General features: G+C 35.9%; 1 pseudogene; it reads left to right on the forward strand.

The window, feature by feature from the left end:
• The first annotated feature begins 17650 nt into the window (after positions 1 to 17650).
• On the forward strand, positions 17651 to 19383 carry LOC123000733 (60 kDa heat shock protein, mitochondrial-like; annotated as a pseudogene).
• Positions 19384 to 72089: the final 52706 nt, after the last annotated feature.

Genomic DNA, 72089 nt, shown 5'->3' on the forward strand with positions numbered 1-72089 from the left:
ATACCTTCCCATACTGGCAAAAGAAAAGGGTACTGAGGTATTAATTAGCAGATGATAGGCCATACCAAATGTATATCACTTAACTCCTGCCTGGAAATTATGGACTGCTAATCTGCAGGCCACGGAATTCCAGAACATTATAAAATGTATTATACCTCCTAGGAAGGAGTGTTTCTCATTCTCAAAGTTATTTGAGTATTTGAATAGACCTGTCTGAGAAGTTACTAATCACCTTCAACTCATCAAATTTGTTCAACTCATTCAATATGTTTCCAATTTTGCTAAAAATGTTATAAGTCTCATGTCACAGTACAGACAACTACTATTTAATCAGAGGGTAATGGGCTAAAATATGACACCTGCTGATTAAACTTCCTAATGTAATTTCAACTTCAAAAGCAGCTTTTGTGTAGTATTCACATTTAAGGGAAGCAAGTATGACTGAACTAATACTCTATGTTCAGCTACAACTCTAGTGACTATCTGCTACCTTAATTAAGGTACCTTAACTTCAATGTGCTTACTGAAAAGCTTATCAGCTGAGAACTTGCCAGTAAGAAATAAGCTAAACTCAAATGGTGCTTCTCACCATTTCAGTTACCTTGAATGGGAATACAGAGCTACGTTGTATTAAAAAGGATGAAATAAAATTTTAGTGACTGAGAGTAAGAATGATTCTGATCTCAGGTAGGTGCTGTGTGGTTCTAGTGCAGCCTATGCTGTGAGGATAAACCCTCTACACCGGCTTTACGCACAGAGAAACAGCCTCACGATTGTAGTCTACACATCTAGGCCAGCATGCTCGCAAGCAGATTCTTGTGATAAGAAGCAAAGGAGGAGACTTTGAATAAAGGTGGGAAAGCACAGCATTATTAAAAATTCTCAAAGCTCATGCCTTCCTCTTATTAGGCAATGCAAACATAAAGGACAGGACATTTCACTTAAGTTGCAAAGATCCTCAGAGAAAAGACTTCACAATCTCTTTCTCTTTCTCTCTTTTATTAATATTTTATTTATTTATTATTTATGACAGAGAGAGGAGCAGAGGGAGAGGGACAAGCAGAATCCGTGCTAAGCACAGAGCCCAATGCGGAGCTCAATCCCAGGACCCTGAGATCATGACCTGAACTGAAATCAAGAGACACATGGTTAACCGACTGAGCCACCTAGGCGCCCCTCCACAACCTTCTTTAGCACCTAATGTTTAAAAGGCTACTGCTTAGGAAATTTCCTAAATCTTTAATGCAATTGTTTATGATCCTTGGTAAAACCATGCAAGAGCTTATCAACCTCTTCTGCATAATTTCTGAGGTTATGTAAAGAAAGTTGTATAAGGGAAACATGCATTTTTTGGAGCAAGATAAAAAAGGAGTGAATACTTCTCTAAGGTTATTAACTGTAGAGGAAAGTTACAAATCTCTGCGCCTCATCTTGTCCTGAGAAGGTGCATTTACTCCTATATTATAGTTGCTATAAACATCAGAAGGAAAATATATTTGAACATGTCTAACACAGTAACTAGCACATAGTATTAATAAAAATTAGTTTTCTTCCCTCATAATTAAAATTTTATTTAATTTTATTGCCAGATTTATCAGTAAAATTTGGGGGCATTTAGAGACTCTGACGGTATATGTTAATTAAAGTGGGGAAAACTCAAATACTGCCTTGGGGAAATCAGTGGGCTGAATGTAACATTATCCTTACTTCCATGTGTATTCCAGAGCTCCAGAAACTAGTAGGAAAGTGTATCCAGCATGAGCCTCAGATGACCTAACCATATTTCTTGATTCTAGTTCTACTTTTCTGTTGTATATTTTGAGATCTAACTTTGGAGTTCTTAGTTTTATTATAGATGGTCCAGGATGGCTAAAACACAAAACAGAAAAACCCACAAATGTTTTGTTTCCCTAAAGTCAAGACTGTTGCAAGGTGTAAAGCTATACTTCTGGTAGTCTCTATGAGATATGCATATCCTAGCCTTGAGTAAGGGGAAATCCCAACAACAATAACGTTATAAGTATTTTGACTGGTAAAAACAACAGATATGTATGTCAGATGCCACGGTCTACTGTAAACTACCTGTCTGATATTTGACTTGCAACTAAGCATATATTAAAATTGGGTGTCTGCTCTGTCTCTTCTTGAATGTATTATACAGTTCATGAAGCAGATCTGTAATATCAGCTGCAAAAATCTTCTAGAAGATAGTTCGTGTTTCCTTATGCATGGGGACTTATTCCATGTACTGCATAAACACCCACATTGCCCTTTTGAGAAATGGAGTGCAAGGACAAGAGAGATATCCCATGCACCCACGGCAGCAGGGAGATCTCAGGCATTTAATCTGTAAAAGGCTAAATAGTTACTCAGAAACTAAGATGTATCAAAGAGCAAACACTGTGAAACTCTCATATTCCTCAACCTCAGAATATTTTCTAATCCCAAGATTTTTCTACCCTGAAAAGAATCTAGTGTAAACTCATGCAGGGTGTTACTATGGAAGTGTTAAGAACAAATTTTAAATGTTGCAAAACCTCTGAAATAGTTAAGACCTTTTTAAGCTAATCTCTCCATGATTGTCAAAAAATTATTTCTTCTTCAATACGATCAGAGATTTGCAAATCTGTGCTTAAAATCCTGTTTTAAAGAATTTGTAAATGGGCTTACTAAGAGCTTAATACATTATAATTGCCTGAAGAGTTTGCTTTATACAAGATTGTTTTTGTTCTATCAGTGCAAGAGTTGTGAATACGAGAAAGATGTTTCAAGTTCTAGAAAGCTAGCTTTGATAGTAATTTATAACAGACAAAATTCAAATGCAAAAATTGCATGTATTATAAATTTTATTTAATTATTATAACTACTTGTTTGTGATTGCTATAAAGTAGATATTGAAAAAATAGTTTTTGTTATGCTTAAGATTTATACAATAAAGAATAGCTGCTATTAATACTCCCAACTCTAGGCCTGCAAAATATATTTAAAAATCTATTTTAAGGACAGACCAACAAAGGTGAAAGCCAGATTTAAAGATGAAAAGAAGATCTCCAAGACGGGGCTCACCTAAGAAATCTACTAATACTGTTGTTTAATCCTAATCATTCATTCATTCAACAGTTAATGAACACATACTATATATCAGACACTGGAAGTGGCTCTGGGGAGGGTGGCAAAACACCATGATCTCTGCCTTCAAGAAATTCAGAACCTAGAAACAAACAAAAGAAGACAGAGACTGAACAGATTAGAGGGCCAGTGAATGTTGAGGGAAAGACCAGAGATCTATGTAACTGAATGACAGAGGAGAAAAATTAGTTTCGAAATTGGAGAAGACTTTAATCCAGGAAATAAAGTAAATTAAACTGGAGAACCACGAATGAACTTTGCCACTCCTCAGCAAAACGAGTAACATTTACCAAAAACTTGATCTCAAATTCAAGCTTCTTTCTCTTCTCCCCCTTACTAACCCTATCCTACTGCTCTGTGCTCCCCAACGGACAGAACTACATGAACTTGTACTTAAAGAACACTCAAAATAACTCATCATTTTTCACTGGAGTAATTGAAACCAGAAGATAAATGAACCAAGTCCATTTCAAATAGCTGCCTCCTTTCAGATCATGGGTAAGACTATTGATTAACTCCCTGCAACCACTTTCATTTATGTCCTCTTCCCAGAAAGGTGAGAATTAGTCATGGTAACTTCAGTGGTGAGCCTTCATGATCACATAGTTGATTTTTGCTTGTGTGTATTTTAAATCATTTTTGGCACACATATAGCTGACAGAACATTTCTAGAAATTCTAATATCTGAAGTTCTTAAGGCTACTGACAGCTTATTGGTGTTGACGACACACACTCTTTGGCTTTTTAATTCTTAAAACATTAGAAGTTCCAATAGTGAGTTTCCAAAATTGATGGATTTAGAGATGGCATTAATAAAACACATATAATGATGCAAAAACAATTCAATTTAACAGATATTATTGAGCTGTCACTATGTACACGATACCATTCCAGGTGTTGTGAGAGATTGAGAGATAAAAAATAACACTGTTCTTGCCTGAAAGAATTTTCTTGATTAAGATCTTTGGCCTCTGTAAGTTTCCAGTGTATTACTGGATGTACAACCTCAGATGACTTCAATGAGTTAGTATTTCTGTTCTAATTTTGTAAAACACCTCAGGATCTATTGATTGCTTTGCCTTCATTATTTCTTTGCTTTTATTTATTTTGAATTTAATGTGATCTTTTTGTGCACATGCTGCAGTTGTTGGGTAAAGATGCTGTATATATGTGAGTTGAATCAAATTAAATTGAACATACTGTTTAATTTTTTGTTATCCTTATTTTCTATTTCTTATCATGTGAACATCAAGAGAGGATTACTGAAATCCCCAATCAAAATCGTGGATTTATCTATTTCTTCTTTTCACTTAGGTCAATTTTTGCTTAATGTATTTTGAAGCTGTGCTATCAGATACGTACATATTTTAGACTGTTATGTCTTCTTGATGATTGTCCCCTTTATCATTATGAAATGATTATCTTTATTCCTGGTAATAGTCATCATTTAGATGTCTACTTTTCTGATATTAATATAGCCATGCTAGCTTTCTTATAAAGACTAGTAATTCTATGGTATATATTTCTCCAATTTTCTTTTAGTTATCTGTGTCTTTGTGTTACTATTTTTTATAGAAAGCATTTATTCAGTTTTTCTTATTTTTATAAAGATTTATTTATTTATTTTAGAGAGAGAGCACATGGGGGGAGGAGCAGAGGGAGAGAAAGTCTTCAGCAGACTCTGTACTGAGTGCAGAGCCCGACATGGGGTTCGATCTCAGGATCCTCAGACCACTACCAGAGCCAAAAGCAAGAGTAGGATGCTCAACTGATTGTGCCACCCAGGCACTCCCAGCTTTTCTTTTTAATCCAATTTGTTAATGATCTGTTTTTTAATGGGAGTGTTCAGATCATTTACATTTAATGTAACTATTGATATGATTGATTTAAATCTATCACCTTGGTCTTTGCATCCTAATGGTTTCTGTGGTATTTATTTCGTTTTTCTGTTCCTTAGATTTTTTAAATTGTGAAGTTTTAATGACTTTATGTTATATACACTTATGGCTTAGTAGCTATGCCTCTTTTATTTCCTGTGGATTTCTCTAGGGTTTATAAATATCCATTTTTAATGACCACAGTCTACTACCAATTATGTTATACCAATTTATCGATAGTATAAGAAATGTATATATCCCTCTTTCCATCTTTTGTGCCTTTGTTTTGTTCTGGCACATGTTAGAAACTCCCTAATACTTTGTTCATTTTTGCTTTAAATGATCAAACACCTTTTGGGGCACCTGGATGGCTCAGCTAGTTAAGTGACCAACTGACTCTTGATTTCAGCTCAGGTCGTGATCTCAAGGTCCTGGGATCAAGCCCTGCACTAGACTCCACACACTCAGTAGGGAGTCAGCTTGAGGATTCTCTCTCCCTCCTCCTCTGCCCCTCCCCCTGGTCTCTCTCTCTCTCTCTCTCTAAGAGACAAATAAATACATCTTTAAAAAAACCGTCAAGAACCTTTTAATAAAATTAAAGGATGAAACAATTCTTTTAATTACACATATTTACCATTTTCAATACTTTTCATTTCTTGGCTTAGATCTAAAATCATGTTCCTTCTGTCATATTTTTTTTGCCTGAAAAAATATCTTTATTTTCACTTTAATTTTTGAAAGATAATTTTGCTGGTATAGAATGCAGAATTGACAGATTTTCCTTTATTACCATCCAGCATTTTAAAGTTGTCACTCTTTCGTCTTTTGGCTCTCAGTTTCTGATGAGAAGCCTATAGTGCTTATTTTTGCATCTATGTAGGTAGTATTAAGATTTTCTGTTTTTCCTAGGTTTCCTAGGTTTTCATAAATTTGATAATGATGTACATGGTGTGATATCCTGCTTCAGTTTCATTAAACTTGTGGATCTATGAGCTTCCAATTTTCTCAAATTTGGAAAAAACTCAACCACTGTTTTGTAAATATTTTTTTCCCGTGCTCTCTCTCTTTGGGACTCCAATTATTCATACATTAAAGTGTTTGATATACTCCCATAGTTCACTGAATCTTTATTTTTCTCTGTGCTTCATTTTGTATAATTCTGTTACTATTTATGCAAGTTCACTAACATTTTATTCTTATATTGTTCTTATATTTAATTCTTCAATCTTTGATAAGTTCTTAAACCAACCCACTACAATTTACATTTCAGAAATTTAATGTTTTCATTTTTAGAATCTCCTTTTGGTTCATATTTTTCTATAAATTCTGAGCATACTTAGCATATTTTAATAGCTCACTTGATGTCTTTGCTAATTTTACCATCTCTGTCACTTCTGTTTCTATTAACTGATTTTTCTACTGGTTATGGATCACAAATCCCTGTTTCTTTTACATATTTATAATTTTTTAATGGATTGCAAACATTTAAAATTTTACATTTTGAGTGCCACAAATGGCTGTAGTTTTATTGAGTATTTGAGTTCATCTGGTAGGCAATTAAGTTACTTATGAGTCAGTTTAATCATTTAAAATCTTGATACTTTTTCTTTTAAGAGACGAGTTTTAAGTAGTCTTTCCTACAATGTTATTTTAGCCCCACTATTAAGGGATGGTACTTCTGGAATCTCCATTGCATGTCTCCTGTTTTCTTCATGATCTCTTCACTCTAACTCACAGAAACTCAGCAAATAGCCCTGAGTAAACTTTAGGAATTGGACTTATAATTCCCTGGTAACTTTTTCTTCCCCATAGACTTATCACTGGCTGTGCAAGTTTCACCCTATTCATGTATAGACTGGTATAGAGCCTAAAGTATAAGAACCCTCCATGGATTTCTAGAGCTCTTTCTCCATGTAACTCTCTCCTTTCAAATATTCTGACTAAAATTTTAGCCACCTTGGCCTCCCCAGACTTTGATAGCCATTCCCTCAACCCAGCTAGGTTCCTTTCAGGATTCCTTTCCTAAGAAGACTGTGGGACTTATATCATTTATTTTCCTTTCCTCAGGAATCCTATGTTGATTTTTGTTTTCTTTTCCTTCCTTCCTTCCTTCCTTCCTTCCTTCCTTCCTTCCTTCCTTCCTTCCCTTCTCTTTCTTTTTCTTCCTTTTTTTTGTGACTTTGGTTTAATTTCTAAAAATAGTTGTTTCATATATTTTTTTCCACCTGCCTTGTTGATTTTGGTGGAGGGAAAATGTGGACCTGGAAAATGTACACACTCTTCCTATTCATTATTTTAGAATAAAAATTTATTTCTATTCTTGAATAAAATTATTAGTACTAAAATCGAGAGTTTAAGTCTTCCAAACAAGTAAAATCAATATCCTAGAATTTTTAAAATAATTTCATATAATTCTATATAAAAAAGGTGAAAATAAACAAAAAGCTATGGAAGCAAAGATATAGAAAGTAAGAAAAAACATGAATGTTATGAAAATAAAAAGCAGGTTACAAAACTCAATATTTAATGATCCTGTGCAATTTGTGGGTGTGTGTGATGGTGGTGGCGGGCAGTGGTGTGAATCTGAGTACATGCAGAGAAATAAAGACTAAAAAAAAAAGTAGAGTGAAATTATCTTTCTTTAATACAAAGTTATTGAATACTTGTTTCAAGGTCCTTTGATATTGTTCACATATTGCTGAGCTGGAAGAGTTTCCAGGAGATCAGTTGCAGGTTTCTATTTGTATTCCCAAGCATAGCTAAATAAAATGAGTGCATTAAACTGGACTATTAGACAGTTCTGTTTCATTTCTTTGTTGATAAAAATCGACCTTGGCACTCTGTCACAAAACTGAACTAACCAAGCACATCTTCCTGGTTCTGCTTACCATTGTAATGAACTCTGGACAAATACATTTACTTAGTAAATGATAACTAATATATTGATGCACATTTCTAAGTTCAGTAATGCTGAATTTCTATTCTATCTGGTTATCTTTCACCACGCACTGTCTTAGGTTTTTGCCTAAATTTTTCATTTGTGTTCGTTTTATATTCTCAACTAGATTACAAGTTCTTTGCAGTTAGTATGGTTCAGTCCATTGAATTTAATTCTATTCCTAGTTGGTTTTTTTAAGTTTTGCTTATTTGAGTTATCTTTATACCCAATGTGGGGCTCAAACTCACAACCCACAGGATCAAGAGTTGCATGCTCTTCCAACGGAGTCAGCCAGAATCCCTATTCCTAGTTTTGATACTTACTAATGTATGATTTTAAGCAAGATAGTGTCTCTCTCTTTCAAATTACTCATCTCTATGGCATGCATATATTTTGTTCTTAAAATCATTTGATTTTTATTTTTCTCTGTCTTATATAGGGTTTGGGACTAGGCTATTAGAATAGCTCTACAGAAATGAAAAAAAGGATGGAGTCCTTTCCTGATGTTTTTTAGAAGCCTATCATAGACCAGATAGCAACATCACACACACACACACACACACACAAATATCAAATCCACACACATATATACATATATGATCTTACATATATAAAATTAAGAATACATAAGCATAAATGTAAAAAAGACAAAATTGATTCTCCTGAATATCAGAAAATAATTCTTAAATAAATGAAATTTATGAAATGTTAGTGGATGGAAAGACTTCTGCTATATAGTTGCCAATGCCCACATATTAATTTATAAATGTAGTGGTTATAAATAAAAGTTACAAAACACTATTATTTAAACCAAAAAAAGTATTCTACATTTTTCTGAAAAAATGATCACAGGAAAATAGATTATCTGAAAAAGAAGAATTTTGTTGCTAAATATTAAAGGGTATTTTAAAGCTAAAATAATGGAAAATCATAATACTAGTACAAGAAATTGATGAAAACAGAACAGATAATTCAGGAACATATATAAGTATATTTTAATGAGTGAGGTGATAAAGTATAATATCAAATAATTGGGTAATAGATGAGCAAAGCAGTAAGTGGTTATTTTGTCAACTAAACATTTGGGAACAAAATAATAAATTACCTCCTTATATAATTCTAATCAACAAAATTATTTCCGATAAATTAAAGAGCTAAAGGAAAATATAAACATTAAGAATTCTGGATAAAAACGTAGGTGGCTACTTACATATACTTGGTGTGGGAGAGGTCTTAAGACCTCTGAAGAAACCAGAAGAAAAAGATCAATGGATCCAACTACATAAAAACGTAAACTTCCACACCTTAAAAAAAAAAAAAGAAAAAGAAAAAAATCACCTCAAAACAGATTAAGATGAAAAAAAAAAACTTGAGGAAATTACTTACATTTTATGGAAAACAAATGACAACTTTGCTAACTTGTTTTTCCATATCGATAAGAAAATATAAATACAATTAGAAAAACAGTCGAAGGACATAACTAGGGAACCAATCACAAAAGAAGAAATACAAATGGTTACCAGACATAACAAATATTTAGTCTCTCTAGCAGAAAAATATACAGAAATTTTGCAAAACTGTCAAACATTAAATGTACTAATACTCAGTGTTTGAAATAAACATTCCTGTATGTATATTTAGATTTTGCTATTGGAGATACCGTCTGACCTTCTGCATAAAATAGAGAGACATATATCTATAACCCTAGGAAAGCTCATATCTTTCCACACAGTGATTGTGAAAATTAATTATGAGGCACTGGCTTAGAACTCATTCCAAAGGCATGGTGGTGGGAACAGTATGCCCAGGGTGCTGGCAATAGGAGAGGCATTGTGTATAGAAAATTTATAACAATAATAAAGCTGACTAAAAGCCAGTTTGCTTTTATTATCACCATGCACAGGCAATTTGAAACAATATCAGTGATTTAAATACTCCTCCCCACCAAGCTGAACTGCCTCTACTGCCTAACCTTGGTACTCTACTATTCTAAGGAAATAAAATATTTGTGTGCAAAAATATTCGATGAATAATATTCATCACCCTATTCATTAATATTAAAAAAAACTATCCTAAATGCCTAATATTATAGGATTAGTAAAACAAACCATAGAACATTCATATTTCACAATCATTAAAAATGGTGGTGTTATTCTGTGTTTGCTCACCTATGGTGTATTATTAAATCAAATGAAATAAAGAACAAAAATTCTACTCACAGTACATTTTCAAATGTATTTATTTATATTAAAAAGTTCTGAATAGTTTTAGTCACAGTCTGATTTTAAGTGTATTTTTATCATGGTGTAGGAGAGATACCAGGAAGGATAAATAAGATCTGTAACACCCGTTCCTCCCAACACACATATACATAAACACTCACACGCACATTTTTTACTAGAGCAGTTGTTCTCAAACTTGGCTGCACATTAGAATAGACCCAGGGGCTTTTAAAATCCTAATACCCAGGATACAGCCATATCAATTAAATCAGAATCCCAGGTGTGAGTGGGGAGGGATGTGGCATCAGTATTTCTAAAGATCCCCTGATGTGTCCAACGTTCAGCTAAATTTAGAACCAATCAACTACTGCTGCTCACATGTTGTCTGTGGACCTGCAGCAGCAGCGACCACTGGGAGCTGGTTAGCGAGGCAGGATCTTGGGCCTGCTCCAGACCACAATCAACATTTTAACAAGACTCTCAGGTGATTTAATTAAAGCTCAAGAAGTACTGATAGAGCACCTCCATTTTCCAGCTCTCCAATACATGATTTCTTTGGAGGAGAGGTTTCTGATGTTTCAAATAATCCTGAAAAATACTGGATTTCTAAAGTTCTCTCGAAAAATTCTGCGATTCTTTTTCATTTTACCTTCCTTCATCTAGAAGTGCATGCAGATCATTTTTGCTAACCCATATTCCATAAGAAAATAAAGCAATTAGAGATTCATTGGGAACAGGTTTAGAAGATAATGCATCTCCTTGCTCTTGGGATGAACAAATCGCATCATAATTTTTCTTTCTCTTTTGTCTAAGAGAAAAGAATTTTCCAGACTTGGAGCTCAATATTAACTTACTGGATTGTTTTTTTGCAGAGATATATTAGCCAAGTAATTTCATAAACAGCTTTAATAAATTTGCCAAGTCACTAGGAATTAAATGATATTATCTCTTGTCCAGATCAAAAGAACAGCTGAGTCACCCAAATATGTCATTGTAATCCCAGCAGTTGTATAAGTAATGAACTGCAAGTGTGTAAAGTTAATAAAAGAAAATAATTCGAAGCTTGGGGAGGGGTATTAAAGTGAGGCAAACTTTTAAATTGAGAAAGCAATTGCCAAACAAAGTATTTCATGTAGGGACTAAATTTACATAATGGAAATTCTAGGCAACCTGAATCAGTGCAAATAACCCAATGCAATAACAACTTTATTAAGATAACAGCCATATACATATAGAAAATAAAGGCTTTTCCCTCAGCCATGAAATAGTATTCTCCTAATAGAAACCAGCATTACAAACTCTCAGTAACAAGAAAATTGACTGATACACTATGTTTCTTGCGTTAACATACTAATGCAAGCTCAGTTTCTCAGCAGTTTCTGGTATAAACATCACTACTGTTCTATACAGTGGGTGAAAGTTTAAATTGAATTCCATTCCAAAATTTTGATTAAAACTCCAGAATTTTTAAGAATTTTCTCTTTCCTTATTCATTGAATCTTCATCACAACTCTGTAATGGATTGTTATTCCCATTTTAGAGATACAGAAACTAAAAGTTGGGGCAGTTTTAGCTATTTTACCCGAGGACACAAAAATTCTAATTCAAAGGGATACATGCACCCCAATGTTTATAACAGCATTATCCACAATACCCAAATTATAGAAACAGCCCAACTGTCCATTGACTGATGAATGGATAAAGACGATGTAAAATAGCCATAAAAAGAATGAAATCTTGGCATTTACAATGACATGGATGAAACTAGAAAGTATTATGCTAGCAGAATAAGTCAGTCAGAGAAAGACAAATACCATATGATTTCATTCATATGTGGAATTTAAGAAATAAATGAGTAAAGGGGAAAAATAGGCAAACTAAGAAACGGACTCTTAACTATAGAGAACAAACCGATAGTTACCAGAGGGGATGTGGGGGGTGGTGGTGATAGGCTAAACACGTGATAGGGATTAAGGGGCACACTTGTGATGAGTACCGGGTGTTGTATGGAAGTGTTGAATCACTATACTGTATACCTGAAACTAATATTACACTGTATGTTAACTAACTGGAATTTAAATACAAACAAAAAAAAGGGAATTACCATATCCAAGAACACATGGATGTGGTAAAGCACATACTCAAACCTTGATCATTCATTCTAAGTTTTTCCCATAACACAGCTTCTTCTCAGGTAATTTCATTCTATTTCTTTCAATATTTATTTTGTTCATTATGTTTTCTAGGACAATACATACACCCATACATACACATCCACACCCTCACACGTACTCTTGGATAATCCTGGCCAAAATCCATGTCATAGGTAATTTGTTAAATACATACATTCATGAAGGTTGACATTTTTAGATTCAGCTGCACATCTCCTCACAACTAAATATGATGGAATAGGGTCTTTTTTGGATTCACCCGTTATTCTGGGAGACAGCACTAAATTCTACTTCTCATACAGATTATTCTTAATCACATTCACCAAAATCAGCAAGAGAAGAGTTAAGAAGAAAATATTATTGATCATTTTGCAAGGTAAAATTAATTCTTAACTAAATTCTACTTTCTTTTTAGCGATATCATGCCATATCTCTTCAAATGTGCCTGAACAATCACTACTGCACACCCTGTTTTATTTTGAATGTTATTTTTTTAAGTTTTAAAAACTGTCTAGTATATTTTCATGGTACAACACAACACATGAGAAATTGATGTACATGTATCTAGAAGGCAGGTTAGAATTTGTTTATTTAAACATAATGGTCACAATTTCTCGTTTTATTTTTCTTTTCTTTTTTTTTTAAATTTTATTTATTTATTTGACAGACAGAGAGAGAGATTGAGATAACAAGTGGGAGAAGCAGACTCCCCCGGGACTCAATCCCAGGACCCTGGGATCATGACCTGAGCCAAAGGTAGAGGATTAACTGACTGAGCCACCCAGGCGCCCTCTCATTTCATTCTTTTTTAATTTTTTTTTTTATTTTTAAAGATTTTATTTAGTTATTTGTCAGAGAGAGAGCACAATCAGGGGGAGTAGGCAGAGAGAGAAGCAGGCTCTTCACTGAGCAAGAAGCCTGATGCGAGACTTGAGCCCAGGACCCTGAGATCATGACCCAAACTGAAGGCAGAAGCTCAACCGATGAGCCACCCAGGCATTCCTCATTTCATTTTTCTATAACTAATTTGGATTTACTTCTACCTTGTGATAACCACTTGGTTATGTCCTTTTGTGTGCCTGTGGTAAGCATTTCCATGCATATCAAGGTGAAAGAGAATTTTTAGGAGTTCTAATAAATCTTGATATTAATGTTCTTCTATTTAATAGTTTTTCACTTAATACAATCTCCACAGAAATATGAAAATCAAAAGAGAAAGTAATTGGAATATCTAAAATGAATGAATAATACCAAATATAATAATGAACACTCAATACTCAACTCCAAATAATTTCCATTCTAAAGAATTCATAATTTCTCTAATCCTATTTTATTTTCAGTCAGCCAACAGCACAATTTCCTATATAAATAAGGATACTTCTGGGACATTCTGGTTATTAGCACAGTACATTATGTCTTCCCTGTTCTTTGAAGGTGATTGTGGTCATTGCACAATATAGAAGTGAAAATTAAGAAAACCCTTAATTAAAACTATTTGAATATTGATTTTTTTCTTAACTATACCTTTATTTACCTCTACATTTATGTTGCTGATATGCATGTATCTGATTCAATTTCAGATCAAACTAAATTTTCAATCTAGCTCATGGAAAATAGCGGGGTCTTAGTAAAGATTAAATGTTTTCCCATGTACATTATTAGAGTTAGAAAACCATGTATTAACCAGCTAATTTTTTAAAAGGAAAAACAAAGTATTATATTTAAAGAAAATGTTAATTGTAACAAAAAGAAATTTATCTTTGTGGTAGTAATCTCCAAATATGGTCCCCTAATCCCCGGTGGACTATTCACTCCCTTAAATATAAGCTGAAGTCTACCTGAGTATGGGCTGACACCACAATTTGCTTTTGAACTACCAAAGACAGTGTAAGTGCCTTTGTGTTATCTCCAAGGTTACATCATAAAAAACCTTGTAGCTTATACCTAAAGCTCGCTAAATGTTTGCTGTGGGGGATGCCAGTCCCACCCTGTAAGAAGCCGAACCACCTTTGATGAGGGAACAGAAGGCTAGCTGAGGACAAAGCACAAACTGACACCCTGCAACTTTCCCAACCTTCTCCTGAGTGTGTGATATTCCTCCAGGAAGCTCCCGAATGTCTTAATGTTAATGCCTTGCTAGAGGGAAAAACAACCTTAACTCGACAATGGTTAAGACCTCCAGTATCTGGTGAGTCCTTAACATATGAAAATCCTTTTGAAACCTCTCTTTTCCTTACCTCCACCAACTCCCAAGTAAATAATCAGCCACCCCTCACAACCCCGGTGCAGCAACTCTTTCTGCCCTATCCCCGTGCATTAATAAAACCACCTTTTTGCACCAAAGACGTCTCAGGAATTCTTTCTTGTACATCGGCTCTAGACCCCACCCCACCAAATCTCACTTATATCCCAAACCACATCACCTTGAAGCCGCCATGCTATGAAAAATCCAAAATGAGAAAGAATCAGAGAGAGAGAGAAAGGCAGTGAGAGAGAGATGGTTGGCTAGCCCTCAGTTTTTAAAGCATCCAAATCCAAGCATCGATACGTCAGTGAAGACATCTTCTTAGACATTTCAGATCCCAGGACATATCATGTAGGGAAGAATCCAGCAATCAGGTGAACAGCCATAACTGAAGCTCCAGGTATCTGGCTCCAGTTGACTCATCCAACCATCTCTAATCACCAGAGCCCCAGTTATCCCCATAAGACCTCAGAAAACAAGAAGACTTGAGCCATTCTCACTATATTCTGATGTAATTTATGACCCAACTCACAGAATTGAAAGCATAATTGTTATGAAAATGAGTTTAAAAGAAGGCGTCTGTGATTTGGCCTCCAGGTTGTTTATTCTTCACTGCAGACTACGACCTGTTAGCGCAAAATCCCTCCAATGCCAAACAGAAATTTTTACACAACCTGTTGTGTTAGAAATAGCTCAAACAGGGGCGCCTGGGTGGCACAGTGGTTGAGCGTCTGCCTTCGGCTCAGGGCGTAACCCCGGAGTTATGGGATCGAGCCCCACATCAGGCTCCTCCGCTATGAGCCTGCTTCTTCCTCTCCCACTCCCCCTGCTTGTGTTCCCTCTCTCGCTGGTTGTCTCTATCTCTGTCAAATAGATAAATAAAATCTTAAAAAAAAAAAAAAGAAAAAAAAAAAAGAAATAGCTCAAACAAGCAGACTTGTGGGCATTTAAGGCCTGCCCGCTTTGCATATCCTGAGAAGCCTCACCCAACATCTGCCAGCCGTAGATAAAATAAGCCAGTGGTTCAAAGACTCCAAGCTGCCACTGTTCTTCAGAGCCTTCTGACTCAAAGACTTTTCCGAGGCTGGTGATCAACATTACCCAGATATCCTAGACAAGTAAACCCCTGTAGAAGCCTCTGGACAGACTCTTGCTTTGAGGGATTTGCTCACATGCAAACCTGTCAAAACAGCCCAATAAAGCATTTATAGGCTACTGTCACCTCATGATCATATGTTATCCCTTGGATCAGTCCCCCAAATCCCTTAAAACCCCTACAATAATAAAATGACTTTCATTTTATGCAACTAAATTTCGGGGCTATTTGTTATGCAGCAACAATAAATAATAGAATCAACTGAAATCATTTCCCTAAGGCATTCAAAGCCAGCTTAAAACAACAACTGCCCTGAGATACAATGTTGTAAGATTATAATTATACTTTAATGCCTTAAAAGCTATGATCCAAGGCTGAAATGGTAAAGTTTCTGAAATACTGTAATTTTTTATGGTCTATCACATCCTTTGAAGAACACTATGAGATGATAAAAAGATTTTAGGAAGAATAAGGAATAATTTTCACAATAGGAACTTCAACTGTTATTAATATGCAACATAAACTCACAACCACAAGCAATCTTGTCCATCAAAGACAAAAAGTTTTGGAAGTAATCAACCATTCCTAAATTGTTAGTATTAATGTTCCTTTTTGATTTGTTTTCATTTGGTTTTTGCCATCCATTAACATTCATCAGCAAATAAGTTGTAGCAAAAATTTTCAGGAAATTATTGAAGTAAAAAGAAAACCTGGAAAATCAATTATCCGCAAACTCATAAATAAGACATAACTTCTTTATAACTAAGAAAATTAACCTTCTTGAAAATTAGAAAGAGACTCTCATTATTGTTTTTTGGCACTGTAACACTCTGGTCCACTAGCCAAACACAGGTGTTCCATGTTAGCATCATCTGAGAACAGTGATGTGGAAATGTTCTATCACACATTTACTCTATGCAAAACAGAGTGAAGGAGAACTAAATAGTGAGGCCTCTATTAGTTTAATCTATTTGGCTAAATCACACCTGGATTTAAAAAAAAATTTGCAAGCTGGTGTCAAAAAAAATTTGCAAGCTGGTGTCTGAACACGTATCACAACTGAGCATGTCTTCCCATTTCCCAGATTAGGAATACCTCACTAATTCACAGGTGACTAATGTATGCTTATGACTCTACTCTTTACTCAGCTGTGTGAAAAAACATTGCACAGACCAGAGAAATTGAACAAAGGAAAACTTGGTTTTACTTTTCACCTTGCTACTTACAGTGTGACTTCAGGCAAATTTTATAACCAAACTGAGTCTTTGTCTACACATTAATAAAATCGCATTAATCTCAAATGGTCATTTTGAGGATGAGATATTATACATGTAACACTGTCTTATATTAAGTAACTTGCTATATAAGCAAGCTATTGTTTTCATGGACTATTTTAAGATCAGCACTATTACATGAGTTTCAGGAAGAACAAGATCTCTTTCTATTTTACTTACCAGGAATGTCCATCACATGACCTAACACTTTCGGGAAAAGTAAGTAGGTTCTCACTTTCATTATATTTAGCTTATGCCACTTATTTGCCATTTACATGGCATAATATGGGAAGATAAACTGATTGGCAAAGAAACTGTAAATAAAGTAGTCCTGTGATGTCCAGTTAGAAGCTTTAAAAGCAAAGAAAACAATATTGATATGATATGAATTGCCATAACTAACTCAAAATATCCAATTCCATTCAACTTATAGATAAAAATTAACTAATTATGGTTTAACTTTGTATCAATTAATCTTCTTAAAATCAATGTGGAAAAATTATTTTCTTCATTTTATAAATAAGAATACAGAGGTATCAGAGAAGGGATAGAGTCAAGTCTCTGAACCCTCTCCTACTTCTCCCTTGATAAAAATTTTATTTCCTCCTCTCAGCTTCTGAAGGAAGGCACATTTGGCTTTCATTTGAAAAAGGGAACTGAACCCTCATTGGCCTCCAAAGGCTTGCCTTATTCCCAGCATGCCCTACCACTGCCTTGCAGAAATGTTTGGATTACCTGTAGCCCTTTGTCAAATTAGGCCAGTATCCGGGGCACTGGCTCCTCATCTCACTCAGGCCTAAGCCAAAGATGTAAAATTTGGTGCAGATGCCCGAGCCTTAATGCTTCAAGGTGTAGACCTTTTAGTCGATGCTGTAGCCCTTACTATAGGGCCAAAGGGAAGAGCAGCAATTATTGAACAGAGTTGGGGAAGTCCCAAAGTAACAAAAGATGGGTGTGACTGTTACAAAGTCAACTGACTTAAAAGTTAGATATAAAAATATTGGTGCCAAACTTGTTCAAGATGTTGCCAGTAACACAAACGAAGGGGTTGGGGATGGCACCATTACTGCTGTCTTGGCATGCTCTATTGCTAAGGTAGGGTTCGAAAAGATTAGCAAAGGTGCTAATCGTATGGGAATCAGGAGAGGTGTGATGTTTGCTATTGATGCTGTAATTGTTGAACTTAAGGAGCAGTCTAAACCTGTGACGACCCCTGAAGAAATTGCTCAGGGTGCTAAGATTTCTGCAAATGGTGACAAACAAATTGGCAAAATCCTTTCTGATGTAATGAAGAAGGTTGGAAGAAAGGGTGTCATCACATGAAAGGATGGAAAAACACTAAATGATGAATTAGAAGTTATTGAAGGCATGAATTTTGATCAAGGTTATGTTTCTCTTTATTAATACATCAAAAGTTCAGAAATGTGAATTCCAAGATGCCTATGTTCTACTGAGTGAAAAGAAAATTTCTAGTTTCCAGGGAATTGTATCTGCTCTTGAAATTGCCAATGCTCACTGTAAGCCCTTGGTCATAAGTGCTGAAGATGTTGATGGAGAAGCTCTGAGTACATTCGTTTCGAGTAGGCTAGAAGTTGCTCTTTAGGCTGTAGCAGTCTAAGCTCCAGCTTTTGATGACAATAGAAAGAATGGGCTTAAAGACATGACTTTTGCTACTGGTGGTGCAATGTTTGGAGAAGAAGGATTGACTCTAAATCTGGAAGATGTTCAGCCTCATGACTTAGGAAAAGTTGGAGGTCATTGTGACCAAAGATGATGCCATGCTCTTAAAAGGAAAAGGTGACAAGGCTCAAATTGAAAAACATATTCAAGAAGTCATTGAGCAGTTAGATGTCACAACTAGTGATTATGAAAAGGAAAAGCTGAAAGAACTTTTGGCAAAACTCTCAGATGGAGTAGCTGTGCTGAAGTTTGATGGGACAAGTGATGTTGAAGTGAATGAAAAGAGTTACAAATGCCCTCAATGCTACACAAGCTGCTGTTGAAGAAGGCAGTGTTCTGGGAGGGAGGGTGTACCCTGCTTTGGTGTGTTCCAACCTTAGATTCAATAACTCCAACTAAAGATCAAAAAATCAGTAGAGAAATTACTAAGAGAACACTCAAAATTCCTACAATGACCATTGCTAAGAATGCAGGTGTTGAAGGATCACTGATAGTTGAGAAAATTATGCAGAGTTCCTCAGGAGTTGGTTATGATGCTATAGTTGGAGATTTTGGGAATATGGTGGAAAAAGGAATCACTGATCCAAGTAAGGCTGTAAAAACTCCTTTCTTGGATGCTGCTGGAGTGGCCTCTCTGTTAACTACAGCAGAAGCTGTAGTCCCCAAAATTCCTAAAGAAGAAAAGGACACAGGAATGGGCAGAATGGGTGTAATGGGAGTTGTACAGGAGGTGGCATATTCTGATTCTTAGAATAGTGCTTTACCATTATTAATGAACTGTGAGAGGAAGCTCAAGGCAGAGCTCCTCAACAATAATTTTAGAGAAGTTAGCTGAAGGAAATGACTGAAGAAAAAGCTGACTGATGTTTAAGAAAATCACTACAACTATCAGTTACTGGTTTCAGTTGACAACATATAATGGTTGACTGCTGTCACTGTCCATGCCTACAGACAATTTATTTTGTATTTTCGAATAAGACATTTGTACATTCCTGATAACAGAGTACAAGAGCCAGGTACCAAAATACTGTTTTCAACTTAAATCACTGAGGTGTTTGTACTACTGTTCTGTTAAAATCAGGATTTTAGTGCTTGCCATCACCAGATGTAATGTTAAGAAGTAGCCTTTCTGTGGAGAGTAAGAATAATTGTGTACAAAGTAGAGAAACATCCATTTATGTGACAATCTTTGTGTAATAAAAATTTGAAAAAAATGAAAACAGTAACTGAAACTGCTTTAAGGTGATGATTCTCATTACCATGTTTAGAGATACTTGACTTTTTTGGAAGGCAACAATTGCTTACTTAAAGTTATTAAACACTTACTGTGGAATGTTTAACATTAATGACAGTCTAATCATGCACTTATATGTCTCAGCTGACATGACTCCTGTGCAAAGCTCAGAAGACCCTGGAAAACCAAGAGGTCATTATGCATGACTGATGGGCTCAGTCAATCAAGGCATGAAAAACAAGCCAAAAGAAGGTCAAACTGAGACAGGGTATACAAAGGTATCAGATACAGACAAATACTAACCAGGCAGAAAAGACCAGTTAAGCTGGAATGGAGGGACAGAATCTTAGGCAAACACAATGGCAATAATTTGTCATGGTATGACAAGTAAAAGTATGAACTGAGAGGAACAGAGAGAAGGTACCAAAATGTCAGAAGAAAGTTGAAATTGAATAGATTATAGGAGTATAAACAACATGTAAATCTATTTCATAAATTAAAAATCATCATAAAATGTAATGAGGTATTATTGGTGAATTAAATTTCACAATATGGCCCCAAATTCATCTCAGCAATTTATGAAAGCTCTCCTTTACTCCGTATTTACACTAATGCTTCCTTGCCCAAATTAGTTAACACTTACTTTACCAATTCTTCAATCTCCATTCACTAATCAAACGACTCCTACTAAGCTTGCAATCCCATGACACTACTGTGACAATTCTTCATCAGGTCACCTGTGACATTTCTAAGTAATCTCAATCAGTGGGCAACTTTAGCTCTGATCTTACTTGAGTTTCTACAATGCTAAACCCATTTGAGTACTCCATCTTTGTTTCAACACTCCCCTCCCTTAACTTCTATATCTATATCACTACATCGTCTCCTGGGATGTCCTTTTTCTTTCTGGCTGTTCCTTCTCTTTCTTCTTTGCCGACTCAGTTTTCGCAAAACAATCCTTAAATGTCAAATGCCCTTCAAGGCATATTCGTCAGTCCTTGTCTCTTTTCATTCTGTACATTCCTTGTGCGTACACTCCTCCTATGGTCTTCAGTTACCAAGCATATTTTTGTGACTTTTACATATGAATCTCTAGCAGGCTTCTCAGTTTCGGGTTGATACATCCAGTTCACAGTGTTTTCACTTGCATGTTCCAGAGATACCCTAAACAGCCAGTTTAAAGCCAAACTCCTAACCGCCTTCCCAGTCCGTCCTCCTCCCATTGTTTGCTATTGAACAGCATGCTCATCCATCCAATTCTTCAGGCCAGAGCCCTGACAGTCATCCTTGGCTCTCTCCCTCCTTCTCCATAGCCAATACATCACTAAATGTTGTTGATTTTACTTTATAAATTGAAATCTTTCCATTCCTCATTTCCATCTTTACCGAGTCCAGGTTACTACACTCTATCATGCAGACATATTGCTATAGCTTCCTGACTAGGGCTTCCTGAAACTTACTCTCTGAACTGAAGCAAAAGCATTTTTAAAAACACTCTAACCAGGTATTTTCTCTGCTTACTCTCTTGAGAAAAGGTTGAATATTTCTAATCTGGCTTACAGGGCCCCGGGGGATCTGTTCCCTACAGGCATGTCTGGCCTCTTGCGTTCCTCTCAACTATCCTCTGCTCTCCAGCCACACCACACTGTTTCTACTGTGCAAATACACCACACACCCTCCTGCCACAGTCTTTGTACAGCTTGCTCCCTCTGCCTGGTGCACTCTTCCCCATTCCTTGTCACTGCCTGAATTAACTTATCTTTGGATCTCAGCACCAGAGTTACTTCCTCAGAAAGTCTTCCTTGATCTGCACCCTCTAGGTTCCCCCAAAGAGTCAGGTCGCCTATATACTCTCATTACACCCTGAACCTTTTATATGTAGCATCTGCCATGGTGTACAATTACACAGTTATTTATGTAATAGCAAACCCTGGGAGGAAGGGATGATGCTGGTCTTTGATCACCATTGCAATCCCGGTGCCATATATGGGAGTCATCACAGAGCAGGGGTTCAGCATTATATGTTGCATGATTAAGTAAATGGACTGAAATGCCTGCGTGAATACCTTCTCATCTTCTCAAGGCTCTAAGATATCTTCCTCAAACGAATATTTCCTCCCTGCACTCATAAGCAACTCTGTTTATGTTGGTATCATATTTATCACATTGATGATTGTGTAAGTATCTTTTTTCCAACAGAGGTTATGAGTTCTTTAGAGGTCTGAGGTTAGAAATCATGTCTTGTTCACTGTTGTATCCTGGGGTCTCTTGCAGTGCTGGGCATATCACAGGCACTCAGAAGTGGAAGGAATTGAAGTAGAGAAAAAGATGAATTCTACTGGTTTTAAGATTTCAATTGGCCTTGCTTCAAGAATAAACCCATTTGCACACAGGAGGCAAAGCCAGGCATTACTGAGGAAAATTGCTTAATCTGTTCTATATATTACAGATAATGTCCTGAATCTGCTATCAGGCCCTGCCAACCTGCTGAGTTCCTGAATAATTCAAAGCTTTCTTCTTCTTCTGCTTCTTCTTCCTCTTCTCCTTCTTTTCCTTCTCCTTCCCCTCCTCTTTTTCCATTTATAAATATAATCTGCATATTAAAACTTCATTACCCTTTCAGAACAAATAAAATGTTTCATGATAGTTTCATATTTTTTGGAAAAGGGTAGACTTTAAATCCAAAATGGATAGTTGGGATTTTTTTAATCAAACAATTAAAATAAAGCATTAGTTTACAAAGCAGGTGATCAAGTTATAAAGTTTATCATTCAGAGATATGGTGATAGAAATAAGAAATAAGAATGGATTTTATTTTTAAAGGGTTGATTATATTTATAAGTAATAAAATCTTAGATTTTTTACTAAGACAAACTGGATGTAGTTAAACTTTAATATTCAAATTATAAAGAAAAAATGTGTCCTCTCATGACCTCTCTCTTGAGGCATTTGTTGTCAATATAATACTTCTCTAAGGAGTCACTGGTTCTCACTCAGGTTGTCAATTCCTAGCTTAAGTGCTCTGTTAAAACAGATAAAAATATTTAGGGTTTTGTTTTAGTAACTGGCAATCTCTCACACAATTTAGAAAAAATACATATATCATTAGCTTGTTCCTTGACTTTCAAACCTGACAGATTATCATTAGCCAAGTGAAGTGTTGTATTTACTTTGTAGGGAAATTTGGGGCACTAACCGTGACACAGATAATGGGCCTGCATTGAAAAAGATAGGCACAGGAAGCTTTGAAGTTTTCAGATAATAATCTCCTAGATAAGGAAAGAGTAACTATCCTTACCTGTTTTTAGCAACAAAACACATCATCAAAGCAAGAACACACTAGAAGGAATGCCATGGATATGATTTAATGAGTAATATTTTAGAATAAACATTATACTGATACCTCATTTATATATATTAGTTGATATGCTTATTAGTTGTAACTAAGCTTGTTGGAAAGAATATTTCCAAAAGATCTCATCTTCATTGGTTTGGGTTAACAGATTTCACATGCTTAACTGCAGATTAAGATATAAATAGAAGATACTAATAGTTATCAGTTACTCCCTGTAATTTTACAGTTGTTAAAAACAGATACAGAAAATTACATTTTTTAATTTTTAATTCAAATTTTTTGAGATTCAATATGCATATAATAATACCTCATAATTTTTTAAATGTACAGTTAAATGAGTTTTAACAAATGTGTACAACATGAAACAACTGCCTTAATGGAGATCTAGAATATATGAACATACAACTTGTTCATTTGTTGATAAACATTTGGGTTGTTTTTAGCTTGGGGCTCTTATGATTAAAGCTATGATGAACATTCATGTGCAAGTCTTTCTGCGGACTACTTTGTTTCCATTTCTTTTCAATAAATACCTAAGGAAGGAATTGCTGAATCATACCAGGAGGTATATACTAAACCTTATAAGAAACTGACAATCTAAAAAACATACTTTCATTAATAAAATTCAAAGATATCAGGAGGGCAAAAATATATATTCAACATGTATTCATTCATTCATTCCACGAATGTTAAGCAATCATCTATCATACAGCAACACAAGTTTGTGCAATAAATGTATAGAATTTTATAAGATATAGTCCCTGCCCTGAAGACATTCAGAGAATATGGGAAATACTCTTTTATGCATGTTGGAAAAGAAATTACTCTATATACAACGTACTTGAGAAAGCAATGCTTGTGTAATTGGATATGCTAAACCCTAGGTCTGCTATCAATTAGTTATTCAACTTTGAGAAGACTCTTAATCCCTTTGAGCTTTATTATCTTTAAAAAGACAAGAATGAAATAATTAGCTATTTTCAGACACTAAAGTAAATCTGTAATTTGTAAAGAAAATAAAAGGAAACAGTAACAACTTTCCAAATTTGTTAACTCAAATAAAGTTGATAACCTAAAGTTTCACATTTCAAAGTAGTTGATACTTTTGTTAAAAGATTGATTAATAGGGTGATTTCAAATAAGTATGAGCAACATGAACTGTTTCTTAAAGCATAATAATAGTTCGTTTACCCAGCATTAAAACATGAATTGTAGGAGAAATTATATCAATGACATGCCTGAAAACCTACCCTCCATTGAATCGCAACCAATCTGAAATCTAGGAATGAAAACAAACTGTAGACAAACATAACAGAACACTGAACTGAAAAAGAAAAGCCCAAAGCTTCCAATAGCTCCTGACATCATAACTTCCAACTGTCCTGTTTTAATGCTCTAGATACCAAATAAACTGAAAATTGGTTTTATCCAGCAGCTATTAATGAGACCTCTCTCGGCAAACAGCTCAAAAAGTGATTTTCATGGAAATTCAAAACAGGGCAGGTAATCAACCTCATGTAAGAAATATGCATATAACAGTCCTTGTCCATAATTTTTTTTAAGTTCAATTAGCCAACATATAGTATATCATTAGTTTTTGATGCAGTGTTCAATGATTCATTATTTTCATATAACACCCGGTGCTCATCGTATCACATGCCCTCCTTAATACCCATCACCCAGTTACCTCATGTCCCCATCCCCGTTCCTTCTGCAACCCTCAATTTGTTTCCCGGAGTTCAGAGTCTCTCATGGTTTGTCTCCCTCTCTGATTTCTTCCCATTCAGTTTTCCCTCCCTTCCCCTTTGGTCCTCTGCATTATTCCTTATATGAGTGAAACCGTATGATAATTGTTTTTCTCTGTTTGACTTATTTCACTTAGCATAATGCCCTCTAGTTCCATCCATGTCGATGTAAATGGTAGGTATTCATCCTTTCTGATGGCTGTGTAATATTACATTGTATATATTAACTACATCTTCTTTATTCATTCATCTGTTGAACAACATCTCGGCTCCTTCCACAGTTTGGCTATTATGGACATTGCTGCTGTGAACACTGGGGTGCATGTGCCCCCTCTTTTCACTACATTTATATCTTTGGGGTAAATACCCAGTAGTGCAATTGCTGGGTCAAAGGGTAGCTCTATTTTTAACCTCTTGAGGAACCTCCATACTGTTTTCCAGAGTGGCTGTACCAGCTTGCATTCCCACCAAGAGTGTAAGAGGGTTCCCCTCTCTCCACATCCTCACCAACATTTGTTGTTCCTTGTCTTAATTTTGGCCAATCTAACTGGTGTAAGGTGGTATCTCATTGTGGTTTTGGTTTATATTTCCCTGGTGGCAAGTGCTATGGAGCATTTTTTTCATGTGTCTGTAAGCCATTTGTATGTCTTCTTTGGAGAAGTGTCTGTTCATCTTCTGCCCATTTATTGACTGGATTATTTGTTTTTTGGGTGTTGAGTTTGGTAAGTTCTTTATAGATCTTTGCTAGTCCTTATCGATAGTTAAGAAATCTTTTAATATATACTTAGAGATTTACAGGGAGAAAATTCCTATTTCTTTTTACAACAATTTCATCTTTCATCTCTGTCACCATGTTCACACGAGGACTCTAATTCCTAGACTTTACTCAGTAATTCCACACAACACCCCACCAATGGCCACCATTCCAAACAATAGAGATACCAATTCTTTAAATAAGGTAAGGATTCAATCAAGAGTACAAAGCACTGGGTGGAAAAGCGTCCTTATCAGGAAAAAGTGAAGAATGGAAACTATCTTCTCTCACCATTTGAATAAACATGCAGATCAACATATTAGTCAGAAGATTACCAAACAGTGAATAATGAAATGACAACTGCCTACTTTGGAGGTATTAGAGAGGTCATTAGGGTCATGAAATCAGGACAGTACCCAGAATCAATGACTTATTGGTCTATGTAACCAGAGGCAAGTCAACTATTATTTTTCTATGCCTTCTTTCCCCTGTCAGAAAAATAATGCTTGGTTCTGTTCACAGCTCTATAACAGTTAACAGGAAAATCATGAAGAAATATTCATCTTTGGGTAACATAGATAGGAAATGATAAAATAGACATATATTATACATTATATGACACTGTATAAATGTAAAATAATCATTATTGTCATAATTTTAAATGTAGATACCACTTAAGATTTCTAGGTAGGGTCAGAAAGCACTTCTTAGAATAACAAATTTCTCATGAATTCTTAAGCTTCAAATTGAGCTAAAGAGTAAGGCTAATTTTTCCATCAGTTCTGGGCCTCATACAATGATCCCAAACTTTACCACCTACAGAATAACCATGAAAGGCTTATGAGAGGTGATCATCACATGCATATGATGAGTGCAAATCCACTCTTGGATATAACCTCAAATCAATTATGTTACATCTATTATCCCTGCAAACAACACAGTGGCACCCTCTATCAAAGTAAGACTCATCCACCCAAGACCTTAAATGGAACCTTGTTTTCATATACTAATTGGTCAAGAATCATAGCAGAATGCCTATAAGGTAGAAGAGGTGGCTGACAAGTATCCCTTTGGCTCTCAGTTCTTTCTTTAAGTTCTGAAGAATTTGGGTCCTTTTTTTTCCTATTCCTAGTTTATTTAAATTCATCCTCTGTCATCACTTTATAATTCTCTAGTGTGGTAGGAAGTAGGAGGAAATGGAGGCAATACTAGAATGAGTGTGCAGTGACGGTCGGTCTTAAGACTATCAAAATCACTGGCATCGTCCAGGTTGAAAACAAAAACACTGAAGCTGTCATCTAGTCTCTTCTGTACATCCAGGGCTAACAGCAAGCCCATGTCTCTCTAGGGTTAGCTGTGGCTGAATAGAGTCACACAATCTTTCCTTTAGTCACTAGCATCTCCTGAATAACAGCCTATGCTGTTAGTAGCCTTCTCTCTTACATACAAAATCATTTCTCTGTTGCTTTAATCTTTTTTGACTTTTTCTCTTTAATTAAAAATAAATAATGTATATTCCTTTAATAGTAAGCCATGCCAGGTAGTTATTGAGCTAAGTGAACTGCTTGACCCCTTCTGTGTTTGGTTAAAAATTTTTTAAACACCAAGTTGAACCTTGCAGAAACCTTTGACTAGTAAAGGAGTGAGAAGCAGGGGAAGTCAATGGCATTCAAATGTCAAAATTATAAACTATATAAAAAAAAAAATGAAGCTCAAGAGTGTGTTCCTACAGGATCTCCAAATTGTGGAGCTGAACGGTTTTAAACATTCTTCTTTCTTGTTTTTTGAGCAGAGATGTCAGTGGATAACTGTTAAGACTTGGAAGATTTTTTTAAGAGGAAAGTAGCATTTTATTGTTTCATTTCTTTCTGCAAAAACACTGCATTATTTGACTGATTTGGGATGTTTTTGAAGTCAATTGTTCTTCCCCCTCAAAGTAGATCACTTCCTTTAAGCTCTATACAGATACCACAGATCTCAGTGATATTTAAATAGTAACATTACATAACAGTAGAGATCTTTAAAAACATAATCCATTTCATTTTGATGTATATAAAAATGGAAATGAAAAATATCTAGAATATATATAAAGATAGTATTAGATGAAACATCCTATTTGAATATATATTTGAGCAATATTCTTTAGAATTAAATTGTACAAATAGGAACATGATTCTATAATTACACAACTACTTTCTTTTGGAGAAGAGCATGGTCTATTTTTACTCTCTCCAGAGCATTCTGGCAGTCACTACCATAATTTTATCTGCTTCATTTGATAAGGACATTGCTAAAAGGTAGATTACTAAGAAAGAGTGAGTCACAAGTAGATGGTTTACCTTTAAGGCACAGAAAATTTGTACTCTTACTCATGCAAGAGCAATGGACTCTGGTTTCTTTGGTTTTAGTTCTGACTCCTTATAGTAAGAAACAGCCTGACTTTAGGATAAGTGGCCTAAGAAAAAGGGAAGGAAAAATAGGATGGTGGATACCAGGTATCAGGGGAGAAAGATAAAAGAGCTAAATGGGACTATCCTCACTAAACATGCTGTATGTTATTAAAGTATACTTTTCCTTTATATAGTAGGGGGGGAATTTAGGAAGTTAAAATGTCACAATTTATAGAATTATGATTATTTCCTTATATTTAAAATAAGTTGAAAATCAAAAGTATAAATCTAGTTCAATGTGTCAATTTCATGCCTGAGCTTCTCAAATCTTCCTAAAATAAGTATGAAAAAACAAGTAAATCAGTAAAGTTGTAAGTGAGTAAATAACAAGTTGTGGTGAGTTTAGTAAAAGGAAGAAACATTGGCAAGTTGGCTAACTGTGCTTAATTATCTGCATCTTTGCTGCTCTAATATTCAAATAAAAGAGAATTCAAAGCTCTGGGAAGCACAGCTTTGTCTGGTTTTAGATTAAACACTTAGAAATGCAAGGGCCAAAATATTGCAGGAATCATTCCAAGGAAACCATTAACCTGCTGTGTGAGTAATATAACCCAAAATAAATGCTAGAAGACAATAGAATGCTAGATTGATAGGACAGAGCAAAAGCTGGGATTTCTACTTAAATTATACTCATGGTCAGAATCAAATCAATGTGGGAAGGATAGCAGGCAATACTAAAATAATCTGCATTCTAATATCAATCTGTTTTCAGCTTTAGGTCTCTTTTGTAACATCCTGCATAAATAAGTTGGAATGCTTTAAAGACCCAAGAGAGGTATGCAGACAGAATCTCCTGAAGGGATAAGAAGAAAGCTACGAAATGGGAGGACAACCCAACACTTTCTTAGAAGACCCTAATCGATCACACCACATTTCAGTATTGAAAAGATATCAACTTAATCTCTTATAACCCTTTCTCTCTTTCTTCTTTTTTTTTCCTATTGCCTTTCTCATTTCCTTACCTGTCTTTGCATCAGCACTAATATTATTGGCAGCAAAGGGGGTTTTCAGAGTGCTAAAGCTTTAGTAGGAAATTATGATCAGGGAACTTGGACTTTTTGTTAAATCAGCAGCAGCAACATCATCATTAACATATCATAGTGTCTTATCATTACCACAACTTTTACAACATGCAATACTTTAATATTTTCTGTAGTATATGTAGACTCATACTTGTATGACATCTGAGCATCAGAGTAGCACTGTACTGAATGACATAAATAAATAGCTATAAGTGTATTTACAAATGTGTTGTACTACAAATATCCATACTCAGTGAGGGATAGAAGTTTTAAAATTTTCTATGTGCTAATATCTGGTATGAAGAACTAGCTATACCTCAAAGATAAAATCTTGGATTTTTTATATAATGGCTCTCCTTGGTACCCAGCTAATTGCTTTAGCATGTATCTCCTGCTTCCATATCAATAGTATTCCTTGCCTGTTATAGAAATCCAATTTCACTTATCTCATGCATAAATTAGACAACTTGGAATCAGCAAGGCACAATGTTGGACTTAAACTATGGAAAGTGAGAGAATACAAAGATTGTGGAATGGCCAGATATTGCAGCTAAATGGAAGCAGAGCATACCACTTAATATCTAACAAGACAATGAAGTAAATTGTAGAGACAGCATCATCAAAAGCCACCCTTCTGGATATTTCATATGGTATATGAGGAGTAGGTTCAATTGAGAGGAAACTGGAAGAGCTATCATGATTGTTCGCTTTATAAAACATTTTGAAAATCTGCCAGCTTGAGTCAGACTTGGTACAAGACATTACCTACTTTACTCTCACAGAAGTCTTGATATTTCTCCTATTCGTTGTTTCCTCATCTCAGCAAATGGCATTATCATCATCCTTCAAGTATAGAAAAAAAAAAAAAAGTCACTGTTGATCTGTGCCTTTACATCAATCCTAATACAGAATCCATTACCAAAGTCTGTCAAAGTTCTACTTTAAAATATATCTCAAATCTATTTTCTTTTCTCTATCTCCATTACCACCTCCCTAATCCAGTCTCTCATTGTCTTACCATAAGTTCCACATTAACAGGTCTTATATACTCTACTCTTGTGCACAATGAAATCATTTTTTTAAAGTAGATAAATTTATGTTTAAAAAAAATAAATTGCAACTCATTAGTTCTCTGACTAAAATCCTCCAATGGCTTTCTACTGTAACTGAATAAAAACATCCTCCAAACTATGACCTTCAATGCCCTTAACGATTCCATTTGTACTTCTTTCTCCCATTTTTTCTGATATCTCAGTCTGAACCCATTTGCTTAACATTGTTATCCCTTATTTGATTTTAGGCTTCAAGTTCCTAGGAATTGACACATATTATATGATTTTATATACATATGTATATATAGTAAATATGATATTTATGATATATGATAAGTGAGTAAATAAATGCATGGAAGTCAGTTCTCTACCTTCTCTACATTCCTTATGACACTAAGGGTTCAGCCACAATGACTCCAAGGGAAATGCCTTTAAACCACATTTCAGTGACAATTACTTGTTAAGCTGGGTCCCCAAACCACAATTCTCTAGACAAAATTGTAATGAGCTCCACAGTCATTCTACTTTTGTAATTAAAAGTTTTATTAACATAATTGGTCTGCAATATGAAAAAGACTAAATATCATTCTCTTACTTTTACAGAGAAGGCAAAAAATATACAAATTATATTAGCATAAATCTTCACATTTAAGAAATATGAAGATAACATATTGTTGAAAGTACAGAGCATTTCAGTCCAAGATAGTGAAATGGGAAGACCCTAAACTCAACTCCTCCATGTGTACATACACACCAAAAAAGGGACTTGTTTAAGTGGAAAAGAAAAAGTCATAATTAAGATGAAATAATTATGAATAAAAAGATGCAAAATCTAATAGCATATACATAAAATGTGGACAAGGGAGTTAAAAAAAACACATTTTAGAGAATGTATTTGAACTTAAAAGACCATCAACTTAAAATAAATTCCCATATGCTTAGGATGTTATATATGAACCTCATGGTAATCACAAACTCAAAACCTATATTATATACACAAAAAATAAAAAGAAAAAAATCAAACATAACACTACAGAAGCTCATCAGTCATGAAGAGAGCAAGAGAAGAAAGGAACAGAGAACTACAAAAGCAGTAAGAAAACAATTAACAAAATGGCAATAAGTACATACTTGTCAATAATTACTTTAAATGTAAATGGCCTAAATGCTCCGATCAAAAGACATAGGATGGCAGAATGGGTAAAAACAACAAGACCCATCTAATATGCTCCCTACAAGAGACTCACCTAAGGCCTAAAGACACATATCGACCAGAATTTAAGGGATGGGAAAACATTTATCATACAAATAGAAGTGGGGTAAAAAAGCTGGGGTAGCAATCTTATATCAGATAAAACAGACTTTAAAACAAAGACTGTAACAAGAAACAAAGAAGGGCATTACATATGACAAAGGGATCAATCCACAAGAGGATATAGCAATTGTAAATATTTGTGTACCCAACTAGAGTGCACCTAAATACAGAAAGCAAATATTAATAAATTTAAAGAGACAAATTATGTTAATACAAGAATAGTAGGGGACTTTAACACCCCATTTACAACAATAAATAGATTTTCCAAGCAGCAAATGAATAAAGAAACTGTGTCTTTGAATGATACATTAGACCAGATGGACATAACATATATACAGAACATTCCACTGAAAACCAACAGAATACACATTCTTTTCAAGTGCACATGGAATATTCTCCTGGATATATCAGATGTTAGGCCACAAAACCGGTTTCTTGAATTTAAGAGTACTAAAATCATACCTGCATCTTTTCCGACCACAATGGTATAAAACTAGAAGTCAATCACAAGAAAAAATAACTAGAAAAAAACAGCAACATGTGGAGGCTAAACAACTTGCTACTAAACAACCAATGGGGCAATGAAGAAATCAAAGAAGAAACTTAAAAAATACACAGAGAAAAATGAAAATGAAAATTCAATAGTCCAAAATATTTGGGACATATGAAAGCAGTTCTAAGGGGGAAATACATAGTGACACAGGCCTACCTCAGAAACAAGAAAAGGCTCAAATAACAATCTAACCTTACACCTAAAGGAACTAGAAAAAGATGAACAAGCAAAGCCCAAAGTGAGAAGAAAGGAAATAATAAAGATCAGAGAAGAAATAAATGACATAGAGATTAAAACAAACAAACAAAACAATATAAAAGATCAATGACTCTTCAAGAAAAAAAGAGAAAGGACTCAAATAAAATCAGAAATGAAAGAGAAGTAACAACTGACACCACAGAAATACAAAGGATTACTAGAGAATACTACAAAAAATTATATGCCAACAAATTAACCTAGAAGAAATGGATAAATTTCTAGAAATATACAATCTTCCGAAACTGAAAGAAACAAAAGAAATAGAATATTTCAGGAAAAAATAGAAAATCTGAACAGACCAATTACTAGTAACAAAATTGAACTGGTATTCAAAAAACTACCAAAAAATAAAAGTCCACGACCAGATGGATTTATAGGTGAATTCTACCAAACATTTAAAGAAGAGTCAATACCTATTCTCCTCAAACAATTACAAAAAACAAAAGAGGAAGGAGAGTTTCCAAATATATTTTGTGAGGTTAGCATTACCCTCATACCAAACCAGACAAAGACAGCACAGAAAAAGAAAACTACTGCCAATATTCCTGATGAACACAGATACAAAAATACTCAATGAAATATTAGCAAACTGCAGTTAATACTACATTAAATAATCATTCACCATGATTAAGTGGGATTTATTCCAGGGATACAAGGATGATTCCATTTTCACAAATTAATCAATGTGATAAACCACAGCAATGAAACAAAGAATAAAAATCACATGATCATCTCAATAAATACAGAAAATACATTTGACAAAATTCAACATCCATTCATGATAAAAACTCTCAACAAAGTAGGTTTAGAGGAAACATACCTCAACATAATAAAGGCCATATATGAAAGACCCACAGCTAACATTATACTCAACGGTAAAAAAAAAAAAAAAAAATAGAACTTTTCCTCTTAGATCAGGAACAAGACAAGGATGCCCACTCTTGCTATTTTTATTCAACATAGCACTGGAAGTCCTTGCCATAGCAATCAGACAAGAAAAATAAGAGGCATCCATATTTATTTGTAAGGAAGAAGTTAAATTATCACTACTTGTAGATGACATGATACTATACGTAGAAAACCCTAAAAAAATACTAGAAGTAATAAATGAATTCAATAAAATTGTAGGATTCAAATTAATACCCAGAAATTGGAAGCATTTCTATACACTAATAATAAAGTAGCATAAAGAGAAAGTAAGAAAACAATTCCATTTACTATTGCACCAAAAGGAATAAAATACCTAGGAATAAACTTTACTAAGGAGATGAAAGAACTGTACTCTGAAAACTACAAAATGCTGATGAAAGAAACTGAAGACAACACAAATAGAAAATGATTCCATGCTCATGAATTGGAAGAACTGATATTTTTAAAATGTCCATACTACCCAAAGCAATCTACAGATTCAGAGCAATCCCTATAAAAAAACAGCAACAGCATTTTTCACAAAGCTAGATCAAGTAATACTAAAATTAGTATGGAACCACAAAAGATTCTGAACAGCCAAAGCAATCCTAAGAAGGAAGAACAAAGCTGGAGGTATCATAATTCCAGATATCAAGATATACTACAAAACTGTAGTGATCAACACAGGATGGTACTGGCACAAAAACAGACATATAGACCAACAGAACAGAGAGTCCAGAAATAAACCCATGCTTGTATAGTCAATTAATCTATGACAAAGGAGGCAAGAATTTACAATGGGGAAAAGACAGTTTCTTCAATTAATGATGCTGGGGAAACTAGGCAGCTACATGCAAAAGAATGAAACTGGAAAACACTGGAAACTAGAAACACTTTTTAACACCATACACAAAAGTAAACTCAAAATGGATTAAAGACTTCAATGTGGGGCTTGAACCATAAAAGTCCCAGAAAAGAACATAAGTGGTACTTTCCTTGACATTGGCCATAGAAACATTTTTCTTGATATGTTTCCTCAAGCAAGGGAAACAAAAGCAAAATTAAACTCTTGGGGTTACACCAAAATAAAAAGCTTCTGTATGGCAAAGGAAGCCATCAACAAACAAAAAGACAACCTACTGAATAGGAGAAGATATTTCCAAATGATGTATGTTATGAGGAGTTAATATCCAAAATAAAAAGAACTTACACAACTCAACACCAAAGAAACAAACAATCCAATTAAAAAATGGACAGACAACTTAAAAAGACATTTTTCTAAAGAAGACACAGAGATGGTCAACAGACACATGAAAAGATGTCAACATTATTCATCATCAGGGAAATGCAAATCAAAACCTCAAGGAAATATCACCTCACACCTGCCAGAATGGCTAAAATAAAAAATACAAGAAATAACAAGTATTGGTGAGGTTGTGGAGAAAGAGGAACCCGTGCGCACTGCTGGTGGGAATGTAAATTGGCAGCTGCTGTGGAAAACACTATGGAAGTTCCTCCAAATATTAAAAATAGAAATACCATATATTCTAAGAATTCCACTACTGGGTATTTACTGAAAGAAAATGAAAACACTAATTTGAAAAGATATATGAACCTCTGTATTTATTGCAGCATTATTTACAATAGCAAGATATAGAAGCAACCTAAATGTTCATTGATAGATGAATGGATAAGGAAGATGCAGTGTGTGTGTGTGTGTGCGTGCGTGCGTGTGTGTGATGAAATACTATGTAGCCACAAAAAATGATGAGACTGCATCATTTGTGACAACATGGATGAACCTAGAGGGTATTATGCCAAGCAAAATAAGTCAGACTGAGAAAGACAAATACCATATGATTTCACTCATATGTAGAATCTGAAAAACAGAACAAATGAATAAACAAACAAAAAGAAGAATCAGACTTGTAAACACAAAGAACAAACTGATGATAGCCAAAGAGAAGAGTGGGGGAGATGGACAAATGGATGAAGGGTGGTGGGAGTTACAGGCTTCCAAATAACAGTAGATCTGCTGGGCTGCCTGGGTGGCTCAATCAGTTAAGTGTCTGCCTTTAGTTCAGGTCATGACCTAGGGTCCTGGACTCGAGCCCTGCATTGGGCTCCCTGCTCAGCGGAGAGCCTGCTTCTCCCTCTCCCCACCTCCACTCATGCTCTCTCTTGCTCTGTATCTCTCAAATAAATAAATAAAATCTTAAAAAAAAATAGCAGATATGTTTGACTTTTTCCATGGCATTGCACAAAAGTGAATTGGTAATAAATACAATAGGGGAGACTTCATAGATAAGCATATTATTAGTAATAGCAAAGCTATTTGATAACAACAAAAATGAAGTATATTTAATCATTCATTCTACAGACACCTATTGAGTATCTTACTAAGATGTCTCAGGTTTTATGGTCCCTGAAGCATATAAAACTGGTGGGGGGAGAGATTCCTTTAAAGAAGACAAAAATAGCTTTCAAGCATATGGCCATATGTCCAGGCTTCTCCCTAGAGCGTATGCAAATGAGGTGGCCTGAAGTTTAAGTGTGATATGCTTGATGGCAAGTGGTACTGTGTGGGCCTACAAAACATCGTATGGGCCACCCAAATCAGTTGTGAAAGACACTGTCAAGATCCAAAGGAGATGGAATCCAAAGATACGGAATTATAATACATATCACAACTCCTGGGATCACAATAAGCCCAGGGTGTTTGGGAAGCAATTAGGAAAATGGAGGACAACTCAGGGAAGGCATTGAAAGACGTAGCTTTGTGCCTGAGTGTTGAAGTTCAGCTAAGACTTGTCCAGGCCAAGAAAGTGGCCCGGGGGAGGGGGGAAGGGTGGTGTTGATGAAAATGAGGTAGGGGCAGTGCATCAGACAGGGGAGATAGCCTTTGCAAAGGCCCAGAGATACATAAGAGATTGGTACATTTGTGAACTATCAGTACTTGGGTCTGTACCGTATCTGAGGGGAAATTACCAAGCAGTAATGAAACAACGGTGGCAGGCAAAAATCAGTTCAGAAAAAATCTGGTGTCACACTAAGGAATCTGTGTTTTCTCCTAAAATCTACTAGACATGTTTAAAGAGGGAAATGGTATATGAAATACACATCTTAATAAGATCATTCTTTTGGTAATGTGGAAAATGGGTTGCAGCAGGCCAAGACTGGAAGAAAGGGTAATGGATAGAAAGCTCTTGTTGCAAGCAATGAGGAGGAAAATAATGAAGGCCTGAAATAAGGGGTCTGGAGGATGCCCACTTCCAGCCCATGCTTCTCATTCAAGGATTAACCGTTTAAAGAATGCAGTATGTAATGGGGAATTTATTCTCATTCAGAACAAGAACATGGGGAAATTGGGTGTTCTGGCTAGCTGTCCCTGAACTGCTCCCACTGTGCCAGCCTTGACAGCTAACTAAACCTCGGTTTTCTCATCTGAGAAATGGTAAAACTGACCTAGATAGTCTTTGAAGCTCCCTTGCAATTCTCAAATTCTATGGGCAACACAGTTTCCCAATTTCCATTATAGAGATGTTATTTATTGCTCTTTTCTGCAAGTTAGGAGAAGAAAATGAGCTCATTAACTCAGAATTAATCCTCCAATTGTGCCGTCTTATATCTGGAATGCCAGACATTGATATGGACGTTTTACAAATAGTAATTAAAACTCAGTTATCTTTATTGGAAAAGGTTCTTCAAAAGAAGAGTATAATTTAAATATAAATTCTACATTAAAGAGTTAATTGTGTTTTCTCCTATGCCGAAACAGCAGGAAGTTTCTCTCTTTCAACATATCATACATTACTTATCTTAAAATAGCATAAATTAATAATTATGACCAGCTAAGCACCTCAACATCCCATGCTTGTAGTTATAAATGAAGTTGAGGCTGTCTTAATAATTCTACTAATTAATTCTAACTCTAGTTGTGCTGAGGTGCTCCTGTTCCACGCTTGAGTCAGGAAACCGGTATCAAGCAAGTGCTTGCTCACTATTTACTAACTGGACACAGGTAAGTAAGCCATTCAAGTCCTCTAACCCACATATACTCAAATATAATGCATTTACTTTTATATATTAGGTGGAACCATGTGGAATGGAATTGCTAATATTTGAACATGTTTGACCTCAAAGCAGCAATATCACATGGTTTGTGTGATATATGAGGTGATACAATATATGAGAGCAACTTCATATGCCTTACACTAATATATGAGAGTCATTAAAAGGTGATTTCTATTTTCAAGAATTCAATGCATTACAGATATTTTATGGGGCATTAAGATGTAAAATACAGGATATAAAATCCCAAACAAAGTAAGCTGTATCATGAAAAGACGACATCTTCAAATTTACTAGAAGCAAATTCTAAATAAAAAAACGAAATTCTGAACTTAATTGTTCATTCTGCTGAACCATCCCAAGAACTGGAATCTCTATATTGAGTTTTTCTAAATCATCTATGGAAGAAGAGAGCAAACCACACACATCAAGGCCTCGACAGAGGTGCCCTGGAACCCCAGTTGTAAAATGCATGCCTTTGAAGTAGCCAGACTGGAAATACAGTGGCTTCTGATTACCAACAGGGAGCCAGGAGACCATATACTTCACGGGTGGCAGCAATGCCAGATGGAGGTAGATCCTACTATGTTTAGGAAAATAAACTAAAAATGGCCTTGGGAGACTCTAGTTAAAGTGCATTAATTAGCAAGAGACAGAATAGAGGATTGGAATTTGCATGATAGGACCATAAGGTGACTTTGTTCTAACAGGATATTGGGGAAAGTAAAATAAAACAAAAACATGGGGCAAAGTAAAGCCTCCTTTTTCTCTTTTCTTTTTGTGTTTTTGAACCTGGAGAGGGCTATTTCAAAAATATGGAAACTCAGAGGTTGGATTCTCAGTGCTAAGTTTAGAGTGTACCCACCCAAAACTATGTCTCACGGCACATCTGCGAAAAATTAATCAAGACAAGGTAAGCTCCATTACAGAGTAGTACGAGCCAAAGGGAAACTAGAAAATACATGGAAAAATGAAATGTTCAATAATATTATATTAGAACAAAATAAATTAGGCAGCAATTCATGTCATTTGAAGTTATCTGGAGGAGACATTTGGAAACTCATCATAAATTTTATATCTTCTGATTAAGAGCTGAAACCAGAAGGAATTTCTGAAAATAAGAAAAAGACAAGCAACTCAGAAAAAATGAATAAAAAATATAATTAGGTAAATATCATAAAAGCAAATAACAATATAACAATAAATGTTCAATCTTACTAGTAATTAAGGAATGACAATTAAAACAACACAGTACTTTACATCCCTCAGATTGAAAAAAAAAAAAGAAATTCAGGTAGCATCAAGAACATGTAAGGATATAGGGAAAGTGGACCTCTCATGATCTAGGAGTGAGATGATAAACTATTACAGCCATTATAGGGAGAAGTCTGAAAGTATTTACCAAAATTTCAGTATGTGTATACAGTGTGGCCTATGACCCATCACCAATGATCAATTCCAGTATTGGATATAGATTCACAGATACATGAGAAAACATATTCAAGGACCACCAAAGAATGGGTTCATGGAAGTAAAGTAGGCTAGATAACCATCACTTGTCAAATGGAGACAAAAATCTGGTGGAGGTTTAAACTACTATGCAGCAGTCAGAAGGACTGAATGAGATATTTCTAGAGCAGTGTAGATAGAGCTCCAAAATTAGTCTTGATTAAAAACAGCTAGAAACAGAATGACATTTATAGCACAATGCCATTAACTTATTTTTAAAACACAGTTAATACTATAAAATTTGCACAGATAGGCACCAAAGCAAATGATTGTGTGAATGGGGTGTTAGAAAGACTAACTGAAAGCCTAACAGTGATGCCTATGGGAAGGGAGGTGTGAAGGATAGTGGGCATGAGAGCCAAAGACAAAACATAAAATAGATTACAAATGGAGAAGTGAGAAAGGAGATCCTAGAGTGTCATGACTGAGGAATAGTTAACTCAATTCTATACTTCTAATAAATTAAGAATAAAAACAAAAACAGAACAGCTCCCTCCAGTCCACTTTTGAAACTTCCTTGGGGTATATTTATAAATTCCCTTCCTCAATCTCTTGTATAATTTCTTTTCTTTTCTACCATGTACATCCTTAGGTGATTCATAATAAATTGCTGTAGTTAGCCTTGGTCAAGTTTCTACTGTTTCCAAAGTCTGTAAGCCTCGGTTTGCTATCTGTAATAATGGGGGTAGTAAAACCAACAATTAAATGAAAGAATATGGGTACAACAATATTTGGTATGTGTAATATATTCAGGTTTTAATAAATATTAGCTCTTTTTCCTCCTCTTTCTTCCTTCACACTGACCTTTCTCTTCTTATCTCTGAAGTTTCTCCAGATTCTTACTACTCTTTCTACTATATGATTTTGCAAATAATTACTTTAACATTGTCTAATCTGTTCTGTTTGCTGCCATTCATCTTGGTTTTGTTCAATTTTTCCTCTTTTTCTAATAGTTACTGTTGCTTCTAATAAAGGCTCTGAAGGTCTAAGGAAGGAAGTGAGTTAAGGGCATGGAAAAGTTCTCACTTGCCCACTCTAAACTCTCCCAGCCTCTAGGTATCTGGTACTTTACACCTCACTTCATGCAGTTTACTGGACCTAATGAACATCCTTCTCTCCAACTCAGCCTTTTTCATCTTGCCACATTGGTCCTCAATAACTTCTCCTGCATCCCTTGGGAGAGCTAGCCAATCCTATATATGATATCACTCTACTGGCCTTGCTCCCAACAGGGCAGCTAGACTTCACCTTCCCACCCTCTAAATTTTCTGGACAGGGGACAGATCTCAGCACAACAGCTTGCTTGAGCCTCTTCAGGCATTTGTTTTTACTATCACTCACCAGCTGAGAACGTAATTCATAATTACAGAATGGAGCCATGGGAAGCCCTCATCAGACCTGACGAAAGAGGACAAGAAACTCCCCACCCTACCCCCATCAGCAACATTAGAGGTAGGAGAGGACTCTGAGCTTTCTCTAAGGACATCTGCTCGTAAAATCCCCTCTTCCCCACTTTCTCAGTACTCTTAGATCTTAGAAATGGATGAGGAGGCTTAAAAGTCCTAGAACAGATTCTCAAATTCTGTCTTTCAAAATCCTTATATCGTAATTCAGAATTAAAAGTTTATAACTTTTTGTGCCTAGTTAACACTTAAATTATAACATTGTATTATATATAAAAAGCCAAAACATAAATACAGAAAGAAATTTATTATCATTGTGGGAGATTTTGAAATTTATAGATTACAAAAACAAAAATGAAGAAAGAATATTAAAGACTGATTTTTTAAAAAACATGACACAATATACACGTATTTTAAATCAGTTATATACCCCAAACTAATTCAATGTTATGTCAATTATATTTCAATGAAAAAAGGAGAAAAAACCAAGAGGTCAATCTAATAGCTAGTAAAACTGTAATCAATAAAGAGAATACACATTCTTTTGAAATGTATGTGAGGATATGGTCCATGTGTTAGGTAGGCCACAAAGTTAGTCTCAACAAATTCCACATTCTCTGGTCACAACATAATACAATTAAAAGTAAATAACAAAATTATAGCTAAAAGAAACCTATGCATTTAGAAGTGGAAATTACAAATGTAGGTCTGCTTAATAATCACAGTGAAAATACTATGTATTAAAAGATGGAATATGGCTAAGGAGTAAAGTGCTCAAATAAGTTTTTTAATATTTAAAAGATTATATCCAATGATTTGGTTTGAAACCTAAGAAAAAATAGCAAGAGGTTAAAAGCAAATAAAGATTAATGAGGAAATAAAAAATCATTTTTTTCTCTGCAAAAATTAATTAAACATAATAAGCTTCAGGCAAGACTGATGAAGAGGGAAGTCAAAGATAAACAATATTAGCAATGAAAAAGGCATAAGACATAGACTATAGGCACAGTAGAGATTTTTTTTCATTCTTAAGTACTTTAAACAATTTTATAATGAAATTTGACAATGTAAATTAAATGAACACTGAATAAAAGAGGCCAAAACAGATTAAGTATCATTTAATAAATGGAAGTCCAAGTCAGAAATCCCCCATCCCCACAAAAGAGCCCAGGCTAGATGGTTTTATTAACAACCTCTAAAGTAAAAAAGAATGCATAAATTTCACAAAATGTTCTAGAAACTAAAAAATAAACACTGCATTTCATTTTATGGGTCTTTTAAGCCCTGATTTCTAGTTAAGACAAAAACAAGACAAAAATTTGGAAACAAAATTGTAAGTCAATCTCACTTATGCCATCAGATGAAAAAATCTTAAATTAACTTTTCACTTAGAAAGTTTGACAGGTTTCTCTAGGGAAAGATTCATCACAAGATAAAATGATCAGGGTGTTTGTCATTTTCTGAAATCTCACTTTCAAGAATTTCCAGGCATGTGTAATGCAATCGTTGGTCTTCAGATTTAGGGGATGATAAAAAGTCCCTTGCCTTTAGCTCTTTACTCCTAATTACATACAAGCTATATTTCATCTTCAGATTGAAAGACTGAAAGTTGTGGTGTTTGGTTTGGGGATTTTTTTTTTTTTTCTGGTAGATCTATGTGATTTTATTTAGCAACTCTCAGAAGGTCTTGAAAAATATTTTAATTCAATAAAAGACACAAATAGCCTTGTGGGAAGTGAGGAGAGTTTCTTGTAGTAAGTGAGCTCATGGTTGTTATTTCTGTTTGCTGCCCAAATTACAAATGACGAGAAAAAGATAAAATTTGAAGTAAAAGCACAGTGTTACTGATTTATTAAGTGAAAAAAGCAAACTACCAGGGGAACATTTTGAAGAAAAAAAAATTCCTACATAAAGCTATTCATACATACACCTATTACCACACATATAGGGAAAAATTGGAAAATATACTCATCAATATATTAGTAGTGATCACTTTCAGAAAGGTGGATTGGAGATGTAGCTTTACTTCTTTAAAGGTAATTTTCACTTCATATTTTTCAGTATTTTCAAATAAAACACATTTAAGGAAAAGATGCAAAAGGAGAGATGCTCTTTTTTTTTTTTTAAGATTTTTATTTATTCATTCGACAGAGATAGAGACAGCCAGTGAGAGAGGGAACACAAGCAGGGGGAGTGGGAGAGGAAGAAGCAGGCTCCTAGCAGAGAAGCGTGATGTGGGGCTCGATCCCAGAATGCTGGGATCATGCCCTGAGCTGAAGGCAGACACTTAACGACTGTGCTACCCAGGTGCCCCAAGGAGAGATACTCTTTAGCTGAAGGAGAGAAAGAGGACAGGGAAAGACAGAGAATAGGAGAGTAGGAGAGGACAATTATTATAAACCAGGAAATTTAAGTAAATAACATAGAAACACTGTTAAAGCTCTCAAACACCTAAAGCAGATGGTGGAATTAAGCAGATCTGTGGATCCCACAACCCAATGTGGGTGATGAAATGAGTACTGATTTTCCCAAAAGATAATGGAGGGTGGAGAATCAGAGTCAGTAGGATTTGAGAACAGAAATAAGAGTTAAGTCATAGGTAACTTGTGAAAGATGTCCTGCACGAGCTACTCTTGCCCAAATGACTGGCAGCTGTGTCCTCTCCCCAGGCCCAGTCAAGAAGTTTTCTATTTAAGAAGTGGAATATATACTGGGGCTTCAGGTAAACTGACACACTAACTTGGAGAATAAGTAACTCACTTAATAAATTTGATGATGTAGCACTAACAAGTTGTTCCCCTACTAAAAGCTGAAATTACAGATCATTCAAAAAGAATAATAAGAATACTTCAAGGATTCAGCCAAAAGAATGTCCAATGTAAATGGTACAGCATTCTGTTTGTAAGAAAACATGAATGAATATAAATGAAGTGCAAATTCAATCCATAACAGTTAGAGAAGAATAGAATAAACATAAAGGAAGCAAATGGATGAAGGAATTGAGATAAAATTAAAAATTAATAAAATAGAGAACAACAAAACCAAGCTGACTCAATAAAACCAAAAGCAAGTTCTCTAAAAAGACCAATAAAAAAATGCAACACCCTGGTAAGTACGATAAAGATTAGTGGGAAAATACAACAGAATAGACAGTAGGGATAAAAATGGGAATATAACCACAGATACTAAGAAGCATAACACATTTTAGAAAAATGCTCTGTATAACATTATTTCAGTAAATGTGGAAATACGTAGTAGATAATTTTCAGGAAAAAATGATCAATATTGACACAAAGAAATGAAAGATTCCAATATATTGATAACAATAGAAGAAATTAAAAAGATAGTTAAAAATCCATTGCAAAAAAAACTCCAGATGGGTTCTAAAACATCTCAAGGAATACAGAAATTAATCTGCCCCAGCACACAATGAACGTTGGAGACATTCCCCTTTAATTCTATACGATTGTCAGAATCTCAAGTACAAGAGGATAGCAATGGTAGTAGTAGTAGTAATAGAGGTGATAGTGGTAATGATATCTAATCTCCCCAATAAATACAGATGAAAAATCCTAAGGAAAATATACTTCAAGAATGTAAAAATGCCCTGAAAGTAGAAAATACTTTAATAAAAGGGGGAAACTTTATAATAACCTTCATAGATGTCCAGAAAGTGTTTAATAAAACTCAATTTTTATTTCAAATAAAACTCTTAGTAAGATAGCATTAAAAGAAAGCTCTCTGGACTTTGAGGAAGTTTATCTGTCAAAAAGTAAGATCAAAATACCATAGTTTGCAAAAACAGTACAGACATTTTCTTTAAAATCAGGAACAGAGATATATTTTCACCACAATTATTCAATATTTTTCTGGAGATCTCAGCTAGAGGATCTAGATTTTAAAAATGAAATGCAATATGAACACTGAAAGAAAGACCACATTGTCTTTGTTGATGAATCATTTTCTCCCTAGAAAAGCCAAGCAAATCAACTGAAAAACTGTTAGAACTAGGTTGTCAGAAATAACATCTCTAGGGATTTGACATTGGAAATGAGATATGAAGGGTAAGAAGCTGACTAGGGGTATGTGGGCAGGCATATGTGTGTGTGTGTGCATGTGAGTTTGTATATGTATGTGTCTGTGTACATGTACACACACATATACATACATACACAGATATGTTTATATAGACATGTATGTGTGTGTGTGACTGTATGTGTGTGTGTGCTGGTAGATAAAGCAGTAGGAAACATTCCTGTGAGAAGACAAAAGAAACTCAAAGGCATTAGGATAGGAGTAAATGGGTGTTTCTGGAGAACAGAGCAGGCCCTGGGAAGCTGGAGGTTACTGATCCCGGGAAATTAGTAGAGAATATGGCTTCTGAGAAGAAAGCAGAGGCCGGTCATGCAGAATCTTGTAATGCAGGAAAAGAATCTGCATTTTGTTCAAAGTGAAGCCTCTGATGAATTACTAGCAGGAGAGTGACACATCCAATTTACATTTTTAGAATATTACTATGACAACTGGGCAGGTAATCCATTGTTCTAGAATCAGGGAAACTGCTTAGGAAGCTTCTTGCGGTTGTTCCTGTGAGAGATATGGTGACTGAGATAATAGAGAGAAGTAGACAGATGTGAGATGTATTTTGGAAGTGTAAATGACGAAATATGTGAGTGGAATGAATGTAGAGGTCAGGCAGAGGGGGTTTCAATGATACAATGAGCAACCAACTGGATGGATGATATTGTCGCCACTAGCTGGGAGAAGGGATACGAGGCTAAAAGGATGTAGTGGGGGTGATGAGATTCATTTTGGGTGTGCTAGACCGAGGTGCCAATTAGAAATCCATGTGGATATGTCAAGTTTGACAGCTGAAGAAACTGTCTGGAGTTCAGAAGAGAAGGTTAGGTTAGAGATATGAATTTGGAAAAAATCAATATTTAAGTGGTTTATAAGGCTATATAGCAAAATGAAATCACCCAAAGACACAGAGGGAAAATTAAGAAGAGGAGCCAAGCCTAAACCTAGAGACACTGCAATATCTATATACCTTGCAGATAAAAAAGTGAGAGAAAGAAGACAAAAAAGTAGGAAGAGAAGCAAATAAAATGTCACAAAGAAACAAAAACAAGAAAAAAAAAGAGAAAAGAAAGTGATTTTTTAAAAAGGCACTCAATTGGTCCAAATTATGCTAAAAATTTGAGCTAGATGACTTTGACAGGAAGTAACCACATCCAGATTGCAGTGTGCTGGAAAGAAAATGGAAGATAAGAAGGTGGTTAGACACCAATAGTATAAATAATAGTGTCAAGAAGGCTTGGCACCAAAAAATTGGACAATAGCTGGAGAGTGAGCTTCATTGTACCAGTGCTTCTTATACTTTGGTATGCATACAAATCACCTGGGAATCTTGCTACCAGCTTATATATTCTGCAGCTCTGACGTTCTGCATACTTAAGAAGTTCTCCATCAAGCCCCATGATACAGGTCTATATATGTAAGTAACATGACTATATACTGTTTATTGAAAGATGAAAATTGCAGAAGTATATGCCCAGGTGAGCTACAGAGGATAAAATTGTCAAGTCAGACCCACAGGAATTAAAGATTTTTCCTGGTGTCAAGCTTTACTAACACAAGTGAAAAAAGCATACTAAAGTCTGGAACATACCTCATGATCCCTTACGCCCTTTACCACACTGAACACATACTCTCTGGACCAGAATAATAAATGAGGGTTTTTTTCTTTTTTAATAGAGAGTCCTCTAATATGGAATTTGTGGGTTATTACTGCTCTGTTGAGAACATTTCAATTATGCAACATCTCTACTTTACACTCAGAGAGTTATACAGTTTGGATGATATTCTGGAGGGAATGATGTCTCATAAACTCAAACATTCTGGGTTTATTAACTGTAAGAAATCCTTAAGCCAGAGACATCCCAGCAGGAGCATTCTCTAGATAAAGTCTCTTCCTCCTAGCAAACATCATCAGTCTATTTACCTAGAGGTCCAGTTGACAAGCGGGTTCAACCACATCACCTATTTTCTTTTCCCTCCTCTAAGGTCATTACTTCCCAAGAGAAGGGAGAGAGTGGGTCACAGGCTGGCTGACTTCACTTGTCCTCCCCAGCAGGGTTATGATGAAACCCTCATTCTCTAGCCTCTTCCTCTATCCACATTGAAAACAAGAAACGTCTTTCTACTCTTGAGGGAGCAATATGTGAGTAAGCACTTCATCCACTCTCTCCCTTCTTTCTTTGCTACATTTCTCTAGAAACAGTGGGAATGTCTGATGAGACAGCTAACAGGGTCAGTTGTTAACTGAGAAGCTCTTTATGTGCCTGGCTCAAGTTTAGCCAGGTTTCCTTCTGTTTTCTGCCTCAGCAGATTGTGCAGAACCTCCCCAGAGCTAGAAGGTGGTGCACACTAGTTAGCTAAAGTTAGTGTAGGTGAAAAGTTGAAGGCCCTAAGAGAGCTGGTTTTGAGAAGGGGCAAAGCCTCTGGAGAAAAGCTGTGCTAATTTGTCTCCTTAAGTTCTCAGACAGAACTGGACTAGAGAGCAAGTGGGTCTAAAAACTCACCTCTTAACCTCAAGCATGTTTTTCTAAACACCACAGTATGGGGGAGATGGGTGACAGGAAAAGGAAGGAGACAGAAATAGAAGAGGCTGGAAAGAAGGACTTCATCTTCTTTAATACATACAGAAATTTTCAGAAACTACACTTTGAACTGTAAATGGTTTCCTTAGGAAAGTGTGGAAGTATACAGTTGTCGCTTTTTATTATATACACTTCTGTGTTATTTAATTTTTTAAGTGAGCCTGTATTACCTTTGGAAGTTTTTAAATATATAGATACCAAAAAAGAAAGGAGTTTAAGTAAATGCTGTTCCAGAAACAAAGTCTCCACCAAAGGAAACTGACCCAGACTTTAAGCTAATACCAATTCTACCTCCTCTGAAAACTGCCCATGTTCTGCTCAGTTGTCAGGAAGCTTGTCATGTCCATGTACAATATGGATGGAAGTTTCTGTGATTTGTCCTCCATAACTGACCACCCCAACCTACACAAACACAGGCAGGCTAAAGAATGTTGTGTGTGAGACTTGTGCTGTATGAGTGACCTTCGGAGCCTGGTTAGTTGACATTAGCTGGCTTCCAGGTCAGAACTGGCTCTTCTGTTCTGGACACCAAAGCTATAAATCTTGCCTTGCATCCCCTCTGGCTTCAGTCTGGGCTGGCCCCCAGAATGGAATCTGGGAGGGGAAGCAAGCACAGCCCAAGCTCCTTGAAGAGGTAAAGACATGATAACATAGGAATGCAGCTTGCTCCATACTGCACATGTAGGCAAACGCATGGTTAACTTCAGACCTTGTCATTTGCCCTATAAATACGGCCCTTATGGAGATGGTCAGTTGGAAGCCTCACCTGTGGGGAGGATGCTCCACCCAGGCCTCTCAATCGGGACTCCAGCCTGGCTATCTCCACGGTGCTTCCCCAGCTAATGAGGCTGGATGTTCTAAGTACCTGATATGATGTAACTTTGTCTTATTCTCCTTGACTGCTTGCTATTGCCCTCATCTATGCACAGATTTCTCTTTTCTTCTATTTCCACTATGTTTTTACTTTAAAACATCAATAAAGTGTTTCTTCCTCTTGGAAACTGAGAAACACGGTTATTGTGAATCTTTTCTTTAGAACAGTACGGATAAACTCATGGGGGTTATCCCATTATTGCTTGTAGCATGCATGCTCTTGTTCTTCACGTTTGTGCCTTACAATCCTACAAGCCACTGAGAGTACGGCTGCATGATATCTTGTACATCTTCAGTTTGCCTGATTGAAACTGCCCCCTACATGTGATAGGTGCTTGGTAAGTATTAGTTGATTAACTGATGGAAACTGATGAGAGGCATGGGAAGCCCTTCTCAGTCCTTTTCACCATCTTTGTAATTCCTCAGATACATGGCCTGTGTTAGCATCATCAGTGATAGCTGAGCAGAAGGCAGCCACATCTTCTAGACACAAGCCCCTCATTTATCTCAGCTGAACTCAGAATCATGGAAATTAATAAAATAATAAAGAAAGCAAGTGACTAAATCACTAGACCCTGTGTATTACAAGAAATAAATGACTAGCTCTGAGTTCCTGAAGATCCTAATGAAGGCTAATTTCAGACCCAACTCTTAGAACATTTTACCAGCATAAGCTTTTATTATGGATGATAATGTACAGCCCCAATAACATGTTTATTCATCTTGTGCACTGTTCTCTCTGGACAACATGAATCAGGCCCTGAGACTGGAAAATTCCTTCTCTCCATGATCCAATGGGGATAACCCCAATTCCCATCTTTGGCGATAATCAAGTAACAGAAAGTGACATTGGCACCTCAAAGCATTTATCATTCTAGTATTTCTCGTACCTCTCTCCTTGAGGATACCTAAGAAAAAGTTCTCCCAGTTGGGAAGGCACAGCTGCTGCTAAGCTTTACTGAGTCCTTACTTTGTCCTCACCTTCATTTTTCCTTTCCCCCAGCACACTGTCTTATTTTAATTTTCCTATAACTACCTTCTTCCAGTAGGAGGGTCTCTGTTTACTATATTTCATGTACCTGTGTCAGGAAATTCAATCTGAGATTCACAAAGATGTAACAGTAGAAAAGTAACCCATTAAAGAGATATGTTGGGTAAAGATGGTAAATAAAATGAAGCCTCTTGTTTCACAGAAAATAATGAACTAGAGGATTTACTACCCTATCAAAGCATTTAATAATTTCTAATGGCAGAAGAGGGGAGAAAACTTTCAAAATTCAAAATTACTAAAATGATACACTCATATGTGTAGCTCACAATTACCTTGGTTTTGGAGTTGAGAACAATAGTGTTATAAAGAAAATAAACAATGGGAAAGTATACTTAAATCAACAGAAAGCACTGGTTCAAAAGTATGAATAATTCTTCAGTAGGTCAATGTTTAAATTAACAGAATATACATAATATGGAATATTAGTCTATGAACAAAAAAACTGCCCTATTTATATGTACTAATAAAGAAAAATGCTCATAATATAAAATGAAAAACAATCCATAGAACACAATGTATATATGGAGTTATATTTTTAATTCCATGAGGTGTGTGTGTATGTGAATGTGTGCATAAGTATATAAATAAAATATATGCTTACATACATACATAGTAAAAAACAAGGAAGAACACACAATACATTTTCAACAAAAATTATCTTTAGAAAGTAATATTGAGTGTCTAGAGAAGTCAGATAGACTTGTACTTTTTTTCTTTATATGCTTTTGTTTTAAATTAGAGAGGGCAGTTGAAAGAAATAAAAAACACAGTACCATACATGGATATATTTTCCTTTAGTTAAATCGAGTTAGGAATAAATGCTACCCAATGTTTTCCCTATTAAAAGGAACCACATGACCCCACAGCAGTGTAGCCTCTAGCACATGAGAAATATTTTTGGTTCTCTCCTCTGTACCAGCTTTTTTCTGTCTAACATATTACTTCCATCAGCATGCTAACATGACAAATTGTATACCACATATATAAAACTTCCCTTGCTCTCACATCCCTCCAGCAATCACCCCATTTCTCTGCTCACTTTTTTTCCTACTTCTTTACTTCTTCTTTTCTCTTGAGTCCACTCCAGTGAAGGTTTTAAACCCTATCACTTCTCTTGTCTATGTCACTAGTGACCATCAATTTGCCAAACCTAATGGACACTTCCCTGTCCTCCTCTTTCTCCAGTGCTCAACAGAATTTAATAGAGGTGATCATATCCTCATCCTTACAAAACTTTCTTCACTTGACTTCCCTGTCACCGAAGACACTTATTTTCAGATACTGGCAGCTCCTTCTTGGCTTACTGTACTGAATTCTCTTCCTTCCCTATTTCCTTTTTTTTTTTTTAAAGACTTTATTTATTTATTTGACAGAGAGAGACAGCCAGCGAGAAAGGGAACACAAGCAGGGCGAGTGGGAGAGGAAGAAGCAGGCTCTTAGTGGAGAAGCCTGATGTGGGGCTCGATCCCAGAACACTGGGATCACGCCGAGCCGAAGGCAGACACTTAACCACTGCGCTACCCAGGCGCCCCTTCCCTATTTCCTTATGCTGAAATTCCCCAGACTTAGTTCTTAGACCTCTTCTCTTCTGTACCAGCACTCATTCTATACATGCTTACATCCAACTCCATGGCTCTAAACACTGTGAGTCATAATTTAGGGTAATGCCAGCTGCTGTAGCAAACCCCTAAATTACAGTAAATAAACAAAATAAAAGCTTCTTATATAACAGCTCAAGGCAGATTTTCCTGACATGTGTACTGTTATTTAATAAAGAATCTGGAATCTTATGATCAAAGAGTTTTGTATTACTTTCTTTCTCCTCTTCAATTCCTACTCCCACTCCAGGGACTTGACATTTTGAGTTATTATTCTTTCTTAACTGAAGCACCGTTACTAGCATTACTGATATCATTATAGAGGCATGTACTTCCCAGAAGATGGGGTTTACATGCATCCCATGAAAGTATAGTGGCTCCAGAACTGGATAGAGTGCACACAGATAAGTAGATCCACTGGGAAAGAAGTAGTTTGATCGGGGACAGCCAAGTTAGTAGATCAATACAGAGAAGCTACTTTAATTCAAGGCAAGGCCAAAGCTCTTATGAATGAATATTCAAATTCATCTGATACACTAACCATTCCTGCCAATGTCACAGGTATAAGTGGAATAGAAAGAGCACATGAATGTCAAACACATTTGTCAGGAAAGCAGAGAATTCATGTTAGTTAGAAAAAGAAATCATCAAAGTTCAGATAATATAAATTTAAAAATCAGCTTGGCAACACAACAATTTTATTTCACTGGATAACAACAGTAACTATAATAATAATGGTTAACATTAATATATGTCAGTTTTCCAGATGTTCTTCATAGCTTAATTCATGTAATCCTTATATAAACTCTGTAATACTAATAACTAAATTCCCTTTATACAGATGAGGGAACTGAGGGACAGTGATTTAAGCGGCTTATTCAAGTTCCACAATAAGCTATTGGTGGCATCTGAATTAAAATCCAGGCAATCCAGCTCTAGAGTCTGTGATCCCAAACTATATGCAATACTGTTTCCAAAATAGTAGGGCCATGTATTTCCAAAAGAGGAAAGAGAAGCATTGACATTTATAGAAGTTACAGTATTATTTCTGTACTTTGCAAAATTAATATTTAATATCTATGACCAATATACATTGGGTTGTAGATATTTTAGGAAATCTGCTTTAAAAGAAACACATCTAAAGAAACATCTAAAGAAAAAGAAACAATCAGACCAGCTTCTCAGAAACGGCAATATTTGCAGTTGTTGTTGCTATGCTAATAAATGATGAAAAATATCCATTTGAAGCCCTCCAATCTATGGAATGATTAGTCACAGATTAAATAATGAATTTTAGTGTTATTCCTTAGTGGTATCATTATCAAAACAGCAAAATATGGAATACTGTATTTTTCTATCTCAAGTGCACATACCTTATCAGAGAAAGAATGTGTCTACATTCATGTTGCTAGCATAGAGTAAAAACATAGCTATGAGGCTGTATAGCAAAATGGTTCAGATAATTGATGAAAATTATACAATGGCCATCTTTAATTAGCTAATATGCTGCCACCCCCACAGATTCTGCCAATACTGTCACCAAAGTCTACCCTGTCAACTTGATCTTCCTGCCCCATGAAGATTAAAGAAACTATAAAAACTTGTTTGATTTTTCTCACTTTAATAGTAGATTCCTCATTATAAGACTGAGTTACTCAGTCCAGGACAGAGAACAGAGTGGCAGATGGAATATTTTAGCGTGACATGTCATTTCTGCTGTTGTCTTAAAACTACTCACCTCATTCTCCAGAAGATTTATTAATGCCAAACAAATTCTGGGTGGGCCCTTTCCAGCTCTTGTGCAGATAAGACTATATGACTAGTAATCATGGTCTGACCACTGTGCAGACTTAGCCTGAACCATTTCTTCTGACCTTCTTGTCACTGAATCTGATATATTAAAAACCTGGCATTTGCAAGGTTCTTATCCAGGTGGAGTGAAACTTTGGATCCTCTCTGAATTATAAAGAAATTTTAAGGGGATGCAAACTCATTGTATATTACTTCCCCACAATAAAGAAAGTTGTCAATAATTCCTAATAAAATTTTTTTGAAAAAATACTAAAAAAGTGAAAAGATTTTTAAAGCCATTATTAATGATCTCACCAATAAGAAATTCTTTCATATGGCTTTCTTTTAAGACTCCTACATATACTTGAAATCAGTCTGTGTACTTTTCTGCATTCTTCACTACAAATATAATGCATTTTTCAGATGATTAAACTTTCCTGTAAATATAATGTGAATGCCAGATGGTATACATATACAATGGAATATTACGCAGCTATCAAAAAATGAAATCTTGCCATTTGCAATGACGTGGATTGAACTAGAGGGTATTATGCTAAGTGAAATAAGTCAATCAGAGAAAGACAATTATCATATGATCTCACTGATACGTAGAATTTAAGAATGAAGGCAGAGGATCATAGGGGAAGAGAGGAAAAAATGAAACAAGACCAGAGAGGGAGACAAACCGTAAGAGACTCTTAATCATAGGAAACAAACAGGGTTGCTGGAGGGGAGGGGGTGGAGGGATGGGGTAACTGGGTGATGGACATTGGAGAGGGTATGTGTTATAATGAGTACTAGGTATTATATAAGACTGATGAGTCACAGACCTGTACCCCTGAAACAAATAATATATGTTAAGTAGCTGAATTTAAATAAAAAGATACTTAAAAAATAATGTGAATGCCGTTGTCATATTCCATTATATGAATAAAACATATTTTATTTAGTTTTTCTTTAACATCAAATTCATAATTTTTCACTGGTATAAATAAAACTGCGGTGGACATCTTGAATATAGGAAATGATCCTCCTTTCTAATTTGTCTTTAGAAGTGTGGAATTAATAAACCAAGCAACTAAAATTTTTACCTTTTAAATCTTGTGATGTATTTTAAACCTATGTTCTAGAAAGGGTGTGTGCCACTGAACACTCTCATTGGGAATGTAAAAAACACTCTCTGTAGGGTTCAGAACAAGTTGCCCCAAGATGTGCTACTTTGGCATGCTGATTATTTCAAGCTGAAAACAATCAAAGCCCTAAAGACCCAGGAAGAAACTTTGACCTTCCCCCAATGCCTAAAAGAATTAATACAGAAGACCAGCTGTAGGAAGTGCACTGTCATCATAGATAACATTATAATATGAACTAGGTATGTTAGACAGGAGAAATCTAGCAAGGCTTGTTTGATCAAAGTCTTCTTTTTGTCCTATTGTTTGAGATGGCCCAGCAAACATTTGTTTACCAGACATTTACTCTTTCCATTTTTCCTGTGAATTGCCTTGTTTCCCTTTGAAGCCCCAGAATGACATATATACCTCATTTTGCTTCATGTCTTTGGAATCTCATGTTTAAATGAACTCATATGTACAAAATTAAATTTGGTTTTCTGCTGTTAATTGGTCTCATGTCAATTTGATTCTTACACCAGCCAGAAGACTCTTGAAGGGTAAAGGATAATTTTTCCTCCCTAACACCATCTACCAAAGCATCAGCTTTATACATACTTCCATTTTTATTTTGCTGATCTGGTGAGTGAACATGATACCTCATTTTATAAACTGAAATCTATTTTATTACCTCTGGTGAGAAATTTTTTAAATCTTTATATCTTAATATGTCTCTATTTGATTAATCCCCCAGAGGACCTGGTCTGATACATAGTTATTCAACCTATTCTTTTTCCTGTTTTCCAATTCATTCATTTCAGCTCTAATTTTATAGTTTCATCCTTCCTTTTTTCCTTGAGCCCTCTGTAGTTATTCCTTTCCTAAACTCTTAGTTTGAAAGTAAAATTTGTAAGTTCTCTGTCATTCTAAAAAAAGGTCTTTTATAATAAATAATTTAAGAACTGTTTTGGCTATGAGATACTTTGATTTCATGTTAATGTTTATTGCATATTTTATTATATGTTTTGATTTGAGAACAATTTTTTAAATTTTTATAATTTATGTATTGCTGATTTGACTTTCATTTATCTCCAGTTTTATTGAATTCTGGTCACAAAAAATGGCCTGTGTAATTTTTATTGATCATTTATGTAAATATTTCAGGACTATCACAGATCAGCTCTTTATCACCACTGAAATAGTCACTCCAATTTCCTCTCACCAAACATTTTGACTTCAGAGCATTTACCACTGTTAGTAATTACATATTTCTTAACATATCCACTTGCTTATAATGTCTCTCTCACTCTGCTGTTAGCTCTATAAGGACAGCAATCAGAATGTCTGCTTTATTCGTCACTATATTACCAGAACCTAACTATATTTTTATTTGGGGAATGAAAGAAGTGAGGGAAACATTCAAGGGATGGTCACAGGGTGAGGGTGGGGAGGTAGAGATTGCCATGAGGCAAAAGTCAATATTAGCCTTAAGTGAGAACTACTGGCATTTATTGTCTTCTGCTGGGCTCCAACAAGCTAAGGGAAGAAGGCAGAAAGACGCAGTGTCTTTCATACCCACTTCCTGAATGGATGCACCCTTTCATTTCACAGAACAAAGTGCGCATACATCATGGATTGATTTTTTGTTTGCTTGTTTTCTCTGTGTGTGGTGTTGATGATGATATTTGGTTTTTTGCTCTCTATTTATGGTCTTGAGTCTCTAGTCTGTAAACATTTCAAGGCTGGCAACAAGCAACCTATTACGTTTTGTTTGTTGAAAGGTTATGTTATATTGCAAGTTTTTAAAAATCTTATTTTTTAGTTTTCATCAATTTTCAGGAGGTCTTAGTAAAATGCTTGGAGAGTCTGCATTCAGAATTCCTAGTCTAAACCTGTTTTAACCTGAAATCTGGGTTGGATTGGATGTTACTTCTTATACTTGGAATTGCTATGCTGTTAAGGCTTTAGTTAATGCATCTGTTCTCTCATAAACACCCATGTCAGTTAGAGTACTATGTCATCAGCTTTCACAATCACATGATTATTGACAGCTTCCACAAGCATGCTATTATCTATGAAAATTGGAAAACTCATTTTAATTTGATCTGTGAAAAAAATTTCTACACTTGGATGAGGTATCATTGCTTGTTATCACCCTTTATTTGTAAAGCACAACAGGAATGAGTTGACCTAGGAACAGAATTTTCAAACTTCTCTTTAAGGAATCACTACAATTACTAATGATAATGACAAAATAAGCTTTTTAATGATAGGCTTGTTTTCTAATGGCTCATCTTTCTTAGTGCAGACTGATGTTATGATCCTTCTTTTCCTAAGGAATTATCATTCAGCTTCAAGATTCATCATAAGCATAACTGGTTTCCATCTCCCCAAAGTAGAGTAGGTGTCTTCCCTATTCTACCACAGAAAACCATTCATAACTTTTCATATCAGTATTACCTACTTTCTGTATTACATTGTAATTATCTCCTCACCCAACAGTCTTTCCGAAGGGATGCTGAACCCTTTGACAAGAAGGGTCATTTGTATGACCCCAATACTTACCATATTGCCTAGGAAATAGCAGCACTGAATAAATATTAGTAATGCAAAGGGAAAGTGAAAAGGAGACACAGAGGGAGTATATATATATATAAAAAAAAAAAAGACAGCGGAAAGGAAGGAAAAATATCACATAAAAACAGCCTCAATCAGAATTTGGTATTATAAGCATGTTTGCATGTGTGTATGTGTCTGTGTGTGTATGTCTGTGTGTGTGCATTGGCAAGCAGGAATGAACTCATAGAGAACAAATTAAAATCAAGAAAAGACGGATGACTGTTCAGTTTTGTCAATTCTGTTGTGGAGTTAGTAATCCTCCTCACAGTAGTGTAGTCCTTTCTAGAGAAGCAATTTTTACTATACCTGCTTCACTATTATACTTTGCTTTCTTTTTCTATCTAATCAACCCTCTGAACAAATAAGTAGCAAATTAAACACATATTTAGTAAGCACACAATAATATTTGCTGAATAAATCAATGAGTGAATGAATGTCTAGGAGTCAATGAATACCTAAGGCAGAAAGTTAAAAATAAAACCTTGTTTACCTACTCAGAATTTTTTAAATGTGCTTGAAATACTTTGATTCTTTTGTGAAGTGATTGTTGATGCTGAAATACTGAGAGGGATGCATTTTGTAAAACTTTGTTAATTAGATAGAGACAAATTCACCATAATTGTCCTTTGTGTTCAAAGTGGAGGCTGTTGACAACCATGCCCAGGTCTATTCTAGACCAGTAACTTTCTATTCACTGCTTTGACTCTGCTGTCTAAAAAGCAAAGGAACTGTTAATTAGCAAATGAGAATAATACTTGATTGACTCAACTAAATTAGATTTTGTTGACCTGCCAAAGTGAATTTGTCATTAGTATTTATTAGAAACACACACACACACACACACACACACACACACACACACACACAGAATGCCTCTAGAGGGCTATATTATTGTACTTTCTTTTTACTCACTAACTGAAAGGACAGAGCTTTGGAGCCAAAGGCCTGTGGAAAAATGTTACCCTTTCTCCTTTCAAGTGTTGGCCCTGGGCAGATTGTTTAACCTCTCTTAACCTCAGTGTTCCAATATATAAAATGATGGTAATAGTGTTTTCACTGTAGGATTATTGTGAGATTCAAAGGAGATAATAAATAGAAAATGCTGTCTGTACCTAGTGTTATGCCTTGTGTTTATTAAGTACGTGATAAATCTTTTTAAACAGAATCCTTTAGGATTAATCTTATCATTCTAATACCTTTGAAGTTGAGGTTTTCTGGCTACATTCAAGAATTCATTTATTCATTGTACATGTACTGGGAGAATATTGTATGAAAGACCTATACCTGATAGACACTGAAATATAATTCCTATATTCAAGAGGGTTATGATTCGCTTAGGGAGGTAAGTGCACATATACCTAAATACTATATAAGATATGACATTATTAGGTATTTTTTTATCTGTCTCTCTGTAGCTAAATCTAACTGTCTTCCCAAAATTAGTCTATTTGATCAGTTTAATGCAATTGTTTATGTTGTTGTTAAATCTAGCATTGTTACTCTCATGACTTACTATCAGAAATTGACCAGCTGATAGAGTTAAGATGGCGGAGGAGTAGGGGACCCCTTTTTCAGCTGGTCCCCTGAGTCAAGCTGGATAGGTACCAGACCAGCCTGAACATCCACAGGATCAGCCTGAGACGCAGGAAGATACATCTGGATCTATAGAAATGAACATCTCCAGCGCTGAGTATTGAGGTACGAAGCGGGGAGCCGTGAAACCGCGCACAGATATCGGAAGATAAACAGAAGGGGGAGGGAGCCGCGGCGTTCGGGCACTGGGAAGCGGTAGCCACCTGCACCGGGGAGCGGGAGGACTCGCAGATGGCACCCCCAAGAGAGAGCAGACTGAGACCATGAGCTGGGGAACGCACGCCACCAGACTGAAACGGAGCTCCAGTGTGCTCACTGAAACCAGACTAAGACCGGGAGCTCCGGGAGCATGTGGGGGCGGCTGGCAGCTGGTGGTGTTAGAAACACAAAGGACAGAGACGCACTAGCCCTGGAAGTGAGGGCTGGGATGCCGAGTGTGGGCCGTACATCCCGGGACGCTGCAGGGTGGAGCAGCACCAACAGAAACAGAGTTAAAGTGGCCAGAACATCAGTGGAGAACGGTCCACGATCCCTCTGTTCTGAGACAGAGGCTGAGATTCGGCCACTGCTGCTCTGACTCTCAGAAGAGGCACAGGAAACCGTGAGGGAGAGCTGCCAGAGAACAAAAGCCTGGAAATACTGGCACTCAGTGTGCCCATCCCCATCCCCCCTCGCAGGGGACACGGAGACTCTACCCAAACAGGGTTGCCTGAGTATCAGCGCGGCAGGCTCCTACCCCAGAAGGCAGGCTGAAAAATCAAGAAGCCCACATCCTTAAGATCCCTATAAAACAAGGGCACACGGCCTGGGTCCCAGTCAATAATTTGGGCTCTGGACAACCCCGCAACCTCTCCTCATCAAAATGACGAGAAGGAGAAGTCCCCCCCAGCAAAGAAAAGACAATGAGTCTGTGGCCTCTGCCATAGAACTAATGGATATGGATATAACCAAATTATCAGAAATGGAATTCAGAGTAACAATGGTCAAGATGATGTGTAGACTTGAAAAAAGCATTAACGAAAATGTTAATGAGAATATAGAATCTCTAAGGGCAGAAATGAGAGCGAATCTGGCAGAAATTAAAAATTCTATGAACCAAATGCAGTCAAAACTAGAGACTCTGATGGCCAGGGTGAATGAGGCAGAAGAATATATCAGCAAATTGGAGGATGGGTTAGTAGAAGAAAAAGCTAAAATAGAATCTGGATTCAAAAAAATCCACGCTCAGGAATATACGTTATGGGAGATTACTGACTCAATGAAACGTTCCAATGTCAGAATCATCGGCATCCCTGAGGGGGTGGAGAAAAACAGAGGTCTAGAAAGATATTTGAACAAATTGTAGCTGAAAACTTCCCTAATCTAGCAAGGGAAACAAACATTCGTGTCCAAGAGGCAGAGAGGACCCCTCCGAAGCTCAACCACGACAAACCAACACCACTTCACATCATAGTGCAATTCGCAAATATTAGATCCAAGGATACAGTATTGAAAGCGGCCAGGGCAAAGAAATTTCTCACGTACCAAGGCAAAAGCATCAGAACTATGTCAGACCTGTCTACACAGACCTGGAATGAGAGAAAGGGTTGGGGGGGCATTTTTAAAGCTCTTTCAGAGAAAAACATTCAGCCAAGGATCCTTTATCCAGCAAGGCTGTCATTCAGAATTGATGGAGAAATAAAGACCTTCCAGAATCGCCAGTCATTGACCAATTTCGTAACCATGAAACCAGCCCTACAGGAGATATTAAGGGGGGTTCTATGAAGGTAAAAAGGCCCCAAGAGTGATACAGAACAGAAAGTCACAACCGATACAAACAAAGACTTTACTGGCAACATGGCATCAATAAAATCATATCTCTCAATAATCAGTCTTAATGTAAATGCCCTAAATGCTCCCATAATGACACAGGGTTGCAGATTGGATAAAAAGACATGACCCATCCATTTGCTGTCTACAAGAGACTCATTTCGAACCTAAAGATATATTCAGACTGAAAGTAAAGGGATGGAATACCATCTTTCACGCCAATGGACCTCAAAAGAAAGCTGTGGTAGCAATTCTCATATTAGACAGATTGGATTTTAAACTAAAGACTATAGTTAGAGACACAGAAGGGCACTATATTATTCTTAAAGGATGTATCCAACAAGTGGATATGACAATTATAAATATATATGCCCCCAACAGGGGAGCAGCAAGATACACAAGCCAATTCTTAACCACAATAAAGAGACATATAGATAAAAATACACTAATAGTAGGAGACCTCAACACTCCACTATCAGCAATAGACAGATCACCTAAGCAAGAAATCAGCAAAGAAATAAGAGCTTTGAATGCCATCCTCGACGAGTTGGACCTCATGGATATATATAGAACACTACACCCCAGAACAACAGAATACTCATTCTATTCTAATGCCCATGGAACATTCTCAAGAATAGACCATGTTCTGGGTCACAAAACAGGTCTCAACCAATACCAAAAGACTGAAATTATTCCCTGCATATTCTCAGACCACAACGCTCTGAAATTGGAACTCAACCACAAAGAAAAATTTGGAAGAAACTCAAACACTTGGAGACTAAGAACCATCCTGCTAAGAAATGACTCAATAAACCAGGAAATCAAAAATCAATTTAAACTATTTATGGAGACCAACGAGAATGAAAACACAATGGTCCAAAACCTATGGGATACTGCAAAGATAGTCCTAAGGGGAAAATACATAGCCATCCAAGCCTCACTCAAAAGAATAGAAAAATCTAAAATGCAGTTTTTATATTCTCACCTCAAGAAGCTGGAACAGCAACAGAGGAACAGGCCTAATCCACGCACGAGGAAGCAGTTGACCAAGATTAGAGCAGAAATCAATGAATTAGAAACCAGGAGTACAGTAGAGCAGATCAACAGAACTAGAAGCTGGGTGTTTGAAAGAATCAATAAAATAGACAAACCACTGGCAAGACTTATCCAAAAGAATAGAGAAAGGACCCAAATTAATAAAATTATGAATGAAAAAGGAGAGGTCACAATCAACACCAATGAAATTGGAAGGATTATTAGAAACTTTTATCAACAGCTATATGCCAATAAATTAAGCAATCTGGAAGAGATGGAGGCCTTCCTGGAAACCTATAAACTACCAAGACTGAAACAGGAAGAAACTGATTTTTTTAAACAGGCCAATTAATTATGAAGAGATTCAGTCAGTGATAAACAACCTTCCAAATAATAAAACTCCAGGCCCGGACGGTTTTCCTGGGGAATTCTACCAAACATTCAAAGAAGAAATAATACCTATTCTCCTAAAGCTATTTCAAAAAATAGAAACAGAAGGAAAGCTACCAAACTCATTCTATGAGGCCAATATTACCTTGATCCCCAAACCAGGCAAAGACCCCATCAAAAAGGAGAATTACAGACCGATTTCCCTAATGAATATGGACGCCAAAATCCTCAACAAGATCCTGGCTAATAGAATCCAACAGTACATTAAAAGGATTATCCATCATGACCAACTGGGATTCATCCCTGGGATGCAAGCGTGGTTCAACATTCACAAATCAATCAGCGTGATACATCATATCAACAAGAAAAGACTCAAGAACCATATGATCCTCTCAATTGATGCAGAAAAAGCATTTGACAAAATGCAGCATCCTTTCCTGATTAAAACCCTTCAGAGTGTAGGGATAGAGGGTACATTCCTCAATCTCATAAAAACCATCTATGAAAAGCCTACTGCAAATATTATTCTCAATGGGGAAAAGCTGGAAGCCTTTCCCTTAAGATCAGGAACATGACAAGGATGCCCACTCTCGCCACTATTATTCAACATAGTACTAGCAGTCCTTGCAACAGCAATCAGACAACAAAAAGGGATCAAAGGTATTCAAATCGGCAAAGAAGAAGTCAAAATGTCTCTCTTCGCAGATGACATGATACTCTATATGGAAAACCCAAAAGAATCCACACCCAAACTATTAGAAGTTATAGAGCAATTCAGTAATGTGGCGGGATACAAAATCAATGCTCAGAAATCAGTTGCATTTCTATACACGAACAATGAGACTGAAGAAAGAGAGATTAGGGAATCCATCCCATTTACAATAGCACCAAAAACCACACGTTACCTTGGAATTAACTTAACCAGAGACGTAAAGGACCTATATCCTAGGAACTATAAATCACTCTTGAAAGACATTGACGAAGACACAAAAAGATGGAAAAATATTCCATGCTCATGGATCGGAACAATTAACATAGCTAAAATGTCCATGCTACCCAGAGCAATCAACACTTTCAATGCTATCCCGATCAAAATACCAATGACATTTTTCAAAGAACTGGACCAAATAGTCCTTAAATTTGTATGGAACCAGAAAAGGCCCCGAATCGCCAAGGAATTGTTGAAAAGGAAAAACAATGCTGGGGGCATCACAATGCCGGATTTCGAGCTGTACTACAAAGCTGTGATCACAAAGACAGCATGGTACTGGCACAAAAACAGACACATAGACCAATGGAACAGAATAGAGAACCCAGAAATGGACCCCCGGCTCTTTGGGCAACTAATCTTTGATAAAGCAGGAAAAAACATCCAGTGGAAAAAAGACAGTCTCTTCAATAAATGGTGCTGGGAAAATTGGACAGCTACATGCAAAAGAATGAAACTTGACCACTCTCTCACACCATACACAAAGATAAACTCCAAATGGATGAAAGACCTCAATGTGAGACAGGAATCCATCAAAATCCTAGAGGAGAACCATAGGCAGCAACCTCTACGACATCGGCCAAAGCACGTCTCCAAAGGCAAGAGAAACAAAAGATAAAATGAACTTGGGGACTTCATCAAGATAAAGAGCTTCTGCACAGCCAAGGAAACAGTCAAAAAAACTAAGAGGCAGCCCACGGAATGGGAGAATATATTTGCAAATGATGCTACAGATAAAAGACTGGTATCCAAGATCTACAAAGAACTTCTCAAACTCAATACTCAAGAAACAAATAAACAAATCATAAAACGGGCAGAAGATATGAACAGACACTTTTCCAATGATGACATACAAATGGCTAACAGACACATGAAAAAATGTTCAAAATCATTAGCCATCAGGGAAATTCAAATCAAAACCACACTAAGATACCACCTTATGCCAGTTAGAATGGCAAAAATTGACGAGGCAAGAAACAACAATTGCTGGAGAGGATGTGGAGAAAGGGGATCCCTCCTACATTGTTGGTGAGAATGCAAGTTGGCACAGCCACTCTGGAAAACAGTGTGGAGGTCCCTTTAAAAGTTAAAAATTGAGCTACCCTATGACCCAGCCATTGCACTACTGGGTATTTACCCCAAAGATACAGACATAGTAAAGAGAAGGGCCATATGCACCCCAATGTTCATAGCAGCAATGTCCACAATAGCTAAATTGTGGAAGGAACCGAGATGCCCTTCAACAGATGACTGGATTAAGAAGTTGTGGTCCATATATACAATGGAATATTACTCAGCTATCAGAAAGAACAAGTTCTTAACATTTGCTGCAACATGGACGGCACTGGAGGAGATAATGCTAAGTGAAATAAGTCAAGCAGAGAAAGACAATTATCATATGATTTCTCTCATCTATGGAACATAAGAACTAGGAAGATCGGTAGGGGAAGAAAGGGATAAAGAAAGGGGGAGTAATCAGAAGGGGGAATGAAACATGGGAGACTATGGTCTATGAGAAACAAACTTAGGGCTTCAGAGGGGAGGGGGATGGGGGAATGGGATAGACTGGTGATGGGTAGTAAGGAGGGCACGTATTGCATGGTGCACTGGGTGGTATACGCAACTAATGAATCATCGCACTTTACATCAAAAGCCAGGGATGTACTGTATGGTGACTAACATAATATAATAAAAAAACATTAAAATAAAAAATAAAAAATAAAGAAATTGACCAGCTAAGTCACTCTAGTAACTAATATGTTAGATCTCTATTATAACAACAACCTTCCTTCCCATCCCTTCTTTTTCCAGTTATTTAAAAAGGCAAAATTTGTAAGAGTATTTCTGTAGTTTATTATCAAAGATGTCTTCCAATTCATAAGACAAGCATCATTATAATAAATAAGTAGAAAGGTATCCCACTGGCTTTGTTATTGTGTCCTTTTTCCCCCCAGTATCAAAACTGTTCCATAATGCATAAAGGAAAGAGCTGCACATGAGTGCTGGGATGTCAGACAGTGTCTTTTCAACTGGGCTTCTTGTTACTAAAGTAAATTAAGGAGAAATAAAGGCAACAGAATGGTGAAGGTTAAGGATGAATTGAAGCTAGTAATGAATGGAGAGTGGGATAGGCTGAAAAACACATGTGAGGGTTAAACACATTAACATATTTGAGTGTTAAGCCAAACAGAAAGATGCTCTGAGCTTTGTATAGGAAAGCCAGCATGTCGCATTTAAAATTTGAACTTCTGTAATATTTAAATAGTTGCCCTCAAAAAGATTGCTTCATGTTTTAGTTGCATCACTATCATCCAAAGGTATTTTGCTAAATTTTGTACCAGTTACAACTGATCATATTTATTTCTATTAACAACTGAAATTTCTGCAGTTACACATCCTTTTTAAAAATAAATAAATAAATACTATGTAATTTCTGCCCCTTAGAAAGAATCTAGACTATCATTAGACTATGGACAAGCTATCATGCTTTACCGAGATGTGTGATGCTTTAGCTATTGTCTTCACCATCCTTCATACCCACCACTCAGTAGCTCTGTACACTTAGGAACATCACTTCACCACACCTCAGTATCTTTGTCTATGAAGTGGAGATAATACCTGTCTTTTTAAGTTTGAGATAATATATGTAAGCCAGGGAATATTACATGTATAAGTATTGCTGTTATTAATATTACTATTTGTTGGCTGTTTCTTCACTAATCATTAGGAGTAGCTGTCTGACTACTCTCTACTACTCTGGAGGATACCCAGCTGAATAAGTATTATAAACCAGAGCTCAGGAGGCAAGCTCCTTATCAATTGTAAATTCAATAAAATGCACAGAAAAAAACAAAATGAGAAAGAAACTCCTTCTTGGTAAACTTTGTACTCTCTAGTACTTTAAAAATAAATAAAAATTTAAGTCAACATCCTCCCATAAAAACAATCTTCAGAAGTGATTCCATACTGGAGGTATGGACAGATAAAATCAGTCCATCCTTTGTATCAGTCTAATCAAGGTTCTAAAGCCAAGATATATAATCTCTAATCTAGAGGGACAGTAGCAAGTAATTTCAAGCTACAAAGTTAGCTTGAAGCCAAGAAAAAGATAGGTCCAGGTGCAAAAAATAAATAAATAAAAAAATAAAAGCGAAATTTAATAAATATTTTTTGTGAAACACAATTTTTATAATAAAAAGAGCAAGAACTCTTCTAGGAATGAAGAAAAGTATTTTTATTTATGTAATCTCTACAGGTTTAATAATTAAAAACCTTATTTGTGATAGCCTCCTCAGATAATCAATAGGTTTTCTTGTATGCATATTATCAAAAGATACTTTACTCCTTTAATAGCAATTACATTCTTTTAATAGCAGATATATTCTTCTCAGAATATTAAGAGGAGCTTTTTGGCTTTATTTGTCTTTTAACATTATATAAGCGTGTGCACTGAAAGGCAGCTTTAGGCAACATGCAGGCACATTGTTAAGAAGCTAAAAAATAAAATTGGGAGGCAATAATAGCATATATATATTTTTAGAGCTTGGACCAAGCACATCTACAAAGCAATAATAATCAAATGTAACAAGCACTGCCACTGTCTCTATAAAAGAAAGCACAGCATGTGCTGTGGAATAGCAGCAAACAAACAAACAAATTCTCTGAAACTGCAAGGCACACTCCCCAAGAAATACATAGTAGTCAACATACACAAGAAAGTATACAATATACACAAGAAAACATAACAAAGAGATCACATCTATTCCAATCACTGAGAATAGCCAAGGGCTCACTTAATTGATATAATCTCAAATGACTTCTCCATTGTGCTATGGACATACTGATAACCTGTTATATCAGTATTTCATTTACTGTCGGGCAATTTCTCATGAGTGTTAAGAGCTGCCTCTCAGGAGAACACCTCCCCTCCCCCTCCCACAGGTTTTGCTATCCCCCTTTCTCCCCTCCATCTGTCCAGCTATAGATGCTCTTTAACAACAAGGGAGAAAAAGAGGTATTAATTAGTTTCGATGAAAGCTTGCTACTTCTCTACCCTACTCATAAGGAGGCTGCAAGAGCAACCGAGTCATCAGACAGAGAAGGCAGTGGCAGCAGTAAAATAAGATTCCTACCGCCTCTGACTTACACTCCATTCTGTGACTAACTGAGAATGTATCCAAAGAGGAAAATGTGGCTTCTGCTTAGGAATGCACCTATACTAGCAGAGTCTATCTCGAAGAAACAAGTTTCCATTAAGAATGTGTAAGAATATCTTCAAAGAAAAAATGATTACATGCTTTTAACACAGTATACAATGGATAATATCCACTTATCTACTTATATGATTCCTAATTCTATCACTGGTCTGTACAGCTCTGAGGAAAGCACAGGCACATATACAAAATCCTGTGAGAAAATGGCTCCCATCATTACATGTGTGAAATTCCTATTCTAGAAGCGTTATTATTATTGCATTATGTAAGAAATAGATACAATTGGCTTTGTCATTAGAAAAAAAGACATAATTCACTGTGACAAGATCTAGTTCCCATTTTCATTCATTCATTAAAAATTATAATATTTATTGAGAACCTTCCATGTGCCAGGACACCAGAATATATTACTGGTATTTTTCAGCTCTGACTAAAACACTTACACATACAAATATATAACAAATATATAAAACTCTGTGAAAAAATACCCTCCATTATTATATGTGTGTAATTCCTGTTATATAAATGGTATCATTATTTCATTATATTAAAAATAGAGATATCTGTGCCTGTCGAGATATAGATATAATTCACCATGAAGAGGCCTAGATCTTACTTTCATTTATTCATATATTCAAAAATAGTTATTGAAAACCTTTGATCAGCACAGAATAGCATGCAGTCCTAGAGAATACAATATACAATACAAAAAAACAGTCCCTGCTTTTATTAAGCTAACAGTGCTAAGAGATAGTCAGTATGAAATCAGCAACTGCTATTCATGGGGATGAGTGCTCAGAGAGGGGAAGTAAAGGGTTCTATGGGAGCACGTAGGTCAAAAAAAGATGAATTTGAAAATATTTCCCTATGGATTTGATATCTGGTTGAACAGGCAAATAGGACAGTTTCTAGCAAAGGGACCAGTATGTGTGAAAAGTCCCAAGGTAAAACGGAGAAAGGGACTTCTAGGAACAGAGAGAAAACGTAGTAATGGCTAGACTAAAATGTGGTCAGAAACAAGGCAGTTCTTTTATCCTATGACGTGAGGTTTCAATTTTCTCTCAAGGGCTAGCGGACTCAAAGTATTCTAATCAGGTTAATGACGAGATCAAATTGGTATTTTATCCCTCTGGTTAGAGAATAAATTTGAAGAAGGTGACTCTGGAGTCAAAAAGATCAGGTGTGAGTAATCAACATACTTAATTAGCATGCATAAATGAAGGTGGCTTGTACTAAAATAGTTATGGTGAGGATGATAGAGATATATGGAGAGGTAACTGGATGGCATGATCAGAAGGACATGAACAAATATACACACAGAAGATACAAGAGAAGCAGAGTCAAGGATGGCACCCACCTGAATTGGAAAGCTAGGAAAATGGTGGTACCAATTAATGAGACTAGCACAAGAGAACATGTAGGTTTAGGGGACCAAGAAAAATGGTAACCTGTGTTTTAAACTCAGTTATGAAGATGCCAGTAAGACATCTAAATAGAGATATTCAGAAAGCAGGTGATAATGTGGGTCTGGAGCTCAGAAAACAGTCTAGGTTTGAGACATAAATGAGAGAGCAACCAGCACTAATGAGTTTGTGATGTCACATAAGGAGAGCGTGTAAACAACAGAACCTCAAAGGACATCAATTTTTTAATGGAAGAAATAACCACAGAGGCAATTAGGAGGTGGCAGTGGAGGCATAAGTATAGTTCTACAAAGCCAAAAAAACCCACTTCGTTTTGAAAAGGAAGAAGTAATTTGTAGCATCAACTGCTACTGAGAGACCAAGAAAGATGAAACTGGATATGCGCATCTTCAAAGAGGTAATTTCTGGTGTAAGTGAAATTAGTTCCAAACAGAAATGGGTTAAGGAGGAAGCTGGACATGGGGAAATGAGAGTGGGTTCTTTTACCAGGTGCCATTTAGAGGAAAAGATATTTTTCTTAGATGAGATAGTGGAACTGATAAATAAACCTAGGCAAGAATTAGATACTCTTTCGGATAAGGACTCATGGTCTTATCTTTGGAGGTGTCAATTCTCCATGGGTCTCTCGCATTTCTACATGTGTTAAAAGCAGAGACACTGACTGCCCTATGTTCCAGATTTTTTTCAAGGATGTGTGTATATCCAACGGCCTTGGAAAGTAGAAAGAGTATCTCTTTCCATAGCAAAAGGCATGCTTACCGAACAGTATATTTGGATTCCCTAAGTTTGGGGTCTATGTCCTGTATCACAACACACTACATGTAAGGGTGTCACCTGGCCGTCTTCATATCTCCTTGTGGAAACTGGGTCTCAGCAGACTGGCACAAAAAATGCTGACACTCTGACCACTGCTATTACTTGTGTAATGAAGTCCCTTGTCTCTGGCCAAGGAGTCTCGTGTCTTCTGTCAGTGTCCATGAACCTGTGACAGGCTAACTTGTTAGCTTACAAGTATGGCAAAATCTCAGATTTTCACAGTTTGACTATGTGTACCTTTGTTCTGGTCCTGCTCAGGACTTAATACCACCTAAAAAGTCAGAGTAAAATTGTCTCTGTAAAGAGAAAGGGCTTACTGTTTTATGTTTTACTCTCTTAAATATATACTGTCAACTCCAATATAAGTTGTACACCAGCATCATAAATTAGAAAAATGAGACTCCATCCTGCCCACCACTGGCAAGCTTGCAGGACAATATTTCTTAATTCTGCATTTGAGAACATCACTTAGAGTGCATATTTCCTGGTTACTGTTCACTCTGCATACATATACACATCGGTAACTGCAGTACTGTCATTTTAATGCCAAGTTACCTATGTGACACTGACATATGATTTTGGTAAGCCACCACAGGGTGAATAATTTCTGAATGATGGAAGCTCTTTGGAAATGCATTATAATTCTTTTAAAAATGGTATCTAATCTAAAGACAGTTATTCCTTCTTGAAAAAGTGAAATATTATAAACTCCCTCTAAGGGATCCAATAGAATCCAACTATGTCTTGAGTTTAATTAAGTGAATTAAATGAGTGAATTAAGGTTGACTTGAGTTGAAGTCATTTATGGTAGCTGACAGCCTTGTTGGTTAAAGTCATCTAAGGTCTTCTCTAAGTTAAGTTAGAAACTCTCAATACCTTTTCATAGACTGTGTTCCCTTAAATAAGTATAGATCTCATCAGGCTCAAAATTACAGAAAGCAAACAAATCATGTTAACCTGCACTGCAATAAATGTTCAATAAACAAAAAGCAACTGAAGACAAAGTAAGGCTAAAAGAATAAATACAGAAAGGGCATGTGTATACATCTAGCTCAACAGAACATAATAACAAAAAAAGAAACTAATTGTCATATTGAAATTATAATGAACAGAGCAGATATTAGCAGTGGAAAAAATAAACAGAAAGACATTTGTATTCTTCAATGCCTATTGAGATCATCATTATGCAGATTGCTCTCTATCAGATAGGACTTGTATCAGGTTTGACAAGGAGGGATGAGTAATCAATTAAATACTTCAGATTATGAGTAGGAGGGAGCATTCTTTAAATCATATTAAGCTCCAGGAAACTCTGGGCAAAATCATTTCCAGGCATTAGGCCCTGAATTATAAGTAAATTTCAAAGGTAGAGTTAACTAAAGGTAATGTGAACATTCCCTCCTGTGAAAAGTCACAGCTCAAGAACAGACTATGAAACACAAGATGTTCAGTTTTTATTTTTGCAAAAGCTCTTTTTGGAATGTAATAGTTAAATGCCAAAAATTTCTACCCAGTAGAGAATCTGAACAGATCCTATAGCACTAAGATTCCCACAACCCTAGACTATAACTAATGGTCATCTGAACAGAAAATAGCATTTAATGTACAATATCGCCAGATTAATCATTCCTCTTCATATTTTATAGTTTCCATTTTTTTATTATAAGTATGCTATTATCCCAATACAACACCTTTAAAATGCCCATAGCCCTGGGGTGCCTGGCTGGCTCAGTTAGTAGACCCTTGATCTTGGAATTGTGAGTTCAAGCCCCCACATTGGGCACAGAGCTTACTTTTAAAAAAAAGGAAAAGTCCACAGCCCTTTCCAAACTCCCAAACAGTATCTTCCAAATGAATTGATCAGTATAGGAATATTTAAAAATCACGCTTAAGGCAGGTTTAAGTTAACAACTGATTCCAGAGATAAGACAAGTTATTAAGAGAATAATAACAATACTCGCAACGTTTTTAGAAAATTATTGGCTTCAGTTTTAACATGCAGAGAAAAGAACAACCTAAGGATGACACTGATAGGAGCTTCCGTTCCATTTCACCTGTGAAAATCTCAAGTGGTTCAATTACCCAGTTTGTGTTTGCCAAGAAGTTAAAATCTCTGCCTGATTGTATGGAAGAGAAAAGCAAAGTGGCCAACTCCTACTTCAGCTGCTAGTACAGTTTGCAGAATCACAAGAAAAGTACTGGGCTTATCATGTTCATTCTCTACGTACCTGAGCAGTCCAGTGGTGAGTAATGGACAAATATCATTAACTCAAGACGGAAAGTCGAGGAGCTGCGATGGCTTACCATTATCCAGGAAAACAAGGCTCTGTGTGTGTCTGTGGTGTAGTGCACAGGTACTTGAGTTTGGGTGGTGTGTGGGGGAAAGAAAGGGCAAATAAAATCTGTTTTCATGGGTATGGAGAGAAGTTTATAGGAAAGTGTAAATATACGTGGTATAAAATCTTATCATCTTAAGCCAGGAAAATATCTTGAATCAATCATTTAACCCATTCTCATCACATCTTCTTCCAAACATAGTCATATATTTTCAATACTTTCAAATCTTCAGGAAATCACCCTCAATGGTTCCATTACAATGTTTAATAGCTGGTAAAAAGCAAAAATTTCATCTCAAACTCTAAAATCCTTCTCTACTACTTTATAAGCGTACCCTCTTATCCTGACCTCCAGAGAACCAGAAACAATCATCCAACATTACCCTTAAACTATATTTCTACAGTATTAATGTAATTAACTTATCATAAACACACTGAGAAAGAATGGTAGAGGGAAAGAAAACTGGAAAGAAGTTTAAAAAGCTGAATTTAAGTCATAGCTCCAACAGTAACTAAGAGAAAGTGGAAGTCACAACTTAATTAAAGCTTTGTTATCTCAGCTATACTTGAGGCTACTGAAATCTCTGTTCATTACTACATGGGAACAGGATTTCAAATGAGATAGTGGAAATGATAAATCTTCTAAAGATCTGGAACAAAAATATTTCAGCTTAGAAATCAGTACTATTCCAGCCAAATGTGAACTTCTCATCTACATAACTGCATTCCAACTTTCTTCCTTATAAAGTTGATTTTTAAAATTTTATATAGAGAATATACTATAAAGTAGCCAGCTCAATACTAGGTGCATAGTAGATACTCAATTAAGTGTATGTAAAGCCGTTGTCCCAATATAGATGATATACCAGATGTTCAATAAACAGAAATTATTTACTAATTGTAGTATTAGAAGTAGTAGTAATGCTACTACTCAACTATGTTTTTGGTTCATTTACAGGAGAAAGAACTGGAACAAAAGATTTATTGAGCACCTTCACTACAAGACACTTAATATTTGATATCACACGGAACACCTCATCAGCAAGAATTAGATAGTTTCCCCATTTTGTAAGTGAAGAAATGGAGACTGGAGCAGGTTTTACAATTTGCCAAAGGCTCACAGTTTAAACCAAGTTACGTTCAATTCCAAAGCTCCTCATGTTCAATTACAATCTATTGCCTCCCAGAAGTTCAAAGCTAAGGCTGTATTCTTAGAAAAGCATGGCTAGTGCTGAATAAATAACTATACCAAAAGGTAATCCCTCCGTTTCTGCAAACCCTTTAACCATCTGTAATGGTTTTAATAACCACCCTCTCAGATTCCTAAAACAGACTGAGGGATGAAAGAAAATATTAATCTTATTTGTTAAACAGGGCTTTAATATTTTGATTTCTTCAATAAATGTGAAGAATTATGGTAGTGCATGCAATTAAAATTTCTTTTGTTAAATAATTCCATTACTGTATTAAATTGCTTCATTAAGGAAAACTATATTTTCTTACACATTCTGGCATATGT

The sequence above is a fragment of the Ursus arctos genome, unplaced genomic scaffold, assembly GCF_023065955.2.
Source record: "Ursus arctos isolate Adak ecotype North America unplaced genomic scaffold, UrsArc2.0 scaffold_10, whole genome shotgun sequence".
Lineage (NCBI taxonomy): Eukaryota > Metazoa > Chordata > Mammalia > Carnivora > Ursidae > Ursus > Ursus arctos.